Below are 70,851 nucleotides of genomic sequence, written 5' to 3'. Positions count from 1 at the left end.
GGTGGTTCAAGAGAGGATGAGTGTTTTGCATTAGAGTTGGCCCTGGTCCTCTGTCTGCTCCCAGCTCACCGTGTAGTCATGCCTCTTGCATGTGCCATGAACAGCCTCCCTAGGCACCGGGCTGTGGGGCCACCTCATCCTCAATGGTAGTCTCTACACTGTAAGCTCAAACTCTTCTTTACCTAAGCTCCTCGTAATGAAAAGCAGGCCAATACAGTTGGTTTAGACAATTAGGAAAGGCAAAATGAGAAAGGGAGAAGGGGAGGCAGACAACCCAAAGACTCAGGGGACTGCTTCCTCCCAGGTACTTTTAAATTATTGACCCACTCCAGGTAAACTAGAAACCATAAGTGATACACATGGGGATTGTTATTGCAAGACAGGTGTCAAAGTTCTTAGCCCTGAATAAAAAGTCTGGCAAACAAATGTTTTAAGTTCAAATATTTAATATGTAGATGTATAATTTTTTCTTATATTTGCTCTACTTTCACATTACCAAATGTGTGACTGGTGTATCATGGATAAAAGGGCTTCCACCATAATATCAACACGTGAATTGGACTGTGCATAAGATAATAGGGAGTTTGAGGTCTTTGGTCAGGTACCTACTTAAAAATGTTAAAGTTCAAGGCCAGCGCCGTGGCTCAATAGGCTAATCCTCCACCTGCGGCATTGGCACACCGGGTTCTAGTCCCGGTCGGGGCGCTGGATTCTGTCCCGGTTGCCCCTCTTCCAGGCCAGCTCTCTGCTGTGGCCAGGGAGTGCAGTGGAGGATGGCCCAGATGCTTGGGCCCTGCACCCCATGGGAGACCAGGAGAAGCACCTGGCTCCTGCCATCGGATCAGCACGGTGTGCCGGTCGCGGCGGCCATTGGAGGGTGAACCAACGGCAAAAGGAAGACCTTTCTCTCTGTCTCTCTCTCTCACTGTCCACTCTGCCTGTCAAAAAAATAAAAAATAAATAAAAGTTCAAACTTTCAAAAACAATATAGCAAAATCTTAATGTCATCATTGATGTAGGCAAGGATCATCAATGAATGCTAAAACTATTGGTGCAAAGAGGTTAGGGAACAAGAGAATCACGTGATCATGAAGCCAGGATCCTGGAGCCTCTTCCGGGTCTCTCACGTGGGCGCAGGGGCCTAAGCACTTGGGCCATCTTCTACTGCTTTCCCAGGCCATACCAGAGAGCTGAATTGGAAGTGGAGCAGCTGGGTCTTGAACCAGAGCCCATATGGGATGCTGGCACTGCAGGAGGTGGTTTTACCCACTATTCCACAGCACCAGCCCCCTTGAGTTTTCTTTATGGACAATGTATCAACTGGAAAAACTGCAGATTTTTTGCTTTTCAATCCATGCAGGTTTTGTTTCTTCTTCTTGCTTTTCTTACAGCACGATATTGAATAGAAATGCTGGCCAAGGGACTCCTTGCTCTGTTCCTTGTTCCAGAGAGTGCTTTTAGTGATTTCCATTGGGAATAACACCTGCTGTGAGATTTTAATAGGTAGCTTAGAAAATCAGGTTAAGGAATTTCCTTTCTATTTTTGGTTTTCTGAGAGTCTAATCTTCTATCAGTGTGTTCCCACTCTTTTTTTTTTTTTTTTTTTGACAGGCAGAGTGGACAGTGAGAGAGAGAGACAGGGAGAAAGGTCTTCCTTTACCGTTGGATCACCCTCCAATGGCCGCTGCGGCTGGCGCACAGCGCTGATCCGATGGCAGGAGCCAGGTACTTATCCTGGTCTCCCATGGGGTGCAGGGCCCCAGGGCTTGGGCCATCCTCCACTGCACTCCCTGGCCACAGCAGAGAGTTGGCCTGGAAGAGGGGCAGCCGGGACAGAATCTGGCGCCCTGACCAGGACTAGAACCCGGTGTGCCGGCGCCACAAGCCAGAGGATTAGCCTATTGAGCCGTGGCGCTGGCCCCCACTCTTCTTGTACCTGTCACTTTGAGAGTTGTTCTTCAGGCTCCATCGAGACATGATCTCCTTTCTGGTGTCTCATGGTCAAATTCACACCTCCTCATTAGTGTTCAATGAGGGAGGCTTATTGCCTGCCTTCTCTTTTGTGCACCATAAAGTGTGTCAATATGGAGAAACAAATTAAAATTGGCATTGTGTCTGCTAGCCTTTTTTTTTTTAAGTTTTATTTATTTTTATTTGAAAGGCAGAGTTACAGAGAGGCGGAGGCAGACAGAGAGAGAAAGAGAAAGACTTCCATCCACTGGTTCACTCTCCAAATGGCCATAACGGCCAGAGCTACACCGATCTGAAGCCAGGAGCCAGGAGCTTCTTCTGGGTGTCCCACATGAATGCAGGAGCCCAAATACTTGGGCCATCTTCTGGTGCCTTTCTAGGCCATAGCTGAGAGCTGGATTGGAAGTGGAGCAGCCAGGACTCAAACTAGCACCCATATGGGATGCCAACACTGCTGGCAGCTGCTGTACCCGCTACGCTACAGCACTGGCCCCCCCCTAGCTTTTATGTGACACTGTGTTACATCTGGGCTGGCAGGAGAAAGCCATGCCATGTTGTATAAAATTCATAAAATTGTGCAGTGCATGGGGCATATTCCAAGTCAACTGCCTGATGCAGCTCGCTTTATGCCGAGCCTTCGTGTCCTGTATCACTAATAATCCTGAGATCCCAGCATGGCAGTGGAACAACAATGACCGTAGCAGAGACTCAGAGAGGTTGTTTTTGCCTGAAAGTCAATAAAAATCCACCTGCAATCTATTTCCTCAGAGGGAGTCAGCAAGCCTGTCTCCCCATGGCTGGAGGAAGTCACTCCCTTGTGCTCCCCCACGCATCCCAGTCCTCTTCCTGACATCTGTGATTTTAATCATAAGGCAAGTGCGGTGCTCTTGGAAGTTCAGGGGAAAGCACCTCCAGGGAAGAGTACAGAAATCACAAGGGAGCAAATCTCCTCCCTGCCCCCGGCCCAGGGCTGGCCCCCTGCGAGCCTCCCTAGGAGTCTGTATTTTCAATTAACGCTGCAAATCCATTTAGATGGGCCGGACCGGCCTGCAGAGTGGGTGAAGGTGTCAAACACAGTAGTTTCTATGACTCAGAACTGGCACAGGTGTGCAGTGGGAGACAGCAGTTGGTGGATTCACTCTGTCGTCCGATCGGTCACAGAGAACCGTAAGGCAATTGAAAGCAAGCTGGCTTATCAGCATATTGACTCGGAATGAATGCACTTTTCAGTGTTTCCCGATTCCCTACGCAGAAGCAGCAGAGGGGGGAAACCACTTGTCATTGGAAAAAAATGATTTGCCAGAAAATGCTCTCTAACGAGCAGATTCATGCTTGTCTCTATCACACGAAGAGGACTGGCTGGTGCCATCAATTCCTCAGAACAGCCATCAATTCTGCGAAGCAGCCGGTGGGGAGGAAAAGCCCCAGTGATCAATAGCGGTTGTTTCGCGGAATTGATGGCTCACTGCCTGCCGTTCCATCCTTCGGCTGTCTTGAGTGTTCAGTGGGTGCCGCTGCTGTGACTCGTGGTGTGGGAACTCCGGGCTGAGGACAGACCTGGCTGGGGGCCTGCAAAGTGCCGGGTGGCAGAGAAATGCAGCTCGGCCCAGCCTGTGGGGGCGGCTCTTGCTGGAGGGGTCTTGCTGCGGCGCGTCCCTGTCGCAGGCACCGGCCTCTTCCATGCCTCCAGCGAGCAGAGGGCAAGTCATCGTAACCAGCATCCTCGGCTGAATGCTGCAAGAGAGGCACGCTTACCGTCTAACAGACTGGCAGGGCAGGAATGCTCGTCTCTCCCTGCTGGTTCCTTGCTCTGCAGTAGAAGAGAAGCCATTTCCTCTGCTAGCCAGCAGTGAGAGGCAGAGCCATACCCTCTGCCCCTCATCGCGTGGTGGCTGAGAACACAGGTCCAGGAATCTGACAGAGATGGTGCAAATCCTGGTACCTCTGCTTATGGCAGGATCTTGACCAATTCACTCAACTGTTGTGAGTTTAAGTCTGCCAGTCTGCAAAATGGACGTCATACGTAGTCACCTTGGCAAGGTGTCCAAAGGCCACTGTGGAGGGGCTGCAAATGTGGCAAAGCCTGCTTTGCGTTGTTTCACTTTTAAAACATCAGTCTTAGGAATATTACTAAGGGTTGTGATTTGAGGTTGTCTTAAGCTCAGATAAGGACTACTGCCCTCCTCTTCCTCACTCTCACCCCTGCAGTACCTTGCACCATCTCCCTGAGAGCTAGATGGCAGGGGTCAGTATGCAATGGCCAAATTGTGAATTTTAGTGAGCATTTATTAGTTCATGACACCCTGGGGATTCTACCAGCTGCTTTATTTTGTGTTTTTTAAATGCCAGTGGTGTATCTCATGTGGTATGTTCTCTCCTTCACTGGTGTGTGTGTGGGGGGGGGGGGCTGGGGTGGAGGGGAGATGGTCAGGAAGAAAGGAGTTTTCAACCAGGTCTCGTTGGCCACAGATACTCACTTGCCTAATCGGAAGGCACCAAGTGCCCATGAAAACATGAACTCCTAGAACCAGCAAAATGGGATGGGCTTTAGCACAACAGGTCAGACGCCACTTGGGAGACCTGTGACACATCGGAGTGTCCGGCGTCTGATTCCAGCTTCCTGCTGATGTGCACCCTAAGAGGCAGTAGGTGATGGCTAAAGGACTTGAGTTCCTGCCACGCATGTGGGAGACTGCGATTGAATTCCTGGCTCTTGACGTCAGCCTGGCATGGCTCCAGCTGCTGTGGGCATTTGGGGAGTGAACGATGGACGATCTCTGCTTGTCTGGTATACTTGGGGGTGGGGTGGGAGTTGATGGGGCAGGAGCAGAGGGAGACTTCCAGGTGCTGTCATTTCTCTGACCCTGAATCTGAGATAGCAGTGGGCTTTGGCAAGTTCATGGAAAGTGCACACATTGACTTTTGATTTTGTTTTCCTCTAAGCTTTGTGAAGCACCCTCATACATGCATATGACATTTGGGCTGTGCCTTGGTGGTTTGCACCCTGTACTGTATTTGTGCTCTGCTCTAATGAGGAATTGAAAATTTAATCACCAAATAAAAAGTGCCTGTGCAGCGTCACTTGGCTAGAGAGGAGGCCATGTGCCACCCAGGGCACCACTGCATTGATTGTACCCTCACAAACTCACCTAATGTGAGCCCATCCAGGTAGACAATCAGCTTGTAGGAGATGGGGCATACACAGGTGCTGAATGCTACTCAGGGTCTTCATTGCCCCAATCAATAATTACTGCCTTTGGTCAAGTCCCGGTTTTATCAATGTATAGATTTTGCCCCCTCTAGTCTTTTTTTTTTTTTTTTTTTTTTTTGACAGGCAGAGTGGACAGTGAGAGAGAGAGACAGAGAGAAAGGTCTTCCCTTGCTGTTGGTTCACCCTCCAATGGCTGCCGTGGCCGGCGCGCTACGGCCAGCACACCGCGCTGATCCAATGGCAGGAGCCAGGTACTTCTCCTGATTTCCTATGGGGTGCAGGGCCCAAGCACTTGGGCCATCCTCCACTGCACTCCCTGGCCACAGCAGAGAGCTGGCCTGGAAGAGGGGCAACCGGGACAGAATTTGGTGCCCCGACCGGGACTAGAACCCAGGGTGCCGGCGCTGCAAGGTGCAGGATTAGCCTACTGAGCCACGGCGCCGGCCGCCCCCTCTAGTCTTTATAATAATCTCTAAAGCAGGTGGCTCTTGTTTCATTTTGTTTATTTCTTTTTAAAGATTTATTTATTTGAAAGTCAGAGCTACAGAGAGAGAGAGAGAGCAAGAGAGAGAGAGAGAGGTCCTCCATCCACTGGTTCACTCCCCAAGTGGCACAATGGCCAGGGCTGAGACAGACCGAAGCTAGGAACCAGGAGCTTCATCCAGGTCTCCCCTGTGGGTACAGGGGCCCAAGCACTTGGACCATCCTCAGTTGCTTTCCTAAGTGCATTAGCAGGGAGCTGGATTGGAAGTGCAGCAGCTGGGACTTGAACTGGCACCCATATGGGGTGCTGGTGCTGCAGACGGCCGCTTAACCTGCTATGCCACAGTGCCGGTCCCAATTTCATTTTAGCACCAAGTCAGTACCAGTCAGGCAGAGACTGAAGTGGGTGGGGAAGCAGTGCTTACCCCCAGTGAGTCCGGCCTTGGTCAGGAGCACAGGCTCTGGACACGGATGGTCTGCGACGGAGTCTAGGTCTGTATTCCTTGCTGCGTGACTTTGGGTGCATTTTCTGACCTATCTGTCCTTACTGGCCTCATCTTCAGAAATGGGGACAGTGGCAGCCACCCTTGTATTTCCCAGGTTTATCATGAGTGCATCCGTGGAAAGCCTGGGCACGTGGTGGAAGCTGTGAGTGTATAAGCAGAATTACTCGGGGGAAGGCCAAAGCCCATGACTTTGTGAGAGAGAAAGTAAAAATGTCAGCTCCAGCTGGACCGCGTTTGCTCTCTCCCTCCCTCCTGCAGGCAAAACCAGCCAGAGGGCCCAAGCACCTGGCAGCCTCATCTTCCCCAGCGGACCCCTGGGCCTGGGCCAGGTGGCAGGGTTGAGGGCCCTGTCACTGTGGCTCTCTCATGCCAATGTGATCCTCAAGGTAGTGTTGGCTTGGCAGCCATTGCTGTGTTGATGTCGGCTACAAAGAAGTCTGCGGAACGAGGAGCCGCCGGGGCTGTGCCATGAGGTTGTCTGCATAGATCTGCAGCCCCATTCCCACGGGGTACTGGCACCTGCCCCTCCCTAACCCACATGGTGATGGTGGTTCACGTGTTGGCCAGTGCCATCTCTGAGGTCACTCGTGACGGACCCACCAGAGTCGCTGCTCGCAGAAACTGGGGCCTGTGAGTCAGCAATGCTGACCCCCACGCAGCTGGGCTCCGAGGTGGAAGAGAGCTGCACATGGAGGAGTGCGGGCAGCCCCTTCCCACCTAGCTCCTCGGAACTAGTGGAGAACAGGAGCGTGCAGCAAGAGTAGATCAGAGGGCAAAGAGGGCTGTGGGACAGAGACCACTGGGAGACCGCTGAGCACCTTCATCGAGAGGTGGGTTTCCGAGGCCAGCAGGTACGGAGTTCAGGCGATTACACCTGGGCTGGGTAATGAGCTGATTCACTTCGTACCATTTTCTGGGAACCCTGCTTTGCTTCCCTACCCGAGGCCAGGAGCCCTCTCTACACCAGCGCCTCACTTCTCCAGACGGCCAGTGGTGACCTAGCCCAAGACTTGCTGTTCCGAAATTTTAACTGGCCCATATTAAAAGATATATTTAACGCGAAAATCCATAAGGAGTCTCCAAAATGCAGTTGAGTTGTCATCTCTAGATTTTTTTTGTCTTATCTGTATGGTTCCTGCATGATTTATTTATATTTTTAGTGTTCTTAAATATGTAGTTTACATCTATTTATGGCTACGTGGTTTCTTTTTTAAACTGAGCCTCATCCAGGAAATATTTAAGAATTAAGGGCTTCATGTAGTCGATGCATGTTTCTAAACATACTTTAAAGTGGATATGCACCTGTTAAAAATAAAAGATATTTTTGTGCTACCTAAAATCATCTCACGTGCCACTTTAGAAAATCCTGCCCTTTCCGCCTACCCCTTGCAGGCAGGGACGGTGACTCGTGCACTCCAACCTGCAGGCTCTGGGCTCCAGGCCGATACCTGCACTTCACAGAGCACATCTCAGGAAACTGTCCATGTGCACTTCCCATCCACTTTGCATGTCCTCCGTGCTGCCAGCCAGCTCTTGCCCCAGTTGTTTTTCTCTTTTTTTATTTATTTTTATTTTTATTTTATTTTATTTTTTTGACAGGCAGAGTGGACAGCGAGAGAGAGAGAGACAGAGAGAAAGGTCTTGCTTTACCATTGGTTCACCCTCCAATGGCTGCCGCGACTGGCGCATTGCGGCTGGCACACCACGCTGATCCGAAGCCAGGATCCAGGTGCTTCTCCTGGTCTCCCATGCGGGTGCAGGGCCCAAGCACTTGGGCCATCCTCCACTGCACTCCCGGGCCACAGCAGAGAGCTGGCCTGGAAGAGGAGCAACTGGGACAGAATCCGGCGCCCCAACCAGGACTAGAACCCGGTGTGCTGGCGCCACAGGTGGAGGATTAGCCTAGTGAGCTGTGGCACTGGCCCCCTGTTGGTTTTCAATACAGAGGGATCAAACACATTCACTGGTGAATGGAATCAGTTCCAGAATGTTCTCTCAGCCTCAGGTGTCAACATTCGCTTCTTTGACCAGTGGGGACATGAGGGGACAATCACTTTGCTTTTCTCATCTGCTCATTGGTGATAGTAACCCTAGCAAATGCTCCCACCCCCCCATCCCCCCAGTATCTCTTCCATTATCCCATCAGGCTCCCTTATAAAATGTGAGGATAAAATCATTAAGAGTTTTAAGATTGCAACTGCAGAGCCTCCAAACCTAACCCCTGCCAGCTGCGGGGTCCTGAGCAGTGCACTGCACAGACTCCTGGGAAACTGGCCCTGGTTGTGCCACAGAAACAGAGTAAACCTTCAGCCTCTGCAGCCAAAGTGTCTCTGGGCTTCCTGACGAACAGGACGGTTCTGAGGGTGTGCGGGATGCAGAGCCCCCGGGGACAGCTCAGGCACAGCAAGGAGACCAGCAGGGTGGAGCAGCCTCGCTGTGACGAGCTGTCTGGATGTCCCAGGACCCAGGTCCCGAGGACCAGGGCTTGGTTTGCCAGGGCCACCCTGATCTGTTTTAACTGACGTCAGGAGAAGTAAATTGAAGCTCCATGATGGGCAAGTGGAGCTGTTAGAGGATATGATCACGGGACTGAGGTTGTGTGGGATGAGAGAGTCACATTTGGTGACAAGGGGCCAGGTGACCTTTGTGTGGAGTAAAACTCCCCTGATGTCCCCATAGGAGATGTGCAACATCTGAGAAACAGCGTGGGGCAGGAGTGCACCTGCCGAGCAGGGTTTCCCAGCAGGGGGCAGCATTCTGTCCGGTCAGGGACTGGAGCCACCCGTCTGTGTTCTCTGCTCACACGGCAGGGTGCAGGTGAGAATGTTGTTACACGGGCAGTGACTCTCCAACCGTAGGACATGCAGATCCCCCTCCGGATCTCCTTAGAAGGAAGAGTCTGACTCAGCAGGAGGGGCCGGAGCTTGAGTCTGAGTTTCTCAAAGCTCCCAGAGGATGTTGATGCTCCGGATCCCTGGACCATGCCTCGAGGATCAAGGGTCTAGAAGTCTGGACAATAAAGAAAGCGAGTGAAATGAAAGGCTGTGGGCCCCTGTGTGAGGCTGGAGCTGTGAGATCCCTCCCACGGGCCGCCCAGGCTCGGCTGAGGTGCTGCCCCTCCTCCAGCCCCAGGAGAGCCCGTGCTGCTCCGCACTCCGCTACCTGTCTGCCTTTTCTCTCTCCTCACGGTGGAGCCAACCACTGGGCATCTTTGCATCCCTGTTGGTGGCTCAGCGCCTGGCCACAGGTGAGTGGCTCGGTTTTCTGTAGCTTCCAGGACAAACGCCCATGACCCCAGTGACCTAAATCAGCACATACATTTTATCTCACAGTTCTGCACGTTGCGTGTCCAGCAAGGGTCTCAGTGAGCTAAAGTCAAGGGGCCAGCCAGGCTGTGTTCCTTCTGTGTTCTGCTCTCTAGAGGAGGATCTGCCTCCGTACCTCTGCCTTTTCCAGCCTCTGGGGCTGCCCTCATTCCTTGGGTTGTGGCCCCTTCCTCCTTCCCCAAAGCCAGCGATGGTGAGTGAGGCCCTTCTCATCTTATGTTATTCTCACTGCCTCTCCTGTCACCCTGGAAGAAAATCCAGGACAGTCTCCTGAATCTCAACTGATTGGCGAGCTTAACTCCCCTGTCCCACATAACATGAGGTATTCGCAGATTGTGTGAGCAGCTCTGGGCCTCCTCGCTGGCTGTTATTCTGTTGTTAGGATCGATTTCCATAGAGTGGCTTTACACCTGCGGTGGGTCCTCTGGCCTCAGTCAGGGGGCAGGGGTTCTGAAGAGTCTCCAGCCCTGGGCTTCCTGTGGCCAATTCCGTGGCAAGTCTTGTATTTTAACTTCAGCCAGAACCATGTCTGACTTTGGCTTCTCATTCCAGGCATACATCCATAGGCAGGGTCTGCCCAAAACCAAAAAATTCAGTTTGTCTCAGCAACTGTCAATTAAGCTCTAGTTTTGGTTTTCATTCCTGGCCAAGAGCCAAGGAGGAGAGGACGCAGTCCCCCCTGTCAAGGTGCCCACCAGGTGTGTTCAGGTGGCCCCAGGTGGGGTCTGTAGGATCATCTGGGTTGGGCCATTGTATTTATTAGGGCAGCCAAAACGGCTGTTTGGAGAGATGGAGGTTTTATAACATAGGCAACTTCCAGAGGTGTTTGAAGCGCTACAAAAACTATGTAATTTATGCAGGATTTGTGCCAAAACTGGGCTGCCTAAATGGCTTTAGCTTGTGACTAGGAGAGAGTCTGCTAAGAGAAGTAAATTTCTTTGTTTACTTTGGATTTATTTGAAAGGCAGAGGTGGAGAGACAGACAGACAGACAGACACACACACACACACACACACAGAACTTCCATCTTCTGATTCACACCCTAAATGGCCACAACATCTGGGACTGGGCCAGGCAGATGCCAGAAACCTAGAACTCCATCCACATCTCCCCCGTGGGTGGCTGGCCTGCCGCTGCTTCCCCCACCCCCACCCCCCGCCACATTAGCAGGGAGCTAGGATTGGAAGCCGAACAGCCAGGACTTGAACCTGCATTCATATGGGATACTGGCATCTGCAGTGTTGCAGGAGGCAGCTTAATCGGCTGTGCCACCATGCTGGCCCCTGGAAGTAAATTTCTTGAAGACCACCTTCCTAAATGTGTTGAAGTTCTAATTTCGCTTCCTAAGCGACTATCATCAGCCTGTTCTTAGCATGTAACGAACACAAAGAAAAACTTGTTTCCCCACAGCTCTCTGAGCAGAAGCCTTGGCTATAAGCTTGAGTGGAAATTGTGCAGTGCAGTGACCAAGTGCCCCAAACCAAGTGCCTGTCAAAAATCTCCCTATCCTGGGGGCCCTGCTCACAGCTGTCTGCATGAATGCAAACGTGCACGGGAAAAGTTCATCGTGCGGCTTTGTCTCAAAAATTGTCCTCAAAGCGACACCTCTTACAGAATGCAGAAAACAGGGATTTCAAAAGAGAGCCTCTTTGAAGCTGGTTTTATAGCCACAAAAATGTGCAACTTTCCAGTGTATCGGTTGGAGCTTATTTGTCAAGGACTGCATGGGTGACCTGCGCACCTGGGCCTATTTTCTGGAAAGTTCTGTGTCCCGGTCTCAAAGGTGGACTCCCAGGATGGTGCCAGCGTCTTTTTGTTCTTGCTGTTCCTGGCACAGTTTCCATGCTGCCTGAACATGTCAGGAGAGGCTTCCCTATGCAAGAAGGGACAGCCCTAGTTATGGATTGAAGATCCATTTCCATGCCTGGGTCCTTCAAGGGACGTGGGTATTTATAGAAACTCAGCAAAGTGAATTTGCATGCGACAGGCGGATTGTCTTTTGCTCCACACATGTGGCTTAACTTCCCCGCCCACGTGCTTATCTGTCGTCTTAACGTGTGTGTCTGGGGGCAGGAGGTGATCAACCAGAGCCAGCTGAATGGGGACCAGAGCCAGGCCAAAGGATTCTCGCCTGCCTGATCATCCAGGGTGGATGCCTCTGGCCTGACTCAAAAGGGAGAGGCAGTTCACCCATTTTTCAAAATGGCTCTTCCCAGGAATGGTTTCCCTCGCTTGTATCTGAATTGCAGATTTACTGGGCTTCCTGTGTGAAAATCTTCACTACCCTTTATCACGTTTACTAATTACAGAAGAGACAGAAACCCGATTTCCGAGGGTTTTTCCCATCTCAACCCTTGGCCACTTGCTAGAAAAGATTTCCGTCTGCTTTGAGCATGATTTCCGAGCAGCCTTTGCAGCCAAATTCCCTATTTGGAACCGTGGGCTGTACAGGTCCGTACCGCCATCTAGTGGAGATATGGGGCATTGCCACTGCAGCTGTGGACGGAAATGAGCAGTGGGGTTGGAATTTCTGCCCAGCCCTTCCTGGTGAGCCCAAGAGGGTCTCTGCAGAAGCCTCATTGGGCATCTCCAAGGTGGGGGCCTCTCTGCATGAGATGGGGCAGGAAGTGGGCGGCTAGAGCGCTGCTTTGCAAGGGAAAGGAAACTGTCTTCCTCGGCCTGGTGTGGAAGGTGCTCCGGGTGCCCTTTGCAGGAAATGGAGCCTGGCCCACAGCGAGGGAGTGCAGCCTACAGAGGGTGCCCGAGCCCGGGTGTCCCTGGGGGTCTGCGTGCAGTGCAGCTCCTGAGAGCTGGTGCCCAGGGACCGCCAGAGCAGCAGGGAGTGTGGGGGCTGGGGAGGGGAGAGGCGAGGAGCACTACTGGTGGCTCCCGTGACCTGGGTGAGGCTGTTTCCTTTCATTCTCTCTTTCTTTTTCTTTTTTAAGATTTATTTATTTGTTTGAAAGGCAGAGTTACAGAGAGAGAAGGGGAGAGACAGAGATCTTCCATTCACTGGCTCTCTCCCCAAATGGCTTCAACAGCTGGAGCTGGGCCAGCCCAAAGCCAGGAGCCAGGAGCTTCTTCCAGGTCTCCCACATGGGTGCCTTGGTCCAAGCACTTGGGCCATCTTCCACTGCTTTCCCAGGTACATTAGCAAGGAGCTGGATAGGAAGAGCAGCAGCTGGGACTTGGGACTCAAACCAGTGCTCATCCGGGATACAGGCATCACAGGTGGTGGCCTAACCTGCTGAACCACAGCACTGGCCCCTTCCCTCATTCTACCCAAAAAGGCCCCAGCTGTGGGAGGTAGTGGCCAGCCCAGTGGCAGCCCCTTGTCTCTGCATCTCATCCATGCCCAGCTTCCGTCTTTGTCACTCTTCTGGGGCACCTGGGCCCCGGGGGAAGGCAGGAGGCTCCCCAGGTGAGGAGCCAGGTTGGGGAAGCAGGCGACGTCCACTTCATGGAGGCCATCACCGCAGCGGAGTGCCTTGAGTGCTACCCTCAAGGCCAGCAGGGGGTCCACAGGGAGGTTATCACACAAGGGGATGCGTTTTGAATACTGTTTACTGAGCCCGTGCTGGGTGCCGAGGGCAGCTACGGGAGCTGGGTCTGAGGAGCAGATCAGAGCCGACTGGTAGGGCTTTGCATTTTAACAGAAGATCAGTCACAGTCATGGTGGTGGCTCAGTGGGGCCAGGCAGAACTCAGGCCCTGTGAGCCATCCAGTGTCACGTAAAGAGTATGGGGGCATGGCTTGGGGCGGGGGGGATCATCCCTGCTGTGGTTTGGGTGTCAGCTTGGATGCTGACTGTTCCCCAGAGACCAGTGCAGTTACAGCTTGGCTCTGAGTCTTTGGCTGACGGTGCTAGGATGGTGGGAACACAATCCAGTGACAGTGTTTGAAGGCGGGCCTTTGGAAGGTGTTGAGTTGGATTGTGTCATCAGGGTGGAGCCCCACGATGAGATCCTGGTGGCTGTACAAGGAGAGACCACATAGATGTGGACATGGACCCTGGCACATAGGCTCCCTGTGTCTGGCTGGGTGATTCTCTGTGTGCCAGCAAGAACGCAATCGCCTGAAGCCAAGCCAATGTGTCCCCTCCCCGCCTCTTGGACTTGAACCTGCAAACCGTGAGCTGCATGAGCCCCTCACTTTGTAAGGTTAGTTGGCTCTGGAGTTTCATCCTGGTGACGCAAAGCTGACCCATCTACCGTCTCTCCTCGGGAGACCGTCTGCCAGGATTCTTCTCCTGGACGCTCATGGAGCCCTGCCCTGACCGTGTGACCATGATGACAATAACAGGCTGACAGCGACAGCACCACGGCGCTGGGTGCTTCATTCAGCCCTTCACCACCTAACGAAGCAGGTGTATTGTGCGGTGATGAGCTCAAGGCCCCACAGCAGCCAAGGGGCAGAGCTGGGAACGTGGGAAGAGCAGAGCCAGGAGTTTCCGAATCCAAGAGGACTCTGCCAGTGCCCCTGCCAGCCTGGACTGACTCGGAGGTCCTGGACGACTTTTTCATCGCTAAAATGCCAAAGGATTAAAGAAATGGGTATAAAGCAGTGCCTGGAAGATATTTAGTGTATAATGCAGGGTTACGGAAACAACTGGCACAGTTACTCCAGGTCGCTGCCCCCACCTGGCCTCCCTAGTGACCGCTGAGACGGGGACTCCTGCCTGGAGGCTGCTCCCTTGCAGTGGTAGCCGCCCCATGCCCTGCTCAGCCCTCTCTCGGCTCCACCGTCGTGGCTGTGCGAAGGAAGCCATCTGGGCTGTTTGGTCAAGCATGGGGCTCCCTGCTGTTTCTCCAGAGATGAGCTCTGTGCTGAGGATGGAGCAGTTGACTGGTGTTTCACCCTTGGAAAGGCCTAGGTGTGTTCAATGCCCCTCATCTTACAAAAGAAGCTCAGGATGGGCACGGGTTTCGCTTAGCCGGTATCACGGGACTTCTCTTACGCACATGTTCGACCTTGCAGGGTCTTTATTTGGCCTGTTCCAGGGGCCCGTGGACCAGCACCTGGACTCGCCTTCCTTCCTGGCTCCAGGCCCCAGTCTCACAGGCAGCGTCTATCTAAGGTGTTGCTCCCAGGTCCTCATGCTCTTAAAATCAAACGAGCTGGGGTGGGCATTTGGCCTGGGAGTTAAGACGCCACTTAGGCACCCACATTCCATACCAGAGTGCCTGGGTCTGAGTGCTGGCTCCGCTCCTGGGAGGCAACAAGTGATGGCTCAAGTCCTCGGGACCCTGCCACCCTGGAGGGAGACCTAGGTGGAGTTTAGAGCTCCCGGCTTTGGACTGGTCTAGCCGTATCTGTTGTGGGCATCTGTGGCGTGAACAAATGGATGAAAGATATCTCTGTCCTGTCTCTGTCTCACTGCCTTCCAAATTAAAACACACACACACACACACACACACACACACAGAGAACTGAGTGTCGGAAGTGGGGTAACATCCGTTCCCCACGGGGCTGATCACTCACAATGCCCAGGTCCTCAACTCCCCGGCCTGACCCCGTGGTTGGAGGCTCCTGAAGACCGGGGTGGGGGTGGGAGGGGCTCGGTTACTGCAGGCAAACCAGTGTGTGACCCTGACCCCACCCGACCTGTGACCCTGCACAGGGTCTGCCTCCTAGCACAAGGCCTGCCCTATGTTGAGCTGAAAACATTTCTTATTCCCTTAGGCGGCTCATAAATGGTCCCCTCTTCTGCCAGAGCGGAAGTGGCTTGTTCCCACAGAGGCAGTGGGAAGGCCCTAGGGGCTCCCAAGACTCCTTGGAGACAGAGAAGGTAGCCACGCCCTCTGATCTGGGGCTGGGCCCCGGGCCCCACAGTGTTTTGAGGCTGGTGGTTAGGTCAGCTTCAGCCAGTGAGGGTTTCCTGGCTGGCTTGCTTGTCTAATTGAGGAACAGGAATTGTAAAACAGTTGAGTTGGAGAAATGAGCCCATTTTCATCTTGTAGTATTAACCACCGGAAGTTCCAAGAGAGTCAGAGTTTAGGGAGGATCATTAGCCCCAGGCCTGAGGCCTGCTTGTCCCCAGCAACCAGTACTGATGGTGGCTCCCTGACACCCCCAGATGGCTTGGCATTCAGGCAAAGCCAAGTGCATTACAGACCACTGCACACCCTGCTAACAGAGATCCTGAGACTCACCAGCGTCTTGGAAAAGAGAGGGCAGAGTGGGAGGTTATTGAATCTTTTGGGTCCTGGCTTCAGCCTGGCCCAGCCCCAGCCATTGCAGCCATTTGGGGAGTGAAGCAGCAGATGGAAGGTCTCTTTCTCTGTCTCCCCAACCCCTTCTCTCTGACACTCTGCCTTTCCAATCAATAAAATCTTAAAAAGGAGGAATTCCTCAGTTGTCCAAACAAGCATGCCCGCTGTTGGCCTTGGTCCATCAGAAACAACTAGCAGCTGCCTCCCCCGCCCAAGTCTCGGGCCAGAACCCCCCGCACTCCGTTCCACTGGAGAAACTGCTTCCGAGCCCTGGACATCACAGCTGGCAATCAGAAATCCTTGCTTTGGCCCTGGTAGGGGACCCGCTTTTTACACAGCCCCTTCTATTTGCAAACACATTACTGTTTGCAAACAAAGCCTCACAGAGCAAAGGGATCTGAAATGTGTAGGTAAACTCTGGAATGCTTTGCCCTCAAGGAAATACTCGCAGGATTCTATTCCACATCCCTCCGTCTGTCTGCCAGATCATTAAAATAGAGTTTTGCCTGAATACAATTACCTATTAATGTTATTATCAACAGAGAAGATGCTTTGGAAGCCAATTACATGGCAGTGGGCAGATTAGAGAACAATGCTTATTTAACTTAAATGTTAAGACAAATGCATTTCATTGGCCTGCGCTTCATGTAAAGTGCTAATTACAAATAATTCCTTATTAAAGGAAAAACTGAAGCAAGTGACACAGTTTCTAGTACATGGTGGGTGCTCAGCCAGTGCTGAAGAAACAGACACAAAGCCTTTGCAGATTATTTTATTTTAATAAAAGCTGCCATTTTTAAAAGTTGTTTTTAAAAAGATTTTATCCAGGGGCCGGCGATGTGGCACAGCAGGTTAACGCCCTGGCCAGAAGCATAGGCATCCCATATGGACACTGGTTCGAGACCTGGCTGCTCCACTTCCAATCCAGCTCTCTGCTGTGGCCTGGGAAAGAAATAGAACATGGCCCAAGTCCTTGGGCCCCTGCACCCACGTGGGAGACCCGGAAGAAGCTCCTGGCTCCTGGCTTCGGATCGGCTCAGCTCTGGCCATTGTGGCCAATTGGGGAGTGAACCATCGGATAGAAGACCTCTCTCTCTCTCTACCTCTCTCTCTCTCTCTGGATAAAATCTTTTTTAAAAAAAGATTTATTTATTTATTTGAAAGTGAGAGTTACACAGAGAGAGGAGAGGCAGAGAGAGAGAGAGAGAGATATTGATCTTCCATCTTCTGGTTCACTCCCCAGATGGCCACAACAGCCAGAGTGGGGCCAGGCCAAAGCCAGGAGATAGGAGTTCCTCTGGGTCTCCCACATGGGTACAGGGCCCAAAGCACTTGGGCCACCTTCCACTGCTTTTCCCAGGCCATTAGCAAGGAGCTGGATTGGAAGTGGAGCAGTGAGGACTTGAACCAGTGCCCATATGGGATGCTGGCACTACAGGTGGCGGCTTGCACCGCCACCCCAGCCAGTACAACTTTTGTGTTGTGAGAGTGCACTTGTAGTCCTATCCACCCCTACGTATATGCACACAAGTGCAGACATGGAATTTGAACTCACTGAGTTGCACAGGAAGCCTTTATAATAAGGGCGTGGATCGGGGGCATGTGTTTAGCCTAGAAGTTAAGTTGCTGGTTGGGGCTCACATTAAGATGCTGGGAAGTGTCTGCTGGAACACTGGGTTTGAATCCTGGCTCTTCTGCCAGTTCCAGCTTCCCTGTAATGTGCACCCTGGGAGGCAGCAGGTGATGTCTCAAGTACTTGGTGTCTCCATGTAGAACACCTGGGTTGTGTTTTCAGCTCCCAGCGGCAACCCGGCCTAGCTCCTGCTATTTGGGGTATTTGGGGAGTGAACCTGAAGATGGAACCTCTCTTTCCCTTACTCTCAAAACAAAAACAAACATTTAAAGACATGGATTGCCCCTGCTTTGCTGTCTACGCCAGCAGAGCCAGGGCTGCTCATGTGAAAGTGCTGCCCTCTGGTGGACATTAGAAGACTGGCATGCTCAGTCCAATGAAAGCAACCAGTTACCACTCCAAGAGCACAGTATTAGCTAATCACATTGTAGTTGTATTTACTTAATGGCCAACAGACGGAGAGGAAATGGGAAGGATTCAGAGAAGGAGCAGCTGGAGGAAAAGCCACACACAGTCCAGGTCACCGACGTGCACAAAGTAGCTCCCAGTCCATAGCTGTTGATTAAGATAAGCCCTGGGCCAGCAGATGAGGTTGACTCCTAGACACTGGGATGGGGTTCGGTGCCGGCAACCACAGCACCCTGAATCACTCTGTGCAAACACTGAGAATCCTGCTGAGTCTTGAAATTTTTCAATATTCGCTTCCAGTAATCACTTAATCTCCCCAGCACTGTGAGCGAGGCGTGAGGCTTCTCTCCATCAGCTTTTTGAGTTACAGCATTGAAATGGTCAGCCATTTTCCACTCCAAGGGAGTGAACGGGTTTAGGGATGAAATATGCATTCTTGACAAGTGCAATCCGTGTTTCAGAAGCCTCACCCCAGCCAGGCATCAATATTTGGTGCACAGTAGCAGTTTTATAGATTCTGTCCAGGAAGAGGCAAAGAACATGCTTTGCTGAGAGGGGCAAGCCGGGGAACTGAAGATCTAGTCGGGAGATGATGTAATTATAGGTCAGGATGGACAGATCCCTGTGTGTCAACCTCCTTGCAAACCTTAAGAGATCTGTACCTGCTCCTAATCTGCTTGTCACAGTAAGACTGGCACCTTCGCCTGGGAGAGAGGCTGTCACCGACTGGCGTGATGAGGCAGGCTGCTCGCAGGTGTCCTCCTGCAGAGCTCAGAAACCACCTGCAGGGCCCCCTCCCCACCACGACTCAGCAGGGAAAGAATAGCAGGTCCAGTACGGAGGGTTCCCCCGCAGCGCAAACGGAGCAGGTTTCTTTGGAGGATGGCCTAAAGGAAAAAATCCCATTTGGATCCTGTGTGAAAGGCGCTCTGTGTGTGATGGGGATTAGCGCTTACTTGAAATGACAAGAGCCAGAGCGGTAAGAGCAGCTGGAGGGGGACAGAGAGCTGCACATTCAGGCTGGAGCCCTAAGCGCGTGGCTCTCCAGTGTTGGTGGAAACCTCTGCGACTCTCCAGGAATGCTGGGAGATCCCCTAGCAAGCCGGGAGCCTGCCAAGAAGCCTGGGAACCCCCATGAACCGGCAGCTTCCGGACATGGGTCTTCCCACTTGCACCCTCCAAAGCTCAGGCATCTGTTGGACCACTGGGCTCAAGTGATTTGAGCATGGGGAGGTTCCGAGAGATGCGAGCTGAGCACTAACAACAGCGTGCAATGCCAAGGCCCTGACATTCCTACGTTCACCTCCTCACCATGCAAGTCAAGCTGCACATTCATTCGGTCAATAAATACAAAGCACTTGCTACTGTCAGGCGACGGGTTATGTGCTGGAGGTGGAATTCACTATGAAGAATTTATTCCTGCCCCATATGAGCTCACACTGGGCTAAAAGTGGAGGTGGGATGTGTCTATGAACCACCACAGTGCGCAGAAGTTGCTAGAACTGTTCGCAGATATTCTGGCTCTCATCCAGGTACACGTCAGGATCGGATGTTCCCCACCCGCTTTGAAGTGCAGGGGCCGTGTGGCTCGCTTTGGTCAATGGAAGTTTAGTAGAAGTGCCATGTGTAGCTCGCGTTTGCAGAGTTCCGCGGTGACGGATGAGTCACCACGTCCACTTTCCCCGCTGCGGTGGTTTGTTGAGATGGATCTCGGTTCAGTCTGAGACCCAAGGAACTGAAGAGCAGAGACCCCGGCCACCCTGGCCTTGGCAGGCAGAGAAATGAGAGAAGAAATCCGTGTAGCAAGCCCTGGTAAATTTGGGGGTATCTGCTACCCTCACAAGACTTGTACAAGAATGAGAACAGGGCTGGCTAATCCTCCGCCTTGCGGCGCCGGCACACCGGGTTCTAGTACCGGGTGGGGCGCCTGATTCTGTCCTGGTTGCCCCTCTTCCAGGCCAGCTCTCTGCTATGGCCCGGGAATACAGTGGAGGATGGCCCAAGCCCTGGGGCCCTGCACCCCATGGGAGACCAGGAGAAGCACCTGGATCCTGCCTTCGGATCAGCGCAGTGTGCCGGCCGCAGTGCGCCGGCCGCGGCGGCCATTGGAGGGTGAACCAACGGCAAAGGAAGACCTTTCTGTCTCTCTTTCTCCCTTTCAGTCTCTCTTTCTCACTGTCCACTCTGCTTGTCCAAAAAGAAAAAAAAAAAAAGAATGAGAACAGGAGCTGGGGCGTGGTAGGGCAGTTGCCGCCAGCTGCCCCGCGCGCTGATTGCTTCTTCTTCACAGGTGGCTTTGATTTCACTCTCTCTGGAGAAAATCAAAGAAAACTGACTAACCAAAGAGACAAGGCCAGGAGCAAAGCAGGCCTGCCTCCTCCCTTCTCCCCTCTCCCAAGAGTGCTCTTGGTCTGACCCAGATGATGAGAACCATTGCTGCCCGGTTGGGGAGGACTGGAAAACATGGGTTTCCTTTAAGCGTTGTTTTCCAGATGATAATCAGACACAAGAACAGAACTGCAGACCGAGAGAAATGATCAGAATAGAGATGCACGGGGTCCCAAGGATTCAGTTCCGAGTTTAAGGCTGGTTAGGAAGCGAGATGGGCCACAGCCGAGGGCGGTGGATCAGCCTCCAACGTGCTGCTGAGCCGGGTCAGCTGGCGGGGGCACCGAGGGTGTCAGATGGCTGAGCTAGCTCTCCACAAGATGGCGGTTGTCAAAGTGTGGTCTTTTACAATGTCTATAAATGTCTTATTTTTTGATCGTATATATACATATATTTCTCATATACATTCTTTATTTGTTAATTTTTTAAAGATTATTTATTTATTTGAAAGATGGAGTTACAGAGCCAGAGGCAGAGAGAGAGGTCTTCCATCTGCTGGTTCACTCCCTGGTTGGCTGCAATGGCCGGAGCTGGCCAATCTGAAGCCAGGAGCCAGGAGCTTCTTCTGGGTCTCTCACACGGGTGCAGAGATCCAAGGAGTTGGGCCATCTTCTACTGCTTTCCCAGGCCATAGCAGAGAGCTGGATCGGAAGTGGAGCAGCTGGGACAGGAACTGGTGCTCATATGGGATGCCGTCACTGCAGGTGGCTGCTTTACCTGCTACACCACAGCACTGGCCCCTATATATTCTTTATATATGAATATATAAGCATGCACAGATTTTCAGTGTTTTTATTACACATTTATTATGTCACTTTAAAATTTATTTGACAGGTAGAGTTACAGACAGTGAGAGAGAGAGACAGAAAGAAAGGTCTTCCTTCTGCTGGTTCACCCCACAAATGGCCGCCACGGCCGGAACTGCGCCGATCTGAAGCCAGGAGCCACGAGCTTCTTCCTGGTCTCCCATGCAGGCGAAGGGACCCAAGCACTTGGGCCGTCTTCTGTTGCCTTCCCAGGTGCATGTGAAGGGAGCTGGATGGGAAGTGGAATAGTTGGGACTCAAACTGGCACTCATATGGGATGCTGGCATCACAGGCAGTGGCTTAACTTGCTGCACCACAATGCTGACCCCTATAATATTTCTTCTGTATTTAAATATTCTTTTTTACATAACAACACATTTGTATGTATAACAAAAACTACATGAAATATTTATTAAGCAGACCCACAAGGGGGAGCATGTTCTGCCTGCTGTTTTAATTGGACTTTTCCCACTTGACAGTGAACTTCTGTTTGTGTTATTAACCACTGTTCTGGGGCATCATTGTAACTGTCACATTCCATCAGGTGCACATAATTTATTTAGCTAACTCTCGGTTGTAGGAAATTTGTGGTCCGATGTTTGTGCATACCCGCGGTGATTTTTTGAGTCTGGATTACTGGAAGTGGATAGCTGGATCTCAGTGAGTGTACAGTTCTCGGTATTTGGCCATGTGTTTCCAGACCACTTCTACAAAAGTTATCCCAGTATCTACACTCGCTGTGAATTAGAGTACTCTCCTCCCCTCAACTCTTCCCACCCTCCCAACGTGGGACATGACTTTTCTCACAGTCTTATCAACAAGCTTGAAATGTTATGTTAATTTAAATGTTGGTGATCACCAGCGAGGTCTGCATCCTGGAGTCACTCCCACTTCCCATTGCATACTTTCAGTCTCTGGGCTTTTCATCTGCCCCCTCGGGACCATTCAGTGTGTCCATTCACAGCTCCTGACTCCTCCAGGTACAGGCGTTCAACTTCTGATCTTGCACTTGACCCTAAGCTGCCAACTCCTGAGTTGGTGAGCCATGAGAATCCTAAAACCTTCCTTCAAAGGGGCAGAGTTGATTATGATGGTATTTTTTTGAAGAAGAAACCAAAGAACTTTCCAAAGTCATGGAGAAACAACGCACAGGCCTGAAATAGAACTCAGGTCTCAGAATCCCAATCTGGTGACTTTCAAGATCTCTGAATCAGCAAAGAAGGGGGGACATGGAGTGGGAACATGGCCTCCAGGCATTTAGAGAGAGAGAGAGAGATCATCCACCTGCTGGTTCACTCCCCAAAGGCTGCAACTGCCAGGGCTGGGCTTAGGGCAGGGCCAGGAGCCAGGAACTCCATCCGGGTCTCCCACGTGGTGGCATTAACCCAAGCACTTGGGGCATCTTCCACTAGCTTCCCAGGCACATTAACAGGGAGCTGGATTGAAAATGGAGCAGCCAGGATTTTAACTGGTGTTCATATGGGATGCTGGCATCTGAGGCAACAGCTTAACTCACTGCGCTACAACACTGGCACCCAGATACCTAATTTTATGACCACAACATTGTTGACTCATTTATTTGACATTTTTTTTTTTGAGAGGTAAGAGTCACACGCACACACACACACCCACCCACAGAGCGAGCGAGTGAGAGAGCACGAGCGAGCTACAGTGCTGCTATCTACTGGTTAACCCCCCCAAATAGCAGTCTAGCTTAGGCTAGACAAGGCCAGAGCCAGGAGCCAACAGCTGACTCCAGGTCTCCTATGTGGGAGGCAGGAACCCAATTACTTTAATCATCACTGCTGCCTACCAAGGTCTGCATTAGCAGAAAACTGGAATCAGCAGCTGGCTTTGGGCATTGAACCCAGGCACTATGATATGGGTCGTAGGTGGCTTTACCACTAGACTCCTGCTCCCAACACGTATTTAGTAAGCACCTGCTCTGTACCTAGAAAGGCAGTGTGGAGACAGCAGCGAGCAAGAGACGCAGAAGTTCCTGCCCAGGTGGAGCTTATTAGAATGTAGTGAGCACCCCAGGATCCAGGAGCATGGCTTCTGGGGAGCAAACCCCAGCTCTTCCATGTAGTAGACAGGGGAGGCCGGGTACAGAACTTAAGCTGTATGTTCCTAAAAGTCCACATCTCTGAAATGGGGATAATGATCATTCTTTTTTATTTTTTTAAGATGTATTTATTTGAAAGAATTACAGAGAGGGAGAGAGAGAAAGACTTTCCACCCGTTGGTTCATTCCCCAAATGGCTGCAGCTGCCATGGGCTGGGCCAGGCCCCATCCAGAAGCCAGGAGCTTCTTCCTGGTCTCCCACGTGGGTACAGGGGCCCAAGCACTTGAGCCGTCCTCCACTGCTTTTTCCGCTGCATTAGCAGGGAGCTGGATTGGAAGTGGAGCAGCCGGGACTCGCATCAGTGTCCATATAGGATGCTGGTGCTGCAGACCGTTGCTTAACCTGCTGCACCACAGCACTGGCCCGTTTAATGGTCATTCTTTTTTAAAAAAATTTATTTAAGAGGTAGAGTTACGGACAGTGAGAGGGAGAGGCAGAGAGGAAGGTGCTCCATCCTCTGGTTCACTCCCCAGGTAAAGTTGTAGGAGTGAGATGACACCAGCATGTACCCGAGTCAGTAGCTGCGAATGTTAACGGCGGTCATTACTGTAATTTCCACATTTATATTTATGTTACACTTACACTATTAATGGTAGCAGCTAGTATTAAGCAGACATGTCCCGGGTGCCTGGAAGTCACTGTGGACGTCGGTGCTCTGACCCTGGCGCTCCGTTAGGAAGCAGCAGCTAAGCTTGCTTGAGAGCAGTCCTCTGGCTTGGCTCCTGAGGGGACGACGGCGACGATGATAACTTCTCAGGTTCCCTGGCTGCTTTGTGAGGTTCTGGGGAGTATATATCTTTTTTAATTGTGGAAAAATTTCCCAGCATAAAATTTCCCAGGTTGAGCATGCCGTTCAGCGACACTGAGGGCTTTCACCTGTGGTGCCGCCACGGCCACCCTGTCTCCAGGACTCTCTTCAGCATCTGCCGTGGAAACTCTGTCCCCACTCAGCAGCAGCTCCCCTTGCTGCGTCCTCAGGCCTCCACTTTCTGTCCCTCGGCTCCCCTAACACCGCACGTAAGTGGGTCACACTGCATCCGTCCTTTTTTGCATCTGGCTGATTTCCCTTAGCCTCGTGCCTTCCAGGTTCACCCATGTGGCAGCCTGGGTCCGAATTTCCTTCCCTTCCAGGGCCAAGCACTACACCCCTGGGTGGAGAGATCGCAGCCAGTCTTTCTGTTGATCATCATGTAAGCGATGTTTGTCCCTGTGAAAATAATTAAGAATAAGTTTCAGTCCCTACATTTGTCTAAGCATTTTATGATCCACTCCTAATTATCTACATTTCATTTATATTTTGGAAAAATGAGACCTATTTCTACAGTGATTTATGATTCCTTTTGGGCAGTGGGATCTATTTTGCCATTACTCTTAGCTGAATGCACTTAGGAAAATAAACCAATATATATATATATATATATATATATATACACCTCATGTCAAACATTAAAGATTTGGAGTTTTTTTTAAAAAAGATTTATTTGAAAGATCAACAGAGAGAGAGAGAGAGAGAGAGATCTCCCATCTGCTTGTTTGCTCCCCAAATGGCCACAACAGCCAGGGCTGAGCCAGGCTGAAACAAGGAGCCAGAAACTCCATCCAAGTCTTCCACATGGGTGCCAGGGGCCCAGCACTTGGTTGATCTTCTGCTGCCTTCCCAGGCACATTAGTAGGAAACTGAACTGAAGTGGAGCAGCTGGAACTCGAGCCGGCACCCCAACGTGGGTGCAGGTGGCTTGACCTGCTGTGCCACAACACTGCCCCCTGGAGTTTATTCTACAAAAGAAAAAAGTGCTTGCTGGCTGCCTTCCAGTGACGGCCTCTCCCCCCCCCCCGCCCCCCCCCCCGCCCCACCACCTGTGCGATCAGTCTGTGGGCTTCTAGCACTTGGATGGCCCCAATGGCCCATGCCTTCTCGTGCTCACAATATTTTTTTAAAGATTTATTTATTTGAAAGAGTTACAGAGAGGCAGATGGGGAGGGGTGTCTTCTCTCCGCTGGTCCATTCCTCAACTGGCTGCAGTGGCTGAAGCTGTGCCGATCCCAAGCTGGGACCCTGGAGCTTCTTCCGGGTCTCCCACATCAGCACAGGGGCCCGAGGACTTGCGCCATCTTTTACTGCTTTCCTAGGTGCATCAGCAGGGAGCTGGATCAGAAGTGGAGCAGCCGGGACTTGAACCAGAGCCCTTATGGGATGCTGGCACTGCAGGCGGTGGCTTTACCCACTACACCACAGCGCCTGCCCCTAGTGCTCACACTCTTGTATAGTCCCCTCACCTTAATCTGCTGATCCTGTGATTGACTAAATCGACAGATGTGGCAGAAGGATCATGATACTGACCCTCACTTCAGCCCGAAGGCCCAGGGCTTTCTGCCTTTGCACAGGGGGAAGCCATAAGTGGCCATGTGAGAGTTCCAGCCACACTCTGGAGAAACCTTGTAGAGACAGAGGGTCTGGGCCATCCCAGCAAAGCCCAGCCCCAGCCAACCCACCACTGAACACAGCCATAGGAGTGCTACTTCTAAATTGCAGATTTATGAACAAATATAATGATTGTTTTAAACCAATAAGTCTCAGGATGGGCTGTACATAGTAAGAGACACGGGTCTCTAGCTGTTCTAGAATCTTGTGGCGCTCCCACTTCAGGTTTCCAAATGGAATGTTCTCACAATGCCATTGGCCATATCATCTTCTATTCTACGTTCTTGGCCAGTAAAGCTTACTACACACTGCTGTGAGAACTGCACACACCAGGGCACCCACCAAGGAAGTCAGTGGGGACAACTTGTCTGGCCTTTACCCAGGGAAGGCACTGTTCAAAGTCTAGTGATGATGTCTTAGGGGCTCCCGGAACTCTGATAAAAGGTCCTTTGTGAAATCAAACCCAAAATGGTAGTCCTTGCCCTGAAGACTCCTCTGCCACCACCGTCTCCCCTCCTCTCTGCCTTTCTCAACCTAGTCTCTCATCACCAGTCTCATCCCCAGCTTGGCTTGGTCACCTCCCACTGTTAGCTGAGCCCACTCCACCTTCCCACCTGCAGCTTTGTGGATGACGCTGTCACGGGGGGGGGGGGGGGGCGGGTCTTCTAGAGGAGGGTGAGTTCTGCCACCAACTCTGTGTGTGCTCAGGCACCGGGACTTTGCCAGTCTCATCCACTCGGAGGGGCTAACACTTGCTCTCAGGTGCATTTTTAGGAATCCCTAAGCAGGGCCGGCGGCTAAGCAGCAGGTGTTCTGCTTTCTGTCGTCATGTGTCCAGGGCCAAGCCCAGGAGGCTGCGAGCTGCTCTGCCCGCTGAGGGGGCTGGGCCTCACCCACAAAGGCCTATTTTCATTTCTCTTGGTCAGAGATCCAGAGCCCAGAGCACTGCTGTGCGAGCCAGGGAAGCCGGTCTCCAGGGACCTTGCTTTCCCTTGCAATCCACAGCAAACCCAAAAGCGACATGTTCCAGTGCACTGTGCAAGTGCATCACTGTGACATGGGATACACGTTGTCGCTCTCTGTAATCTTACCCTTCATTCAATATTCAGCACAATGATTCGATCCCCTCCTTTTCTCAGCCTCTCCCTGCTTCCTCCTCTGCTCTTCTGGCCTACCTCTTGCCCCCCAAGCCTCCCCTGCCTTCTGGGAGGTGGTGACTGACTTTCCTGTTGGGGACACAGCCACAGGGCTTTCTATATGTGAGGTTAGGAGTGAAGGTTCTGATGGTTTTCTGCAACCCAAGATTCTTTAGGAAGTATGGTTGCAGCCTGGCGGGATGGAAGGAGCCACGTCCCTGGGATGTGGGGCCCACCGAAACGCCCCCAGGCTGCCCCACAATGCTAAGCAATGCTCCCAAACTGTAGGAAGAGGTGATGGCTCCATGCCAGAAAGGGGTGGGAGGCCTGGTCCTGAGCCCTGTATGCAGGTGGGCTGTTCATGGCTGGGGGACCCCATTTGCATCTTGGGGAGACCTCACATTTCCAGGGCACTGGGCAAAACGGGCTATTTCTAAGCCAGCTGCTGTTAAGGCTGGCCTGCTTGAGTCTGTGAGCTCCACTAACAGGGAGGGATGAGAGGCCTCCTGGATTAGGTGTGGCTGCATCCAAAGCATTTGCCTAGGATAATAGTTTGTCAACTCTATGTCAGTTCTGCAAATTAGAACTAGTAAAAATGATATTTTATATTATTATAAAGGAATCATAAAGTTATCTACTTGAAAGGCAGGCTGAGAGAGAGAGAGAGAGAATTTGTCTATCTGCTGTTTACTCCCCAAATGGCTACAACAGCCGGGGCTGGGCCAGGCCGGAGCTCGGAGCCCGGAACTCCATCTGGATCTCTTGCATGGCTGGCAGAGGCCCAAGCACTGGAGCCAGCATGTTGAGTCAGGCTGCATTAGCAGGAAGCCAGATTGGAAGCAGAGCCAGAGCTAGATCTGGCACTCTGATACGGGTGCAGAAGTCCCAGTGGTGGCTTAGCCAGCAGAGCCTCAGTGCCCATCCCTGTCAGGGCTACTTTTGATTGCGCACATTTGCCATATGATGCATTCCATCTATGTTATCTGTATGTGTACTACATGATGTTTTAATATATACAGCTAAGTGCTTACTCTAGCCAAGCAAATCAACACATCCATTATCTCATCAAGGTTATTCCTCTTTTGTTTTTTTGTAAGAGTGAGAATGGAGAACCGGGGAGATGTAGGTCAGAGGATATATCATCTCATTAACTCGTTACAGCACCCCTGCGAAGTAGGTGGAAGCTACTTGTGATGAGGCAAATGGGATATGGCAAGCACTCCACATTATCTCATTTAATGATCACAGCCCTATGAAGTTGGTAGGCTCTGTTTGGTAGATGAGGGATCCGAAGCTCAGAGAGTTTCAGTAACTTTTCTAGGTTGGCTGGTGGCTGAGCTGTGTGGTTCAGGCCCAAGTGAAGCCCAAGTTCATGTCCTTTCCTACCTCCCTGCCCTGGGCTGGCTCCTGGGCCCAAGTGTCACTGCGGGAAGACCAGGCTCACCTGGGTGCATGTGGAGGCTCGAGCACCCTCTTCTCCACCTGCTGCCATGGCTGCTCTTGGCTGGCATCGCAGAAGGGCCACAGCTGCTCCCCTGGGCTTCCGCCCCGTGCATTTAAGCACTTCTAGAAGTAAGCAAAGCCTGTTACACTGAGTCGCTTCACACGCACTGTCTGTCAAGCCTCGAGGCTCTGATACCACCACAAAGCGCAGGCGTGGTCCATACATGGCATAGAGCACGCAGCCCACTGCAGGGCTGGCGGCCAGGGTCCGAGACGGGGCTGGGGGTGGGATAGGACGCAGGCTGCTCCTGCTTCCTGCACAGGCAGAGCCCTCCAGCAAGTGAGCAGAGAGAGACGCACGCGGTTTAGCGCTTGCTGGGCATCTGTGACGTTCTCAGAGCCTGCTGTGAGGCCGCTGGCTGGTTTCACACCCATTTCTGACAGCTGAGCCAGGAGAAAACCTCAGTAGGGTACAACAGGTGCAGTCACCATTCTGGGTGAATTGCTTTCCGCTGGCAGAGGTAACCGGTAGTTTTGTAAAGAGAAGGCTCTCTCTCCCCGCAGTCACCACAGAAGTGACCACCAGGTGAGGGTGGCCTCAGGGGGGACTGGCAAGGGGGAGACGAGAGCCGGCGGCTGCTGGTGACTGCTGTTGAATGCCCCGTCCCTCGGCATTCCCCAGTGCTCTGCCAGCTGACGTCACGATCCTTTTCTCGGTCTGGTTTTAACCGGTCTAAGCTCAGATGTGTTCGGTCTCAAGCAGGTGGCTGCCCTTCAACTCACTGCTGCTTTTGTGAAAAAAAGCCGCAGGTCCCGACACCTGAATCCTGCCGCCTGCACAATGGGCTGCTATCTGGTGACGCCCGTGAGGTCCCCTTACTGCAGGCGAGCTCCCGCAGCACGCTCCGCTCGGGTGCCTGCTGCCAGCCTGGCTTATCAGGAGATTTGCAAGCCCCTGCCAAGGGCCCCGGCTGCGGCCACGCTGCTCATCTCAGGGCTCTGGATTTTATGCTGAGCAACGCCCGTCTGAGGGCTGAGGGGTGTCCCTGCCATCACTGTGTCCGCTCTCATGTTGGGACCCAGAGGACCGAGGACTCGGTCAAGGTGGAAATGTAAATGTCCACACCAAGATCAGGTCAGCAGAGTGAGGCCACGCCCAGAGTTGGAAAAGGAAATGGGAAGAAAATAAGGGGGCGGGCAACGTGGCGTTCCGTTTTCCTTCGTGGACCTGGGGCCCTCCGTGGGTGGGCACGGGAGGTGTTGGCATCACATGGCCAGCAGGCCAACCTGCGCTCTTGCTGTTAGTTCGCTCATAGCACGCTGCCTCTGTCGTCAGCTTGTTCATGGCATCCTCATGAGAGACCTGCAGGTGCCACACCTGACTGAGCCGGGACCCGGGAGAGCAGAGGCTCCTGGGCGGCAGATGGCGGGAGGCCTGCCTGCCGCCGCCTCCACCCTCGCCTAGATCAAGTGGCAGCGGCGCAGGCAGCTGGAAGGTGCCCACTGCCGGAAACTGAGCACCATGCTCAGAAAGATCCACTCGCTCTTCAACTCCAGCCCGCAGAGGAAGGCGGCGGCTGAGGGGCCCTGCTACGACGGCACCAGCCCCGCCGTGAGGCTGATCCGAAGCAGCTCCATGTATGTGGTCGGGGACCACGGGGAGAAATTCAGCGAGTCCTTAAAGAAACACAAAAGCACCAGCAGCGTGGACACGAGCCTGCATTGCCTGCAGCAGGAGGAGGACCGCGCGTGGATGCCCTCGGGCACCCAGGCCTGCCTGCAGTACCTGCAGGAGCTGCTGGCTTTGCGTAAGAAGTACCTCAGCAGCCTCAGCGACCTGAAGCCCCACCGCGCCCAGGGTCTCTCCTCGCCCTCCTCCAAGTCCTCCACGGGAGGCAAGAAGGCCTTCGCCCAGTCAGCCGCCAAAGACTTGAAGGTGAGCGCAGCTGAGCCGGAGCTTCCGTGCGGGAGCGCCCCGAGGCTTGCACGCCCGCTGGGAAATTGCTCCCCACCCGTGCACAGCGTGGTTCACGGGGTGCACGCTGAGCAGTGGCCCGGGTGGTCCCCAGAGACTCCATCACCGCCTCCCCAGGCCTCCCAGGCTCCGCGGCAGGGGAAGTGAGGACGGAGTCTGCAGAGCAGCCGGCGGGGAGGGCGTGGGCTTGGGAGTCAGAGCTTGCATCCTGCGTCTGCCACTTACTCTCGTCTTTATAGATGAGCTAACAGGGCTTCCAGGGCATTTGGATGACCACGAATAATTTCTCAGTAATTTTTAAAAAGTATGATTATGATCCCATACAAAAATCCCCATTGAAAAGTAAAATCTTCATATACACTAAATGATTTCATGTATCTAGGTGCTTAGCTCCATTTGAGGCTGGAAACGGGAGGATTCTCTCCAGCTGTGCCTTGGACCCAGGCATCCAGCGGCTTAGGGACAGCCAGAGAGAGTGTCTGTGCTGGATGTGACCGATGGCTTTGCTGGACGCTGGACGCCTCCAGCCAGTCACGAGCAGGAGATTGGTGAACGTGGGTGTCTCGGGTCATTTATATCACAGTGTATGTCGTCCTTCTTCGGGCATTCCAATAATGCCAGGGCAGAAGGCGGGAGAACTCCTTCTCAATCATAGAAGAGTAAACGGAGGCTCAGCGCCGCCCCACCCCCATTCTGGTCACCTGATCCTGGTTAGGAGCTCCCAATTCATTTGATGGCTCGTCCCTTCATTTCCTTTATTTTCTGGTTTCAGGCCTGCGGTTTGAGGCCGTTTTGCTGTCTTTGCCCATCTGTCAGTCATTTCCCTGGTGATGAGGCTGGGCAGTGTTCGGGGCAGCCTGTCTCCCGCTTCCTTGCTATCCCCACAGCGCCCCGTGGGCTGTGCCATGGCCATTAATGTTGCATGACTGATTGGCCTGCTGTCAAATCGCTAAGGCTTGGCCTAACCTGGGGGGGGGGGGTTCAACTGGCTGTGTGTTACCCCAGTGGGAACCATTTAAATGACTATTTCCACCGCACACGTGTGTCAGTTTGGCATACCAGCCACACAAAAGGGTCCTGGGATCCTGGTGCAGGGCCGTGGCCAGCTGTGGATTTGTGGGCCAGTCACCACCCTCCCTTGGAGCCCCTCTCAGGACAGAGAGCGTAAGGGCTCTGGCCACCCTTCCAGATTGGCTATTCTGGGGTTCTGGGCTCCGTTTAGATTTCTTCTAGCCCCGACTTGCAGCCCCTAACTCCCTTCCTGGGTGAGTGGTCTCAGGGTTGAGTGCGGGGACAGGAGCAGAGCAATCAGCCCTAGCCCTGCCGAATGGCTGTGAGGAGGACACAGCTGTGATGCAACACAGGCGCCCAGCATCATCTGTGGGAGATTGGTTCTGGGACCCTAAGGATACCAAAATCCGCCATGCTCAAGTCTCCTGTCTAAAAATGGTGTGGGATTTGCGTGTAACCTACATGATCCTCCTGTGTACTTTACATCGTCTCTGGATTACTTTACAACACCTCATATACTGTGCATGCGATCTAGTTGGTTTTCTTGTAACATGTATGATTTCATTCATACAAAATTATTGAATTGACAAAATTATAGTAATGGAGATAGCTTAGTGGTTCCTGTGGGTTAAGGAGGGGTTGGGTATAGGATATGAATGTGACCACAAATAGTTGTTTTGTTGTTTGGGGAATAATAACAAGAAAAAAGGTCTGTATACATCCATCTATATGCAATTTAATTTGCAAAACGTTTTTGATCTGTGGTGGCTTGAATCCACAGACACAGACACCATGGTTACAGGGGCCAATTGTGTATGGTTTTCTTGGGACATGCCTTTCACTGTAGTATAATCAGGAAAGAACCTTGAGACAACATTGATGTCAATAACATCAAGGCTTGCATTTTATCTCTGTTCCTTACCAGCTGTGTGTCTTTGTCAAGAAAAGTTGACCTCTCTGGGCCTCCATAGCCATAGCATAGAAACAGAAATGATAATATCCTTGTGAGGAGTCAGCAAGATGCTGCAGGTGACAGCACCTGGCACATCCTGGGCACTCCTGAAGGTGAGGTGCAGGAGGCTCTTAGCAACGCTTAGGCAGTTTCCTCTTCCTACAGAAGTTAGGGGAGAACTTGGCACAGGTGCTTTCCTAACGCCCTTGGAGAGAGCTCGGCCCTGCTGACACCTTGATTCCAGACATCTGGCCTCTATAAAGCTGCGAGACAATCTCTCCTGTGGCTCTCGGGCTCCCAGTTCATGGCGCTTTGTTATGGCAGCCCACAGAAACAGCACAGCCAGCCATCTGTAGAATGAGCCCCCCTTCTCCCCCAAAGTGAGTCCAAACTCGCCTCTGTTCTAGCATTCATCACAGCCAGCTGGGCTCTGCTCAGGGGTGTGCCTCCCCCGGTGACATGGGTGCACTTGAGGTTTCTTTGTCTTGACTCTATCTCTGGAGCATTGCAGAGAATACCACTGGTCTCGTGTGAATGCTTTCTGGATGTCCTTTGTGCCTTAGGTTAAGGGAAAGCAGGTCTGCATGTTAACTGTGACTCCAGGGCCTTGCTCCCTTCCTCCCAATACTGGCTCTGCCCACAGAACCTCAGGCCTCTTGTCTGCTCCTCTCTTGCCAGAAGAGGGTTTGAAAGAACACTCCCAAAACTGGTTGGAGGAATTGCTATAGAACCCCTAAAACTGGGTCTGCTCACCCAATGCTCAGCAAGCCAATTAGTGACACCTCAGTGGTGGAAGAAAGCAGGTATATGGGCCAGGTATTGTGTCATAGCGGGTTCAGCCAGGGCCTGGGATGCCTGCATTCCCATATTGGAGTGCCTGGGATTGTGTCCCATTGCCACTTCTGATCTGGCTTTCTGCCAGCACATCTGAGAAGCAGCAGATGATGGCCCAAATACTTGTGTTCCTGCCACTCACGTGGGAGACCAAGATGGAGTTCCTGGTGACTGGCTTTGGCCTGGCCCAGTTCCAGCTGTTGTGGCCATTTTGGGGAGTGAATCTACAGATGGAAAAATCTCTCTCTCTGTGTCTCTCTCTCTACCTCTCCCTCACTATATCACTTTCCTTTCAAATAAATAAATAAAAGTTTAAAAGAAGAAAATAGTTTGTTATTGCAAGGACAGAGCAAGGAGTCAGGCAGTTATTGCTTAATTCCCAGACTCCCTGAGGGATGGGGTAAAACTTCCTACAGGTTGAAGCTGGGGCAGAGGGGGTGTGTTCAGCTCATGTCCAAGGCCCTGTTTGGTGTGCAGTGCTCAGGGCCCTCCTTCGATTGGTCAAGGATATTGTGTTCGTTAGGGAATTTTGGTGACAGCAAAGTGAGCTCCACATTCAATCTGGACGCTGCCTGCTGGTGGGAGTTACCTTTTGCTTGGCACCTGGGGTTCCTGGAAAAGAAATCCCTCAAGACAAGACCCAACATCAAGATATTATCGACAGGGAGATAAATGATGACTCAGTCTTGTGCTCAGGGACCCCTGCAGAGCTATCTACACAACTCTCTCAATTCAGTGAGTGGATTTGAGTAAGAAAGGGATTTGTGATCATAAAAGCAGGGCAAGGAAACTTTAGGCTAAGGGAAGGCAGCTGGGGATGAGGGGGGCCTATGTATGACTTGATGGTGTTCTAGCTTCTGCATCAAAGACACTGTACAGTGTGGTTTCCGTAGTGGCTTTTAACCCATTTCAGTTAAGAGCAACAGCACACGGAGACGCAATTTTCCCAGCACCATTTGTTGAAGAGATTGTCTTTTCTCCAGATCGATTTTAGCTCGTTTGTCAAAGATTAGTTGGTTGTGCATGCATGAATCCACACATTTCTGGGGTTTTTATTCTGTTCCTTTGGTCTGTATGTGTATCTTTGTGCCAGTACCAGGCAGTTTTGATTATAACTGCCCTGTAGTATGTCTTGAAGTCTGGTATTGTGATGCCTCTGGCTTTGTTTGTTTGTTTGTTTTTGTTTAAGATTGCTTTAGCTACTTGGAGTCTCTTGTATTTCCATATGAGTTTTAGCATCATTTTTTTCTAGATCTGAGAAAGTCCTTGATATTTTGATTGGAATCCCATGAATCTGTAAGTTGCTTTGGGTAATATGGACATTTCAATGATATTAATTCTTCCAATCCACGAACATGGAAGATTTTTTCCATTTTTTTTGGTACCTTTTTCTATTTCTCTCTTTAATGTTTCATAGTTTTCATTGTAGAGATCTTTCTGTTAGTAAAAACTAAGAAAAGATCCACAGCAGTAAGAAATATATTGTAGATACTGACCTCATTTACCAAACCTACAACAAAACCCAAAGTTTCATGAACTAGACTTATTCTTATTCCTTGCTCGGGACAGTGATATTTTCTGAGAGTTTTCTATGCTGTTTTATTTGTTATTTTCTTAAATGTTGATCATAACACACTAACTTGATTTCATAAACTCAATGCCCTGGAATAAAGCATTTTAATTGGCTCCACTGAAATGCAAATACGTCTGGGATATGAAATACCAGGGAGTCAAATGGTCTACCCAGCCCCTGGAGCTATGCTGGACCTGGAAGGGGACCATGTGGATGGCTGGGAGGAGGAGTGTGAACCTGGGATGGGTATGGGAAGCCCCAAGAACCCCACATGGTGGGGGTCCTGGCCAGACCCTGTGAAAATCTGCTCCTCCCTCAGAATAGAAGGTCATTACAATAATGAACGAAACATACTTTTTTTTTTTTTTTTTTTTTTTTTTTTTTTTTTTTTTTTTGACAGGCAGAGTGGACAGTGAGAGAGAGACAGAGAGAGAAAGGTCTTCCTTTGCCGTTGGTTCACCCTCCAATGGCCGCCGCTGCAGCCGGCGCACCGCGCTGATCCTGGCAGGAGCCAGGAGCCAGGTGCTTTTCCTGGTCTCCCATGGGGTGCAGGGCCCAAGCACCTGGGCCATCCTCCACTGCACTCCCTGGCCATAGCAGAGAGCTGGCCTGGAAGAGGGGCAACCGGGACAGAATCCGGCGCCCCAACCGGGACTAGAACCCGGTGTGCCGGCGCCGCAAGGTGGAGGATTAGCCTATTGAGCCACGGCGCCGGCTACGAAACATACTTTTTACACTATTTTACAATCAGAACAACAAAAGTCCATATGTGAAGACTTTTGTGTTAGTATTAGGCATAAGCTGTGGTTTGAGAATCATTCTTTGCATGTTCAAATTCCAGAATTTCCGAGGCAGACGTGGCATTTGGCCTAGTAGTTAAGAAATCTGCATCCCCAAGGCCGGCGCCATGGCTCAATAGGCTAATCCTCTGCCTTGTGGCGCCAGCACACCGGTTTCTAGTCCCGGTCGGGGTGCCAGATTCTGTCCCGGTTGCCCCTCTTCCAGGCCAGCTCTCTGCTGTGGCCCGGGAGTGCAGTGGAGGATGGCCCAAGTGCTTGGGCCCTGCACCCGCATGGGAGACCAGGATAAGCACCTGGCTCCTGCCATCAGATCAGCGTGGTGCGCTGGCTGTGGCAGCCATTGGAGGGTGAACCAACGGCAAAAGGAAGACCTTTCTCTCTGTCTCTCTCTCTCACTGTCCACTCTGCCTGTCAAAAACAACAACGACAACAATAAAAAAGAAATCTGTATCCCCTAGGAATGCCTGGGTTTGAGTCCTGCCTCTGCTTCCTCCTAATGCAGACCGTGGGGGGATGTGATAAGAGCTCAAGTAGCTGGGTCCCTGCCACTCATGTGGGGGACCTGGAGTGGGTTTCCAGTGCCTGTGTCTTTAATTTGGCCCAACCCTGGCTGTTGTAGGCATGTGAGGAGTGAACCAGTGGATGGAAGATCTCTGTCTTTCTCTGTCTCTGTATCTCTGCCTTTCAAATAAAAAACGAATTTTTAAATGCTGGAATTTCCAACTCAAGGTATAATGTATATGGCAGAAGGACAGCACACTTGAAATGGGTCCTGTCCTGAAATGTAGACTCCAAACCTGTAGGGCAAGGCCACCCTTACTTCTGCCAGTGAAGAGAAGCAATGATGCTCTTCTTCACATCCACTTCCTTAGCTCCTGTGCCACAGACCAGGCATAATCAGGACCAACCACCAGAGATTCCCAACTTGTAATCATTCTCCAAACCTGATATGCAGACACCAGCCCCACGCTGCAGATGAGAAGACTGGGGCTCTGAGACATTAAGTAGTTTGTGTAAGGCTGTGGACCTGATACAGGGAGAGACAGGATTTAAGCCCAATCTTTCATACTAGAATGCATGCTATTGTCAGTGTATCAATATCACTGTCTGACTGGAAAACCCAATTTGAGCTGGTATAGTGTACAAGAGTCAGGAGTGTACAGCACAGGACGCAGGGAGGAGGCTGTTTTACTCTGCGTGCCTGCACCAGGGAGGTACTTACTTCCTACTCCTCGAGGACTCTGTGGTAGGGCAGTTTCCCCAACATGGGCTGCATGGTCTATGTGCTCTTTGTCTAGGAGAAGCCAGGTTGAAAGGAACTAACCAGAGGGTGTGGTTAAAGCTATCTCTTCTTCACAATCCATGCATAATATTTCCCTCCATCTCAACGCTTTATCTACTCCATGACTATCTCTGATTGTATTTCTTTTTTTAAAATTTTTATTATTTTTTTTATTTGACAGATAGAGTTAGACAGTGAGAGAGAGAGACAGAAAGAAAGGTCTTCTTTCCGTTGGCTCACCCCCCCAAAATGGCCACCACGGCTGGAACTGTGCTGATCAGAAGCCAGGAGCCAGTTGCTTCTTCCTGGTCTCCCATGCGGGTACAGGGGCCCAAGGACCTGGGCCATCCTCCACTGCCCTCCTGGGCCACAGCAGAGAGCTGGAGCAGAAGAGGAGCAGCCAGGACTAGAACCCGGTGCCCATATGGGATGCCGGCGCTGCAGGCAGAGGATTAACCAAGTGAGCCACGGCGCTGGCCCCATGATTGTATTTCTTACTCTTGACCTCCACAGCACTGAAATATTGAGTCTATGCCACCTGCCTTTGCACTTCTCAGCACACACTAAGAAAAGAGCTGAGGAAACAGGGCAAGAACACCCATGGGACCTTCATCATGGATAGGTCATAGGTCCTCAGATAATTTCAGCAAAAATCCTCCAGATCTGCCAAGTCATTCTTAAAAGTCTCTGAGATGAGACACTCACCAGAATAAACTACAGCAAAATTTAAAAAATTTGGGAGGGGAAAGCAGCCACAGAAAATTAAAACCACTCAAAAGAATATGCAGATCATCTGGGCTAATTCAGCTGCTAGAGATGAAAGTTTGATTGGACTTTTCTTTGCTAGAAGCTAAAGTGAAGAGAGCTGGATGCATTTCCAAATTCTGATGATCTGAGAACAATTTTGGTTGCTTAGGTCATGTGGTATTTTTACCTCCAGCTTTGAATTCCAATATTTCTGATCTAGCAGGTGATATAGGGAGCCTTGTGTGATGTGTAGGGTAGTGCTGTCAATGCTATCTTAGTCACAGTTCATTAATACATGAGTGCTCTTCATCCATTGAGAGGTTTATTGAACACATGCTGCATGTCGGGAACTATTTTAGATGCCTGTGAACAAGACAACATCTGTGTCCTCCTGGAGGAATCATTCTGTATGGGGAGCAAGCCAGGAGCCAGGAGCTCAACCCAGGCTTCCCACATGGGTGGCAGGAACCCGATTACATGAATCATCACTGCTGCCTTCCAGCGTCTGCATTAGCAGGAAGGTGGAATGGGTAGCAGAACCAGGACATGGACTCAGGCATTCCAAAATGGGATTTGGGTATCGCAGGCATCACCTTAACTTCCAGGCCAAATGTTGTACCCACCCTGGAAAATACAGCATTTGAGCCTCTGAACAATAATTCTCAAACTTTAGCTTATGCCCAATACTAACACAAAAATCCTCAGATATGGACTTTTATTGGAAGGGTGTTTGTCCTTTGATGTCTGTATCACTTCATTAAACTTAAGATTTTCAAGGTTCATCTGTGCTATAGCAGGTATCAGAATTTCCTTCCTCAGTTTGATCATCTAGGTTTTGTTTTCTGATGGGATGTGAAGAGGAAAAATTAGAGAGAGTATTCTCTGACTCTGATCAGTGTGTTCATTGTCATCTGGGTGCTCACTGAGGACAGTTCCCATCATGGACAGGTGCACGTGAACTTTTAGGGATACATGAACAGGTACATAGCTAGGATCCCACTCAAATGGGCCTGGCCTGGGTAGACCACAGAGAAGAGTCCCAGGGAGTCTGGCTAAGAACCAGGGCTGGCCGGGGAGGCTGTTTGGGGTTGGCCATGGGGCATTGTGGAACCTTAAAGGCCCCATGCATCCCAGATGGTTTGGGTTGGACATTTTCCAAGGCCAAGGTTACTGGTCACTCACCACAGTCAGAAGAAACCTCATGGATTCTCTCTTGAGTCACCTAGTACTGGATATGTTGTATTCCTGATGTGTCTGCCTGGATGAACTAGCTGCAAAATATCCACCCTTTCCTGCCTGTGATGAAAGAAACCCACCTGCCATAAGAATGACTAAAAAAAAAAAAAACAATTGAATTCTGGAGAATGCCTGTCCAAAGTGATTTATTTTTATTTAAAATAGTTTTATTCTGACAACAGTTAGCTTTCAGAATCAATTTTCTGTTGAGGCCACTCAGTCTTGGTTCATAAAATAAGGCATGTCAAGAGCAAATAGAAGGCCCATTATTCTCTGTGACAGGAGGGGCTGAATCCAATTCCTCTGAAGATTCCAATCCATCCGTATTTAAAAGGCAAGTGGGCTGGGAAGCAGGTTCTGGTCCTGTTTTACAATGCTGGGAATGATTTTTTCAGATTTGCCGGGGATACTTTTTCGAACACAATGATATTAAAATGCAGATTTTCTGTAGGCATCAGTTACCGAGAGGAGGGCGGGAGCCTCTATCAGTTGGCTGATATCAGATTTGCAGAGTTGAAAGGCAGTGAAAATTCAATCTCGCTGCAAAGAATATTCCATTATGCTTGGCAGAGCTTTCCGCAAGATGGCAGACAGAATCAGAGTGATTGATAGCCGTGCATGTGGCTCCTGCAGCACCTCTCTGCCAAGCCACAGACATGCCATCATAGTCCCCAGTCTATCCTTCAAGCGCTAGCTGTTTGTTCTGCCTAAAAACAGTACTTCCTCCTCCATCCCTCAAACCCCTCCCCAATGCCCATTCGCCTAATTTCTTGTCCTTTGTGTCAGCAGAGAAAGCTTCTCTAGGATGCCTTTTAAAAAAAGATTTATTTATTTGAATGGGAAAGTTACAGACAGAGAGGTCTTCCATCCACTGGTTCACTCCCCAGATAGTCGCAATGGTCGGGACTGGGCTGATCAGGAGCCAAGAGCTTTCTCCAGGTCTCCCACAAGAGTACAGGGGCCCAAGCACTTGGGCCATGCTCTGCGGCCTTACCAGGCCATTAGCAGGGAGCTGGATCAGAAGAGGAGCAGCTGGGACATGAACCTCTATAGGATACGGCACCGCAGGTGGAAGCTTAACCTACTACACCATGGTGCTGGCCCCTAGGATGCCTTTTTTCTGTCTGGGCTCTCAGCACAACTACTGTAGCTGTCTGTGCTTTTGCTTCCCTCTGCCACTGACTATAAGCTCGCTGAGGGAAGCTGCAAGTCTTCTTGAGCTCTTTAATTCCAATGCTTCACACATTTCCAGGCACAGAGTAGATGCTCAACAAACCAGTATCCTCAGAAACTCCAGCTGTACTTTGAGAAGGAAAGTGTCAAAGTTTGATGGAAGATCTGAAGAGTCCTGGGTGCTGTTGATGGTTAGAGATTTGCCTTTTGTTTTAATGGAATAGGATAGAGTTTGAATATTCATATGGAATTGTATCTGAATGCAGATGCTCTGTGACTCATTTTTTTTTAAAGATTTATCTTATTTATTTGAAAAGCAGAGTTACAGAGAGAGGAGAGACAGAGAGATTCTCTGTCTACTGGTTCACTCCCCAAATGGCTGCAACAGCCAGGACTGGGCCAGGCCAAAGCCAGAAGCCAGGAGCTTCATCCAAATCTCCCACATGGGTGCAGGTGTCCAAGCATGTGGGCCATCTTCCGCTGCTTTCCCAGGCACATTAGCAGAAGCTGGATCGGAAGAGGAGCAGCCAGGATTCCAACCGGCGCTCCAGCGTGGGCTGCCGGCGTCACAAGCAGCAGCTTGTGTATACCTGCTGTACTACCACGCTTGTGCTAATGCAGCCGCAGCCAGTAGAACCACACAGGGGGGTTGAGGTTCTTTGGAAGAGAACAGAATAATTCCAGAATGTCGGCAGTGGCAAACATCCTACAACCTGTGTCCTGGTCGTGAACTGGCAGTGAGCAGCTCTCCAAAGGGGCATCCCATACTGAGGAGTGGTATTTGCCAAAGTCATCGCACTAGGCCGTTGTAGGGCCACAGAGAGTACAACACAGTGTGCTCTGGTGGACCTGTCCACACAAAGCAAAACATAAGCCTGCAAAGGACAGGCCTGCTGCAAGCAGAGAGGGCCCCACGGAGGAGGTGACCTGGGAGCTCAACCTCCCAGGAGGTGGGAAGAATTGCCATGTGGAAGAGGCAGGAGAGGGCTGGAGGCTTTTGGGGAGGGGTAGTCTTGGTGTGGGGTGCAGTTCGAATGTCTCTCTTCCTCACCCTCTGAGGATTATGACTCGAAGTTCATTCAGCGGAATTCAGGTCCCCTGAAGGCCCACGCTGGCAGAGCCCTCCAGTATACACAGCGCAGGCGAAGCCAGGCAATAGGCTGAGAGGAAATGCAGAAAAATGCCCACGCCCGCTCTCAGGGATGGCTGAATGAAAAGGAGAAACATAGTGGGGTTTGGTTTGGAAAAAGGCAGAGGATTCCATCTGGGAGGAGTAATTGGAGAGCCAGGCCGGATATGGGTGGGAGTGACCAGAGGCTTGGAAAATGATAACCCTGAGGTTGCGCCCCAAAGGTTAAACGTGAAAGGCAAGCTGGTGTGGAGCTGGCAATGCAGCGCGGGTGCTGTGAGGGTGGCTTCCTTCTCCCGGGGCTGGCGCATGGCTGACCGCAAGCAGACAAGCACCCGCGAGTGTCAGGCTGGGCGAGCTGCGACAGGAGGCAGCTGCTTCCTGTCTGACCTTTTCAAAGGTGTAACTCAAACATTTTGCACTAGAATAAGGTCAAGACTGGGGGCTTGGGGAAGCAATCCACTTTTGCTTGGAGCTGTGGGAGGGAGGACCGTGTTGGCTCCCATCCAGGGGTAACTGGAGTCAGGTTGTGCACAACCATCGCTTTGTAGAGTTTCCTGCGATGTCAGCCTTAGCCTGAGCCCTGAGCCTCTGTCGATGCTGCTAGAGGAATCACCAAGAATGTAGGTCAGGAGGCTCCATGGAAACTGTGGGAAGGCAGCAAAGCTCCCATCAAGCCAGGACTTGGAAACGCCAGCCCTGACTGTAGCTGAGCTTTGTAACATAGAAAATCATCACGAAATCCATCTGCCGAGGGGTAACATTGTGCTTTATAAAGGATAGTGGAAGCACATTAACCAAACGCCACTTAGCCGACTTGCCAGACCAGTGGACACTGACCATTCTCTCTAAATCATGCCCACGGTGAGCTGGTCGCCTACAAGGAGAAGTCTCTTCCAAATGAGTGCTCTCTTACATGCTTATATTTCAAAAGGAAGTGATGAAAAAATAAACACAACCCTGAAGAAAGAGGAAGGGGCTGGTGTGGAAATGAGTTCTCTCTTGAATATTAGCTATAGTTTTGGCTTTGGATCTACCCATATTGTTATATACTTTCAAAGCGTTAAATCAAAAAGGGAGAAAGGAGGCGCTGGTGTTGTGGTGTGGCCAGGTAAGCTGCCACCTGCAGCGCCGGTATCCCATATGGGTGCCAGCACAAGTCCCAGCTGCTCCACTTCTAATCCAGCTCCCTGCTAATGGGCCTTGGAAAGCAGCAGAAGGTGGCCCAAGTGCTTGGGCCCCTGCACCCATGTGGGAAACCAGATGAAGCTCCTGGATCCTGGCTTTGGCCTGGCCTAGCCCTGGCCATTGTGGCCGTTCAGGGAGAGAGCCAGAGGATGGAAGAGATCTCTCTCTGTAACTCTGCCTTTCAAATAAATGGATAAATCTTAAAACAAAACAAACAAAACCAGAGAGAGAAAGCAATTCTTAAACTTGCAAACCAACTAAAGCATATGAGCTTAGCTGATTACCAAGTCTACAGCATAATCGCATAGAAAAGAGTTATTTCAAGAGACTTTAAAGCAGACGTTTGTTTGTATGTGCCAATAACAAAGCACACACACACACACACACACAAATCTCAAATTGCATCACTGGTCTTCTGTTAGTAATGTTGTGCTGTCGTTTTGAAACTATTATGCAGTATATTATACAGAAGGCCAAAGTACATAAATAATTTTGTTAATTTCACATGGAACCAAGATATTCAGTGTGAAAGAGACACAAATCTCAATGAAATAAGTTGAATACAAAGCCTGTGATATTTAAAATGATTTGCAGAGACTGTTGGTTTCTGTTCAGGAGAGCAGGAAGGGAGCAGGAAACCAGATAAACGGAACAACAGAAACCTGATCAACTGCAAGTTCAGGACGGGCTCGAAACTACCGGAGAGCTGAGGTCTCTGGGGAAACCAAGTGGCCCAAAATCTAAGGGGAGAGAGGCCCCTGCAGGGAGGCAGGGCACGTGCATCTACTTAGGGCATACTCAGACACTGGCAAGAGGACTCCACCCAGAACGGTTAACAGGTTAACAAGTCATGGGGGCTCTGTGTGAATGGGGAGTCGCTGAAGGCTGCAGATACTGGTGGAGCTCACACTGGTGTTCCATAAGCCTCAGCTGGTGCTCAGTGGCGGAGTCCTGAGAAAGTGTCCCTTACAGTGCAGGGGGCGGACGGCTGCTGCCCAGGGAAGTTCATTTGGTGTTGCCAGATTGTTCTTCCTTCTCTCTCCCTGGAACAAGCATTTTGGTGATTTCTTAGGCATACTGATCCCAGAACTACACTGGGAGAAGAGCAAGGACACTGACAAGGCCGCATCCTCAGGGACACGGTGCTTGCCTAAGCCTGGGGTCTACTCAGAATAACTGTGACCGCCCTCCTGCCTCTTACCAGCATGCTAACAGTGAAAGGCAGTGGACTGTGGCCAAGAGAGGGGCAGGTCATGGAGAGAAAACCCCTCCCGAGGGCAACACAAAGAGAAGACATAAGGCTGAGGATGCAGTAGACATCAAGGAGAAACTCTGGGAAATTAGCCTCCACTTGAAACTCAAGAAATTTCTAGAGAAAGATGAAATGTAGGGGCCAGCATTATGGTGCAGTGTGGGTTAAGTCACGGCTCATGATGCCAGCATCCCATAGCAGAGTGCTGACTCAAGACCCTGCTGCTCTGCTTCCAATCCTACTTCTTGCTGATGTGCCTTGGAAGGCAGCAGATGATGACCCAACTACTTGAGCCCCTGCCACTCATGTGGGAGACTGGAGTGGAGTTCCTGTCTCCCGGCTTCAGCTGGACCCGACTGTAGCTTTTATGGCCATTTGGGGAGTGAAACAGCAGGTAGATCTCTCTCTCTCTCTCTCTCTCTTTCTCTCTTTCTCTCTTTCTCTCTCTCTCTCTCTCTCTCTGGTACCCCTCTTTCTGTCATTCTGCCTTTCAAATAAATAAAAATTGTTTTAAGAAGTCTGTAGGACGGTGCCATGGCTCAATAGGCTAATCCTCCGCCTGCGGCGCTGGCACACTGGGTTCGAGTCCCATTCGGGGAGCCGGATTCTGTCCCGGTTGCCCCTCTTCCTGTCCAGCTCTCTGCTGTGGCCCGGGAGTGCAGTGGAGATGGCCCAAGTCCTGGGGCCCTGCACCCCATGGGAGAACAGGAGAAGCACCTGGCTCCTGGCTTCAGATCAGCGCAGTGCGCAGGCCGCAGCACATCGGCCGCGGCGGCCTTTGGGGGGTGAACCAACGGCAAAGGAAGACCTTTCTCTCTGTCTCTCTCACTGTCTAATTCTGCCTGTCCAAAAATAAATAAATAAAAAAGAAGTCTGTGATGCACTTAGAATAATCATAGCAACAACAGACTGAAATCTCAGCTAAAGTTCAATCTAGATTGATTAAAAGGCAGACTCAAGGTTTATCCAAGGCAAAGGCCATTTTCAGGCATAAAAACTCCAGTCTCTACTGATCTGCACAAAATATCTAGTGATTAGTCATGTGAAAAATCAAGCAAAAAACCAATGTAGTTCTAAGAAACAAAGTAACCACTAGAACCAGACTCAGGTATGATATAGATATTAGAATCACTGGGCAAGAAATTGAAAAAAAAAAAACAACACAATCTATGATTGTTAAAAGCTCCAGTGAGAAAGGTGGAAAACACCTAAGATCAAATGGAGACCTTTAACTGAAAGATGAGAAGTATAAGAAATAATACTAGGAAGAGACTAGAAATGAACAGCACAGTAACAGAGATGAGGAATCCCTTTGATGATGCTTTGCTTGGAGACCACCCCTCCCCCTGAAGTTCTTGTTATCTCGATGCAACAGCGTTGGGAAGTGGGGCCTAGCTGTAAGGGTAGAGTCCTTATGAATGGATTCATGCCCTTATAACAGGAATGGACTGACTGTGCAGAGGTTTGGTCTACTTTTCTCTGTATGCACTCAGTTCTTCATGTGAGCTGAGTTGAGTTGAAGCAAAACAAGGCCCTCACTGGCACCATGCTCTTGAACTTCCCAGCCTCCAGAACTGTGAACCAAACTAAGCCTCTTTATGAATTCTTTATGAATTACCCAGTCTCAGATATTCTGTTGGGGCAACAGAAAACAAGCTAAAACAGAAGGACTCAAGAGGAGGCTTGATACAGCCAAGGAAAGAATCAGCAAACTTGAAGATGGGTGAAAAGAAATCATGAAAACTTGCATACAATGACAATAGGGTGAAAAATAGAACACAGCGTCCCAGAACGGTGGGCCAGCATGTGTAACATAAGTGACATTTAAGTTCCAGAGAAGAAGAAAGAGAGAAGAGGGCAGGAAAAATATACGAGGAAACGATGATTAAGAATATCCATCTCCAAAAGACCTGTATTATAATAAATATTAAAGGATGCTTTTCAGTAGAAAAAAAATGTGTTCCCGGTAGAAACATATATCCACACAAAGAAACAAAGTAAAAGGTATAAAATTGGTGGGTTTTACTTACTTTTTTTAAAAAAGATTTTATTTATTTATTTGAGAGGTAGAGTTACAGACAGTGAGAGGGAGAGACAGAGAGAAAGGTCTTCCTTCCATTGGTTCACTCCCCAGATGGCCACAGTGGGCCAGAGCTGCACCAATCCGAAGCCTGGAGCCCGGAGCTTCTTCCGGGTCTCCCACGTGGGTACAGGGGCCCAAGCACGTGGGCCATCTTCTACTGCTTTCTCAGGCCACAGCAGAGAGCTGGATTGGAAGTGGAGCAGCTGGGTCTGGAACTGGTACCCATATGGGATGCCTGCACTTCAAGCCAGGGCGTTAACCTGCTAGGCCATAACGCCGGCCCCAAGGATTTCACTTACTTTTAATTTTATATTTTAATTTCTCTAAAATATAAATGATCTTCTAAAGGAAAAAAGTAGTAATGTATGCTTATAGCATAATTTAAAGTAAAATGTATTACAGGAAGAATAAAAAGAATGGGACAGAGGGATTGTGAATACACTTTCAAAATTTGAATTTCAAATATCCATATGAATGCAATACTTTTTTCTTTCTAAAAAATTAATATTTCCTAGTTATTTCCACTGAAAAGTTTGCAGCAATGAAACCACTAACATCATACGAGGGTACTTCAAGAAGTTCATGAAAAAATGTAATTAAAGTCTTTGTTCTGATGAAAACCATTTTTGAAATTTATGCATAGTTTTCTTATAATACGTATTTTCCATGAATTTTTTGAAGACCTCATATATATTATTGTGTCTAAATATTTTCCACTAAAAACCAAGGCTCCTTGGGAGAAATAATGGGATTCAGATTTGGAGTAGGAAATGGATGAGATGAACATGGACTGTGTTGTTCTGGCTGAAAACTTTGAAGTTCTCAGTGATGCTATGTTATGTCAAAGGTATCCAGGATCATGAGGCTGGTGCTGTGGCGCAGTGGGTTAACGCCCTGGCCTGAAAGGCCGGCATCCCATATGGGTGCCGGTTCAAGACCCGGCTGCTCTACTTCCTGTCTAGCTCTCTGCTTTAGCCTGGGAAAACAGTAGAAGATGGCCCAAGTCCTTGGGCCCCTGCACCCACGTGAGAGACCCAGAAGAAGCTCCTGGCTCCAGGCTCCAGATCAGCGCAGCTCTGGCCGTTTGCGGCCAACTGGGGAGAGAACCATCAGATGGAAGACTCTCTCTCTCTCTTTCCCTCTCTCTCTCTCTGCATCTCCTCTCTCTGTGTAACTCTGACTTTCAAGTAAAATAAATAAATCTTTTTTTTTTTAAAGGGTACCCAGGATCCAGCTTTAAAAGGGTTCTTGCTGCCGGTGCCACAGCCTAATAGGCTAATCCTCTGCCTGAGGCACTGGTACTCTGGGTTCTAGTCCCGGTTGGGGCGCCGGTTCTGTCCCGGTTGCTCCTCTTCCAGTCCAGCTCTCTGCTGTGGCCTGGGGATGCAGTGGAGGATGGCCCAAGTGCTTGGGCCCTGCACCCCATGGGAGACCAGGAGGAAACACCTGGTTCCTGGCTTCAGGTCAGCGCAGTGGACCAGCCGTAGCGGCCATTTTGGGGGTGAACCAATGGAAGGAAGACCTTTCTCTCTGTCTCTCTCTCTCACTGTCTAACTCTGCCTGTCAAAAAAAAAAAAAAAAAAAAAAAGAGAGAGAGAGATATAAAAGGGTTCTTGCTGTCAAAAAAAAAAAAAAAAAAGGAGGGGGAAGGAATAATTTGAGCTTCAAAAAGGATAATTACAACTGATTAAAAGGGATCTAGTATTTTAAAACTCCATGAATTGGTAATGATTCCAAAAACAAACAAATGAACCTCATTGATCATCTTGGGAACTTTCTAGGATATTATATCATTTTAAGAATGATAAATAGTGGAAGGATCCAGCATTTATTCTGCCATTCACTAACAGACTGTGCAGGTGATAAGAGAAAGTCCTTCACACCAGAAGCAAAGCTAAGAAATGCCAAAAGAGTATAGAATTAGAGAAGCATCATTTTGCAATAGCAGTATAATAATAGATCTCCACAGTGCTGCAGCTGTTATAAAATATGGATGATGGGTTTATAAGAGATGCATGAAACCAACATTACCTAAACCCCCAATTTTACCATCACTTTAAATGTAGGAAAATACATATTATACGTCTCCTGATGTGTGATACACATCACCACAAATTAAATAGTTAAACCTGAATCTAATCAAGTCTCTAGACCTTGAGTTTACAATTCAATAGCCACTGGTCACTTATGGTCATTTAAGTTTAAAATGAAGAATTAAACAATCACTTAGTAACCTTAATAAATCACTTTTCAGGTGGCTGATGGCTATCATATTGGACAATACAGATGTGGGACTTCCAGGTTATCACGGGAAGTCCTCTAGGACAGCCCTACTCTAGATCATTACCATTTATGTGGTAGAATATCACGTGAGCAAACCAAGAAGCACTCAGCCAGATCCAGAATGTGGAAGATTGCTAGAACAACCTCAGATTCTTCAACATTTGAATGGCCAGAATAGAACATTAAAAGAGACTCAAATACATGGCAACAAAATGTAGACTGTGTTTGAATGCTTATTTGAACAGATGAACTTACACAAGACATTTTTGAGTTAGGGAAAAAGAAAACAGGCTGGGTACTTGCTGATATTAAGAAATTATCAAAGGGCCTGCATTATGGTATAGCTGGTAAAGCTGCCCTTTGCGATGCCAGCATCCTATAGAGGCACTGCTTCGAGTCCTGGCTGTTCCACTTCTAATCCAGCTCCTTGCTAGTGGGCAGAAAGTGGTCCGAGTGCTTGGGCCCCTGCACCTGTGTTGGAGACCTGGAAAAAGCTTCTGGCTCCGGGGTTCAGTCTGGCCCAGCCCCAGCTATTGCGGCCATTTGGGGAATGAACCAGCTGATGGAAGACCTGTCTTTCTCTCTGTCTCTCTCACTCACTCTCTCGCTCTCTCTTTCTCTATCTACCTGTAACTCTGCCTTTCAAAAACCTAAAATGAATCTTGAAAAAAAAGTTATCCATTTTATTGATTATGATGACAATATTGTGGCTAATAATTCTGAAAACTTTATTGGAGATACATTTTGAAATAATTTTGAGTAAAGGTATTTTTTAGGATAAGATAGAAGAAAAAAATAGAGAATGGCATAGTTGGTGGTGAAGTTGGTGATGAGTTTATGGGGTTCATCATTCAGTTTTGGTGGTTTTTGTATTTAAGCATTTTTCTAATCAAACATTTTTAAAAACTAGGATATGCCTATGTACATCTTAGCTATGAAAAAGCTGAATTATATGCTTATGAAAATTAAGTTTGTTCCCTAACTGGTTTATGTTATTTGGACTTACCATAATATTACAATTTATGATAATGTAATATAGTGAAATATGGTATACAATAAAATGTGATTTTGAAAAAAGAATTTATTCTATGAAAACCAAGTTGTATCTTTTGGAAAGAGTTGTTAAAAAACAATGAGTTTTAGATAAGGCAAATATGAAAATTCTTTTAAAAATTGCAAATATCCAGTAGGATTTTGTATTCAAACTTATTCACAAGTGCCTTTAATTCCTAGATTGCTTTAAAGAAAATCTGGAAATTTAATATGAACTATTGTGGATAAGATTTAAGCAAGACAGATGATTCAGAACTTGAAAAAGTTCTATAAAAGAATTGGCGAATTTTTTAAAAACATCATGGATTAGAGTGAAGAATTTAGGGAAATATGAATGTGTACAGTAATTTGATGGTGAAATGGGCAGTCTGCTTATTGGGAAAACAGGGAGATGCAAAGCTACCATTATGGGTAAGGGGACCAGGTTACTTACGCTCTAACTAGGATTACTTTGTATTCCACTGATGGCTAGTGAAATTGAACACTTTTTCATATGTTTTTGGTCATTTGTATATCTTCTTTTGAGAATTATCAATTCAGGTCCTTTGCCCATTTCTTAAGTGGATTAGCTGTTTGCTGCTAAATTTTTGAGCTTATGATATATTCTGGATGTTAATCTTTTCTTGGATAAGTAGCTCACAAATATTTTCTCCCATTCTGTTGGATGTCTCAACTCTATTCATTGTTTCCTTTGCTACGCAGAACCTTCTGACCTCTATTTAATCCCATTGGTCTAGTTTTGCTTTTGTTGTCTGTGCTTTTGGGGTCTTGTCCAAAAGTCATTGCCTACACCAATGTATTGAAGTGCAGCCCCTACATTTTCTTGTGTCAGTTTCATAGTTTCAGATCTTACATTTAGGTCTTTGATACATCTTGAGTCGATTTTTGTATATGATAAGCAGTAGGGATCTAATTTCATTCTTCTGCAAACGTATATCCAGTTTTGCCAGCACCATTTATTGAAGAGACTGTCTTCAGTGTGTGTTCTGGGCACCTTTGTCAAAAATCAGTTGACTGGGACCGGCACTGTGGCATAGTGGGTAAAGCTGCTGCCTGTGGCATGGCATCCCATATCAGCACTGATTCCTGTCCCAGCTGCTCCCCTTCTGATCCAGTTCTCTGCTTTGACTTGGGAAAGCAGTAGAAGATGGCCTGAATGCTTGGGCCCCTGCACCTACATGGGAGACCAGGAAGAAGCTCCTAGCTCCTGGCTTTGGATCTGCCCAGCTCTGGCTCTTGTGGCCATTGGAAGAGTGAACCAACAGATGGAAGGCCCCTCTCTCTTTCTTTCTCTCTCACTGTCTATAATTCTACCTTTCAAATAGATAAATAAATAAATAAATAAATAAATAAATCTTTAAAAAAAATCAGTTGTATGTACATGGATTAATTCCTGGGTTCTCTATTCTTTTCCATTGATCTACATGTCTTTTTTTTTTTCCCTTTTTGCTAACACCATGCTATCTTCTTTTTTCTTTTGTATTTCTTTAAAAAGATTTATTGGGGCTGGCGCTGTGGCATAGTGGGTGAAGTCATTGCCTACAGTGCTGGCGTCCCATATGGGTGCTGCTTCTAGTCCCAGCAGCTCCACTTCCGATCCAGCTCTCTGATATGGCCTGGGAAAGCAGTAAAGGATGGCCCAAGTCCTTGGGCCTGTGTACCCATATGGGAGACCCAGAAGAAGCTCCTGGCTCCTGGCTCCTGGCTTCAGTTGGGCACAGCTCTGGCCATTGCAGCCATCTGGGGAATGAACCAGCAGATGGAAGACCTCTCTCTCTCTTTCTCTGCCTCTGCCTCTGCCTCTCTGTAACCTCTGCCTTTCAAAGATGAAGTTACAGAGAGGGAGAAGAGGCCAGGGCTGGGCCAGACTGAAGCCAGGAGCCAGGAGCTTCTTCCAGGTCTCCCATGTGGGCTCAGGGGACCAAGCACTTGGGCCATCCTCCCGTGCTTTCCCGGGTGCATTAGCAGAGAGCTGGATCAGAAGAAGAGCAGCAGGGACGTGAGCCAGCACCTACTTGGGATTCTGGCACTTGCAGATGGCAGTTTTACCTCCTGTGCCGCAACACCAGCCCTGATACCGTGCTGTTTTAGTTCCTATAACTTTGAAATCAGGTATTGTATTGCCTCTGGCTTGACTTTTTTCCCCCTTCAGTTTTGCTTTGGCTATTCTGGGTCTTTGGTGATTCTATTTGAATTTTAGGATTTACTTTTCTAGTTTGGTAAAGAATGACATTGGTATTTTGATAGGGATTGCATTAAATTTATAGATAGCTTTGACAGCATGAGTATTTTGATAATATTAATTCTTCCAATCTATGAGCAAGGAGTAGCTTTACTTTTTTGTGTGTGTATCCTTGACTTTTTGCATCAGTGTTGTATAATTTTCATTGCAGAGATTTTTCACTTTGGTTAAATTTCTACACATTTAAATTTTGAAGCTACTGTGAATGAGATTTCTCTTTCAATTTCCTTTTCAGCAAGGTTATTATTAGTGCATAAAATGTCCACTGTTTTTTGTATGTTGATTGTATCTTGTAACTACTGAATTGGTTTATCAGTTCTAACAGCTTTATGGTGGAGTGTTAGGGTTTTTCCATGTACAACATCGTGTCATCTGCAACCTCAATAATTTGACATCATCCTTTCCCATGTCAATACTCTGTATTTCTTTCTCTTCCCTAGTTGCGCTCATTAACACTTCCGTGCTGCATCGGATCAGAGTGGTGGCGGGGGACATCCTGCCGTGTTCCAGTTCTGAGGGGAAGTGCTTTCAGTGTTTACACTGGTTGCTTTTATAGTCTGTGTGTCTGTCTGTCTCTCATGATTTATCTTTATGTTTTGGTAGCTTTCTGTCACGGTAGGTTGGATTTTCTTCTTTTGCTCTTTTGTGTACCTGCTCTGTTAGTAAAGTTTATACTGTTCTCATGATGGTTACTTCTAATCTAAGACTTACTTCACGATTCCATGTAGGGCTAGTCTAGTGGTGATAAATTTGCTTAGTTTCTGCTTGTCTGGGAAATACTATATTTCTCCTTCACTTTGAAAGATAGCTGCACTGGATATAATATTCTTGGTTGGAAGTTTGGTTTTTTCTTTCCAGAATCTTACATGTATCACCCCAATCTCTTTTGACTTGTAGGTTGTTGCTGATAAGTCTCTGTCAGTCCAATGGATTTTCCATTATATGTAACTTAATGTTTTTCTCTCATGCCTGTAGGATTCTCTGCTTGTGCTTAACTTTTGGCAGTTTGACTGTAATATACCCTGGAGAAAGTCTTTTTTTAAGATTTATTTTATTTATTTGAAAGTCAGAGTGGGACCAGCGCTATGGCGCAGCGGGTTAATACGCTGTCCTGAAGGGCCACATCCCATATGGATGCCAGTTTGAGACCCAGCTGCTCCACTTCCAATCCAGCTCTCTGCTATGGCCTGGGGAAGCAGTGGAGGATGGCCCAAGTCCTTGGGCCCCTGCACCCACGTGGGAGACCCAGAAGAAGCTCCTGGCTCCAGGCTTTGGGTCGGTGCAGCTCTGGCAGTTGCGGCCATTTGGGGAGTGAACCATCAGGTGGAAGACCTCTCTCTCTCTCTCTCTTTCTCTCTTTCTCTCTTTCTCTCTCTCTCTCTGCCTCTGCTTCTGCCTCTGCCTCTGCCTCTGCCTCTCTGTAACTGTGCCTTTCAAATAAATAAATAGATCTTTAAAAAAAGAGTGAGAGAGGAGGAGAGTGGGAGAGAGAGAAAAGGGGAGAGAGAGAAGGAGAGGGAGAGGAAGAAAGAACAGGAGAGAAATCTATCTATCTTGTATTTTTCTGATTCATTCCCCAAATGGCTGCAACAGCTGAGGCTGGACCAGGCCAAAGCCAGTAGTCTAGAACTCCATCCATATCTCTCCTGTGTGGAGTACTTGGGCCATCCTCCACTGCTTTCCCAGGTGCATTAGCTTGGAGCTGGATCAGAAGCAGAGCATCTGGGACTCCAGCTATCTCTTTTATGCACCACAATGCAATGCCCTAAAAGGTCTTCTTTAATAGAATATAGCTGGGGTTTTGGAACTTCCTGTATCTAGATATTTGTATCTTGCTCAGTACTTGGGAATTTTTATACTACTATTTCATTCAATAGTTTCTTGATGTGTTTTTCCTTTTCTTCTCTTTCAGGTATCCCTATAATCAGCATTTGTTCACTAAATAAAATCCCAAATGTTTAATAGGATTTCTTCATTCTCATTATTTTAAAAAGAGATTTATTAATTTATTTGAAAGAGTTACACAGAGAGAAGAGAGGCAGAGAGATAGAGATAGAGAGAGAGAGAGAGAGAGAGAGAGAGAGAGAGAGGTCTTCCATCCACTGGTTCACTCCCCCAATTGGCTGCAATGGCCAGAGCTGTGCTGATCCGAAGCCAGGAGCCAGGAGCTTCTTCTAGGTCTCCCACATGGGTGCAGGGGCCCAAGGACTTGGGTCATCCTCTACTGCTTTCCCAGGCCATAGCAGAGAGCTAGATCGGAAGTGGAGCAGCCGGGTCACAAACCAGTGCCCATATGGGATGCCGGTGCTTCAGGTCAGGGCTTTAAACTGCTGCACCACAGCAGCGGCCCCTTCATTCTTTTTAATGATTTTTCTCTTAACTTTTGACTGGGTAATTTCAAAAGTCTGTCTTCAAGATGATAAATTCTTTCTGCTTGGTCTGTTCTGTTGTTGGAGCTCTCAGTTGTATTTATTTCATTGATTGAGATTTTCAACTCCAAAATTTATGATTGAGTTTTTGAATGATTTCTTTTTGATGAATCTCTTGTTCATTTCATGCATTGCTGCTGTCATGTCTTTGGATTGTCTGTCTCTATTCTATGCATCTCACTGAATTTCCTTGGGATCATTATTTTGAGTTCTTTTTCAGGCATTTCACAGGTTATTTTTGACTGAAGATCTATTTCTAGAGAACTATTGTGATTTTTTGGAAGTCTCATTCTTTCATGCTGCTTTGTATATCCGATTTCCTTACACAGATGCCTGCACATCTAGTGTAATAGCTCCTTCTTCTCTATGGAGTAGGTTTTGTCAGGAAAAAAATCTTTTTTTTTTTTGCTCAGAAGGAATAGGAAGCGTCAGTTGAGTAGCTGCTTTGGCTTTGGTTCTAGGTGAGCTCAGAAATATAACTTCTGAATGATTCCTTCAACTGGAAGCCATCTCAGCATTGTCTGTGAGTGCCACAGTTGTCTAGTCTCCAGCAGTCAATGGAAAGCAATCAATGGATTTTGAAGTGTATGTGGGTTTCCAAAGGTGGTGTCTTTGCTACCCGGAGAGTTGGGTGTCAATCACCCGAGGAGTTTTGATGACCGTAGCCACATCTTGGTTTAGTAGCACACATTGGGTTTTTTCCTCTTGTCCTGCCAGTCTCAGCTGTCCATGCTATAAGCCTCATGATGGGCTTGGGAATTGTACAGAACAGTGATGGGGCTTATAGCACTAACAGCTATGGCTCTGCAACTGTACAAAGCGTGTGCAATTTCTTCAGGTTCTGCTGAGTGTGTGTGATGAAGCGGGGGATTACAGCACTGACAGTCCTAGTCCTGCCACTGGGAGCTGTGAAGACGACCTGGCCCTGAACCCACGGGGTGAATTCAGGTTATGCTGGAAACTACACACTGGCAGGTGTGGACCTGGACAAGCAGAAAGCAAATATCTTCTTTCCTAGGCCCTTCAGGGTGAGTTCCAGCAACTCTGAGGAATAGAGGACCAGCAGTCACAGTCCCAAATCTGCCTGGCAAGAAGGGCACCCTGTCCAGGTCCCACAGGAACAGCAGAGTGTATGCTGGAGATTGTTCACCATGGGCCTGCAGCCATGCCATGAATACTGAGTTGTCCCCAGCTCCTACAGGACAAGTACAGTTGTTCCAGGGACTTGGAGCCAATAGCACCAGTCCCAGAGCTGCAGGACACAGTGGAGGCCATACCCAGGTCCCATATTTCACAAATGGTTTATGTGGGAGATTGTACCCTGGTAGGCATGGGTCTTGCGCAATGGAATGCAGATAGGGTCCTCCCCGGGTCCCATGAGGGGCAACTCAAGTGACTGTGGACTATAGTGTAGAGAAGCTGCACAACTGCCTCTCGGGGGGAACACCCCCCTGAAATTAGAGCCATGGCTTCAGTTTCTGCTCATGCCAAAACAGGCCGGGGAGGGGGTGGTGGGCACACCCACCCTAAAGGAATGTGGCAGTGGGAGCAGCAGGGGCTAATGCACAGGAATTGGTACCTGGAATATTTGGGGGGAATTTGTAAATTTGCAGGAGCATCTAAATGGGCCTGTCTCTGAAGATTTACAACACAGTTCTAATCCCTATGTTAGATACCAGACCGAATTCCTTTTCCCAAATCCTTAAGTTGATGTATAACTTTGCCTACGTGCCTGCTGTCTTGTAGACTTGCTGGTACCCTCTAAATAAAAGTGGGAGCACATAGCTATCCAGTGGCACACTCTTAGAATGGATGCTCCCATGTCCTGTCTCCCCATTTGAGAAACCCTATATCATAGCCCCAGCAGTCCCAGGCCCAGAGCTTCAGGACTCAGAGGGCATCTGACCCACATCCCACAGGTTGATCCCAAGTTATGCTGGGGATCGTGCAGCAGCCTGTGCAAGCCTGGATCAGTGAGATGCAGATAGGCCTTCTTCGGGCCCCTGAGATGTATAGAACAAACAGTCGCAGGCCCAGAGCGGTAGTGTGCAGTAGGGTCCTTACCCAGGTCCTTTGGGGTGAACTGAGGTGACTCAATGGAATATAGCTCCAACACTGATAGACACAGAGCTGGACTTGGAGGATAACTTACTCAGGTCCCACGTGGTGATACCACAGTATTCTGGAGCAGGTACAGATCTGGAGCAGAGGAATGTAAATAGGGCCTTCCCTGGCCCTACACAGGAGCGGAGCTGTCCCTGGGACTTATAGAACTGACAGTCACAGTCCCGGAGTGCAGAATGCAGAGGGTCCTTGCCCAGGTCTCAGAGGTAGAGTGCCATTTATGCTGCAGGTTGTGCACTGGGAGCTGCCACCTTAAGTGGAAGAGAGCATAGTCAGCCTTCAGGTCTCACCAGTGAGCACAAGTTACTTCAGGGATTACAGCACCCATAGCCACAGCCCCAGACCTGCAGAACACAGAAGAGACTGTCCCCACTCCCACTGGGCATGCAAAGATGATGCTGGGTTTTGGGTCCAGGCCATTCAGCACCCTGTACTAAGACATGCAGGAGGGGGCTCCCTCAGTTCTGGTCATCTCCGCGTGTATATTGGCTGTTGCTGGCACTGAGCACCAGGAAGCAGAGGGGAGCTTGTGAACCTGGCCTCCGAGATTGTGGCCAGCGCAGCTGCAGGATGCAAAGGGACCTGCTCTCCGCCCAGTCGGGTGCCCTGGCTCTGGCTTGGGGGTCTTCTGATAGCAACAGGGCTGCTTGCTGCCCCCTAAGACAGAATGCAATTTAGCAGTGGCTGTGCCATAGCAGCTAAGGTCTGGACTTTTGGATGTGGAAGGAGGCAATGTAGATTCCTTTTTTTTTTTTTCTTTTGAGCAGAATACTTGCTCAGACCCCAGTCAGCTTTCTAGACTGGATTTAAAGCCAGGGAGGGCTACAAGATGTTCCTGTAGTTAGGGGTGCTGGTCCACAGCGATGGGGAGGGTGGTGGAATTCTCTGCTTTCCTTTTCCCAGCAACATGCTAGCCCCTTGGTGGGGGAGCTGGGGTAGGAGCTGCAGCATGCTTTGTTCCTCTCTCTCTGCTGGCTTGTGGAGTCTGAACTGTTCACAGTTCCAGTCGCTTCTTGACTGGAGTTCTCCCCGTCAGTCTCCTGGAAACGTGGCCCTTCCTTTGTGGTTCTCATTCTTCTCTGTGGCAGAGCTGAGCTCAGGGCCTCTCTGCTCAGCTGTCTTGGATCAGTTCTAGATTCTTTAAAAACCCTGTATTGTGATATTCATTTCTCTCCGAGTTATTCCATGTCCTGAGCCCAAATTTGGCCACTTTAGAAATTGGCAACCCCCAACAGAGCATCTTCAACAGATCTTGTTCCTGTTTCCCCTGCTGTGAGCAGCTCATCACCTCCCTAAGGAATTGGAAAATCTCCTAATTGGGTGTTTAAAAACAGGAAACAGGAAATAAAAAAAAATTGTCCTTGCACCCTGCCTCTTTCGGGGATTGTTAAAAATCCATTGGCTGTCGCTCCCCCTCTTCGCGGAGGAACGACACTAAACCCTGCCTGGGCTTCATATCCGAGTCACGGCACCATTATGTCACTCCCCCTCTTCGTGGAGGAACGACACAGGACCCTGCGCTGTTCTTTCGTCTGCTCGGCCCTCCCCGGGCTTGCTGCTGGTTCTTCCCGGGTTGGCTACCGTCCCTTCCACCTCCGTGGAAGGGCGGTTCCCCCAGCCACATTCCCCACTTCCGCGGGGGAGTGGCACACCGCCAGCCGGCTCTCTCGGGGGCTGCACAGGTGTTCCTTCAGATAGATGTTCCCTTAGATGTTCCTGGTGCATGTTGTCTCTCTCCTCCTTTATAGTCCTCTTCCGCCAATCCCAACTCTGCTACCCACACGCCGAGTACACTGCTCTCCTCCAATCAGGAGCAGGTCCTACAGTTTATTGGTTGAACTGGAGGCAACTGTGTAGAAGCTGTTTCTCCCTTCTCAGCGCCATATTGTGGGAGAGCAGATGCATAGAATAAGTCTTAATTCCAGTAACAGTCTAGTCCGAGTTGCTCCCCACAGATCCCCCTTTCTTTTTATTTTTTGGCGTTGATACGCGCCTGTCTTCGGTGCCCCGCGGCACACACTCTGCTCTGCTTGCTAGAGTTGCCCACAGGTGCTTACAAGCCCTACCAATAAGGCAAACCGAATCCGGGTCTTCTCTTCACCATGCTGTGAGGAGGTTTTTAGGCGCTGATGCGTGCCTGTGTTCGGTGCCCTGCAGCGCATGCTCTGCTCTGCTAGAACTGCTTGCAGGTGCTTACAAGCCCTAGCAATCAGGCAAACCGAATCCAAGCCTTCTCATTGCCATACTGTGGGGAGACTTATTGATGTTGATTCGTGCCTATCTTCGGTGACCTGCAGCTCATACTCTGGTCGAGCTGCCTGCTGGTGCTTATCGCCTAATCAGGCAGACCAAATCCAAGCCTTCTCATTGTGGTATTGTGGGGAGACTTATTGATGTTAATTCGTGCCTGTCTTCGGTGACCTGCGGCGCATAAGCTGCTAGCCGCCCGCAGGTGCTCACCACCTCCCTAATCAGGCAGACCGAATCCAAGCTCTCTCATTGCCATGTTGAGGGGAGGCCTTATTTTTCTCTATTTCTCTACCTCCGGGCATTCCTATCTCTCCTATTTTACTTCTATCTGCCAGCATTCCTATTTCTCTCATTTTACTTCTAAACTTCTATTTCTCTTATCCCTGCGGCTTCCCGGCACCCGCCCCGAGGCTGCTTCTCGGCACCTCGCCGCCCCGCGGCGGCTTCCCGGCTTTGCGCCGCTTCAGCCCGCGCTTCTCTCATCTGCGTGGCTTCCCGGCGCCCGCCCTGTGGCGGGCTCCCGGCTCTGCGCGGCTCGGCTTCGCGCACACACTCCGCGGTCTCCACGCCCTTCGCGCCCGCACCACGGCCTCGCGCCAGCCCCGCGTTCCCTATCTATTCACGCCCCGTGCTCTCTCTGCACGCGGCGGCTTCCGCGAATCACACAGCGTAGCTCACGTTTCCACCACCACTGGCATTCAGTCCAAGTTCCCTGGACTAACCTGGCGAATTCCAACCTGGCAGCCCACATCTCTGCCTCAGGTTCCAGATTTTCGCCTTTTGCTCCCCTGGCTGACTTGAAGAATTCCAAGCTGGCTTACGTCTCCGCCTCGGCCTGCACTCGCGGCTTCATCCTCCCTAACATTTTTCTGTACCCGGTATGTTTCCCTAAGTTTTCTTCCAACAATATTCCTCCCTCATTTCTCCTGGCTTCTCCCCACAGTCCGTATCCGAGTCTAAGTTTCTTCTAGGTTTCACTTTCACTTTCAACCTGCAGTCCATATCTAAGTTTCTTCTTGCTTTCACTTTAAATCCTAACTTCTTTCCCACAGTCCGTATCCGAGTCCAAGCCTCCTCCAGGTTTCACTTTCGCTTTCAATCTCCTAGCTTCCCCGCCATAGTCCGCATCCAAGTCTATGAAAGCTTTCACTTTCGCTTTCAATCCTAACTTCTTTCCCACAGTCCATACCCGAGTCTATGCCTAGGCTTTCGATAGCTTCTTCTGGCACTTTTTCCGTCCGGCTTTCCCCTAGGCTCTTTGCTAGTCTCTCTCTCCAGTATTTTCCCACTTCTTCCCGTTTCTTCCCTCCTAGGTTTCCTATCCGAGTCACGGCACCATTATGTCGCTCCCCGTCTTCATGGAGGAACGACACAGGACCCTGCGCTGTTCTTTTGTCTGCTTGGCCCTCCCCGGGTTTGCTGCTGGTTCTTCCCGGGTTGGCTACCGACCCTTCCACCTCCGTGGAAGGGCGGTTCCCCCTAGCCACTTTCCCCACTTCCGCGGGGGAGCGGCACACCGCCGGCCGGCTCTCTCGGGGGCTGCACAGGTGTTCCTTCAGATAGATGTTCCCTTAGATGTTCCTGGTGCATGTTGTCTCTCTCCTCCTTTATAGTCCTCTTCCACCAATCCCAACTCAGCTGCCCACACGCCGAGTACGCTGCTCTCCTCCAATCAGGAGCAGGATTAGCTCCTGGAGGTCATCACTCAAGTTGGCAAGAGGCAGCTGCGTAGAAACTGTTTTCTCCTCTCCCAGCGCCATATTGTGGGAGAGCAGATGCATAGAACAAGTCTTAATTCCAGTAACTTAGTCTAGTCCAGGTTGCTCCCCACAATTGGCTGACAACAATTGTGGCTCTGGAGACTCTACACTCCTTCCTCAGTACATTTAGTCCAATGCACCTGTGAAACCACACACATTTCTAGCTCTGTTTGCACTGAGTTTTAGCAACACTTCATCCCGTTCAGCATCTCTGGTACACAGACCCTGACTCCAGCCACCCTCTCTGCTCTCTTGTTCCTCTTGCAGAAAGCGCCGTCAAAGAAATATGCACAGTTCAGTGCTGATGTGGCAGAGGCCATTGCCTTCTTTGACTCCATCATTGCAGAGCTGGATACAGAGAGACGGCCCCGGGCTGCTGAGGCTGAGCCCCCAAACGAAGATGTGGACTTCGATGGTGAGTGCTTTGATGGTGAGGCATTGTGAACACGTGGCTGAAGGTGGTGGGCTGTGAGTGGACTTCAAGAATCCCACTGTTACCAGAAAGTGTGTCCAGGTTCTTAATGCAGCTACAGGAAAAAAATTTCTAGATGTGTCAAGGTCGAATTGAGCCAGCCAAGTTTGTTGTAAGCAGAAGTACACTCTTTTTTTTTTTTTTTTTTTTTTTTTTGGACAGGCAGAGTGGACAGTGAGAGAGACAGAGGGAAAGGTCTTCCTTTTACCGTTGGTTCACCCTCCAATGGCCACCGTGGCCGGTGCCCTGCGGCCGGCGCACCACGCTGATCTGATGGCAGGAGCCAGGTGCTTATCCTGGTCTCCCATGGGGTGCAGGGCCCAAGGACTTGGGCCATCCTCCACTGCACTCCCTGGCCACAGCAGAGAGCTGGCCTGGAAGAGGGGCAACTGGGACAGAATCCGGCGCCCCGACCGGGACTAGAACCTGGTGTGCCAGCACCACAAGGCGGAGAATTAGCCTAGTGAGCCGCGGCACCGGCAAAAGTACACTCTTCAGAGAGGGAGAACAGGCAGGCTCACAGGGTGGAGAGCATCTGCCCATGGGGTCTGGAGAAGTTTCTCTTTCATTTCCATCCTGTAATGATGGGGTGGGAATATTCAGGAGATCAGGAGAAGTGTTCTAGGGACAAGGCTGGGTTTCCTGGAATGGGAGTACCACCTATTTTCTTTCCTAGTAAGGTCCTTTTGGATCTGTCCTGGCCATTTTGGAGGTGGGTCTTGACCCCAATGACAATGTTCTTTTTTTGTTGTTGTTGTTTGTTTATTTGAAAGGCAGAGTTACAGAGAGAGGTGGAGACAGAGAGAGGTCTTCCATCCACTGGTTCACTCCCCAGATGGCCGCAATGGCCAGAGCTGTGCCAATCTGAAGCCTGGAGCCAGGAGCTTCTTCTGGGTCTCCCATGTTGGTACAGGGGCACAAGGACTTGGGCCATCTTCTACTGCTTTCCCAGGCCATAGCAGAGAGCTGGATTGGAAGAGGAGCAGCCAGGACTAGAACCATATGGGATGCTGGCGCTTCAGTCCAGGGCATTAACCCACTGCGCCACAGTGCAGACCCCCAGTGTTCTTGATAGTCAAGGTGACAGTATGGCTGACAATATGACTGCCTTTTCTGGGATATTTGCCAACCTTGTTTTTGAGTATTGTGACAGTGAAAGTCTTTGGGACCTCCCAGGATGTCTGGGCTGCTCTCCTATGTAGCTGTCTACCTACTCTCACATTTCCCCTCAAGGAATCTGGACCCTTAATTCTTATCAGGGGTAACTTATTCAGGCTGAGAAGGGATGTAGACCCTTCCTGTCCCAGGAGTTCAGATTTCCTTGCTGTCTGTCCGTTCAAGAGTCACTTATGTGGAAGGGTTGGATTTGAGGAAAGGATAGAAGACCTAGGAAGTTTGGTCAAACAGTCCCCGGGGCAAATGTGTGTCACCAGTAGACTACTCATAGAGTCACTGGTGGTGCCCGGCCAGGCAGAGTGAGGATCTGCGGAAGCCTGGAAGAGACAAATGTAACAAACATGTTAAAAAGACAGGGACTGAAGAAGAGAAAGAGAATGACAATGGACCCAACAGTGGCAGTAGCCAGGAAAGGTTTGGAAACCAGTCTGGAGAAGACTGGATTAATCCCTGCTGCCTGCATTACACTTGTGTAACCATTCAGTCTCCTTGAAAATGGCTTGAATATTTATTTCAACTTGACCTGAGTTGTTAACCAAGTGCAATAATAACTGCACAAATATCTCCTTGTTCAGCTAATAAAAGATCTAGAGCCCTTTTAATCAAGCAGTCTTTGTATCACTAAGAAGGGTGACTTCTGGAGCAAGGTACCCCAGAGTGCAATTGCCCATTAAGCAGGCATTGTCTTTACTTGGGTAAGCAAGAGCCAATTCAGAGAAGGGGGTTGGTGACGTCAGAAGAAACCCTTTGGGGCTTCCAAGGATCCAAGTGTAGCCAGAGGAGTGCAAGAGTGGTTGGCAGAGACCTGTGATAGCTGGGAAAGGTGCCTGAAAGAAATTGGGGCAGTCACTGTTAATGGGTCCTAATTCGGGGAAGGGGGGTATCGCTTGCTGGTCTGGACAGTAGGACTTGAAATGAAGGCAATTTTCCCTAGAAGGCCTGTCCTAATTTCCATCCCCTGAAGATTTTCCATTGACATTCCTGGGGCTGCAAAATCTGGCAGTCCGCTGTCCTCCACAATCTAACCGAAATCACCTGATTTTGGCCCATGACTGCTCCCTGGTAGGATGGTGTGGTGCCTGGTTGCAGACATCCACCTGGGGTAGCAATGCTGCCTCTTTTGCCACCCTATCAGCAAAATGGTTTCCTTTGATGATGTCTAAGACCCATCTTCGGTGTCCCTGGCAATGTGCTAGAGTAGTCTTGCAGGGTTCCTGGAGGACTTACAAGAGAAGTAGAATCCCTGAGCCATGTTGTATGGAGGAGTCTTTGGCATCCGGTAGTCCCCTGCCTTTCCACGTGGCCGCATGGCCGTGTGAAACCATGAAAGCCTATTGGGGGTCAGTATAAACAGTGAACCTTTTTCCTTTGCCAAAAAAGAAGCTTGGATTAAAGCAATTAATTCAGCCTTTTGTACTGAAGGCTTAGGGGGCAAGAGTTGAGCCTTGAATACCTGTTGGAAACTCATGGTTGAGTATCCAGCTCTCCTGATACCTTTTTTTTTTTTTTGACAGGCAGAGTTAGACAGTGAGAGAGAGAGAGAGAGAGAGAAAGGTCTTCCTTTTCTGTTGGTTCACCCCCCCCCCACACACACACACAATGGCCACTATGGCCAGCACGCTGCACCGATCTGAAGCCAGGAGCCAGGTGCTTCCTCCTGGTCTCCCAAGCAGGTGCAGGGCCCAAGCACTTGGGCCATCCTCCACTGCACTCCCTGGCCACAGCAGAGAGCTGGCCTGGAAGAGGAGCAATCGGGACAGAATCCGGCGCCCCACCTGGGACTAGAACCCAGTGTGCCGGCGCTGCAGGTGGAGGATTAGCCTAGTGAGCTGTGGCGCCGGCCTCCTGATACCTTCTATGGTAAAACCATTACCAAAAGCAATCTGGGCTTTCTCAGGGTTTCCAAGGGTGGCATCCTTTCAATCTGATCTGCTGCCTAAACCTGTTCTACTACATCAGCGCAAGAGGGAATCAATTAATTACCCTCTAGAGTCGGTAGGAGGGTTGCTGGATTTAGGATTTGGGAGGCCTTTAAGGTAACTTCCAGGGAGTCTGGGAGGAGTAGTTGATGTTTGCAAAGACATCCTCTCATCAGCCATTGGTGACCCCTTGAGGTGTTTGGACCTCCATAGGTTGCCCTAGAGTAAGCCTAGAAGCTGCTTCTACCAGCAGTGACAGAATCCAATTATTTATTTATTTTATTTATTTTTATTTATTTATTTATTTATTTTATTTTTGACAGGCAGAGTGGACAGTGAGAGAGAGAGACAGAGAGAGAAAGGTCTTCCTTTGCCGTTGGTTCACCCTCCAATGGCCGCCGCTGCAGCCGGCGCACCGCGCTGATCCGATGGCAGGAGCCAGGATCCAGGTGCTTTTCCTGGTCTCCCATGGGGTGCAGGGCCCAAGCACCTGGGCCATCCTCCACTGCACTCCCTGGCCACAGCAGAGAGCTGGCCTGGAAGAGGGGCAACCGGGACAGAATCTGGCGCCCCAACCGGGACTAGAACCCGGTGTGCCGGCGCCGCAAGGTGGAGGATTAGCCTATTGAGCCACGGCGCCGGCTAGAATCCAATTATTTAGAAGAATGGGCCAGAGGTCGGGAAAGCTCCCTTAGTTTTTGGGTCGGTACCCTGAGAACAACTCATCTTTTAGCCACAAAAAGGGCGAAGGGCATTTCTAGGTTAGGAAGGCCTAGTGCCAAGCCTGTGGTCAGAGCAAGTGTCTGAGCGAGAGTGGTATAAGTGTCTGCAACAGTGGAGTGAAGGGAAACGACAACCTCATTTATGGCCCTAAGATCTCCAACTAAGGCAGATTCTTCAGTGGGTTTTGCTGGCAGAATAGGAGCACTGCAGGGGGAGTGACGTGGGACCTGAATCTCATAAGCAAGGAATTTTCAGTTATGCATTGAAGCCCCACGTGGCCTTAGGTTTTGATGGAGACTGGTGTCACTGGGGGAGGCTAGTGGCCTTTTTAAAGAGGATCTTGATGGGTGGCATAGGTGACCTCACCCAGAAATGTCTAGGTCTCAGACCCGAGGGTTCGCTTTATATTCAACCTCGACAGGGAGGTTTCTTTTTAAAGATTTATTCTTATTTATTTGAAAGGCAGAGTTACAGTGAGGTAGAGCAGAGAGAGAGAGAGAGAGAGAGAGAGAGAGAGAGGTCTTCCATCCACTGGTTCACTCCCCAGATGGCCACAATGGCTGGAGCTGCGCCAATCTGAAGCCAGGAGCTTTTTCCAGGTCTCCCATGCGGGTGCAGGGGCCCAAGGATGTGGGTCATTTTCTACTGCTTTCCCAGGCCATAGCAGGGAGCTGGATAGGAAGTGGAGCAGCTGGGACTCAAACCAGCACTCATGTGGGATGCCGGTACTGCAAGCGGCAGCTTTACCTGCTATGCCACAGCACCGGCCCTGACAGAGAGGTTTCTAAGGCCAGGGCTTGACTCTGATTCCATTAATATCCTGGCTTAAGGGCTGGTCTGCAGAGCTACTCACTATGACCAAAGAACAGCGTGAGTCTCTTCCAAGCAATGGTGTCAGACATTCTGGCATCACCAGAAACTGGTGAGAGACCAGAATGTCCTCTCTCTGACATGCTAGAAGCCAGCTGAAACACTGGGCACTAGGCTCACTGTCCACTCCCGCAGCAGTGGGAAATCACAACAAAGAGGCTGTATGTCAGCTAGGACACCAACAGTCCTGCCTGTGACAGCCAAGGTCAGCCAGGGCTCCAGGCGTGTGACGGGAACTGCCTGATTCCAGGGCCCCTTTAGGCCTCAGCCAGGAACACACAGGAATGGGGAGGAGAGGGCTCCTCTCCCTTTGGTGTTGAGAGCAGTCCCGTTTCCAGGGTCCCTCCTGTTAGCAATGGGGGCAAGGGTCAGGCAGCCCTCTCACACAGGGATGTACTTGGCACCAATGTCCTGGCTTCCCACAGCTGAATCTCCCTGGGTTTTCTTAGCCACGTTGGGATGCTTTTCAGGTTGGCCCTGGGGTCTCAAGGCGCTGGTGGCAGCCACTGCTACCATGTGAGCCGTTGCTTAGACTGATGCTTCCCATGCTGGAGCCCCTGGTCCTCCTAGCTCTGTCCCTCACTAAGTACCCCCGAGGCGGTACCTAACATCGGCTCATGGGAGGAAGGGTCCGATGGCTAACTTTTGAGACTTTCTCTGAACGTCTGACTCTTCCTGATGACATGGGTACTGAGGAAGACCTGTGCCTCAGGGGTGCTGCAGTCAGTGTTAGTGTGGCTCCTTAAGGCCTCTGCCACTCAGCCCTGGAAGAGGGCTGTGCTTTCCTGCTCATGCTGGGTTACTTCCCGCAGGGGCAAAGCCTGTCTACATCTGGATGGCAAGAGGCTTGAGTAGGAGTGACCCCAGCTGGACTGTGCCAGGTTCCAGGGGGGAGGCAGCATGCTGGTAGGAGAGGCAAGAGAATCAGGAAGGCTCGTCGCTGCGTTGGCAGTGCTGACAGTGGAGCAGGTGGGAGCTGAGGGGCTTAAATCCTGGGAGGTGGAGGTGCTATTGGAGGTGGGTTGCAACAGCATCCGTAGTGCTAATGACAGCTAAGGTGATGACATGGCTGATGGCGCGGTGGCCTTTTCTGGGTCACAGACATGGGAAGTCCTTGGGACTTTCAGGGCCATCTGGGCTCCTCTCGTGGCTAGCTGTCTGCTTACTCTCATACCGCCTCACTGGCTCAAGGAAGCACCTGTTCCTGCCACCCAGAAATTGGCCTCTGGGCTCCGTCCCTTTGGGGAACCCTTGCGTTAGCCATCCCTGCTGCCACCTCTGCAGCTCCAACAGCTGGGCCGAGTTTGGACAAAAGCTCTTTCCCTGTGGTGCGCTGACTACAGCAGAGGCAGGGCGGAACTTTCTAAGACTATGAGGGAAAGCAATAGTGAAATGTAAAGAAAGGGAATGGGTGGCGAGTGTTGTTTACAGCATTAAAACGGACTTCCAGTTTTGCAAGGTGGAAAAGTTCTGGAGATTGTCTGCACCCCAGTGTGACGCCACTTGGCACTGCCAACCTGCACACTTAATAAGGGGTTAAGATGATAACTTTCGGCCGGTGCCGTGGCTCAGTAGGCTAATCCTCTGCCTGCGGCAACAGCACACTGGGTCCCAGTCAGGGCACCGGATTCTGTCCTGGTTGCCCCTCTTCTAGGCCAGCTCTCTGCTGTGGCCCAGGAGTGCAGTGGAGGATGGCCCAAGTCCTTGGGCCCTGCACCTGCATGGGAGACCAGGAGAAGCACCTGGCTCCTGGCTTCAGATCAGCGCGGTGCACCGGCCGCAGCGGCCATTGGAGGGTGAACCAACGAAAAGAAGACCTTTCTCTCTGTCTCTCTCTCTCACTGTCCACTCTGCCTGTCAAAAAAAAAAAAATGATAACTTTTATGTTGTGTGCATGCCATTGCCATTTTAAAAAGAGTAAGAGATAAGACAAACTGAATTTGAAAACCCTGCTTCTGACCCTCCCTAAGCTAGGCAGTGGGTGGTCTGAAGAATAGGTGAGGTCCAGGTGCCTGCCCAGGCCCAGCCTAATCCCTGGAGAGGAAGGAGCCTGAGGACCAAGCCGTGCCTCGCTCCTTACCAAGGCCTGCACTGGGTCTGTCCTGCAGGAGAGCAAAGAATTCAGACCTGTTCGTGAGGTGAGCCCATGTTTAAATTTCTACATTCAGTCATTCACTTCTTTCATCTTCGACTTGTCCCCTAGGGTGCCATTTAATGATGACTTTATTCAGGAGGTTATTAGCTCCTGGCCACTGAAATAGCAGCTTCTGGTATCAGTGTGCTTGTACCTTATTCTTGTTATTCTGGCTTCGGACAGATGTGTAACTGGGAGATCTGGGTTCCCAAATTGGGTTCTGTGCAATCTCATGGTCATTCTCCCTCGTAACTGCTACTCTGTCCCCCACATTACACAGCCCCTGCAGCCCTCTCCCTGGGAGTCGGGCCTGGGACATCCAGGATATTGGTAAAGGAAGACCAAGTCCACTGAGGACACAAGTGTCATTTTCACAGTCATAATTTTTTAAAATGTTTTTTTCTTTTTTTTTTTACTTTTATTTCACACGTATACATTTCCAAAATACAGCTTATGGATTACAGTGGCTTTCCTCCCCCCCCCCATAACACATCCCTCCCACCTGCAACCCTCCCATCTCCCGCTCCCTCTCCCATTCCATTCACATCAGGATTATAAAATGTTTTTCATTTGAGAGGAACACACACACACTTACACACACACAGCGAGCGCATGCACTGGTTCACTCCCCAAATGCCTGCAGTGGATTTGTACATGCGTGGAGCAGGCAGAGTCAAAGCTGGGAGCTGGGACCTCAATCCAAGTCTCCTAGCTGGGAGATAAGGACCCAAATACTTGAGCCTGCTGCCTCCAAGAGTCTCCACTGGCGGGAAACGGAAGTCAGGAATCAAATGCGGGCACTCCAGCGTAGGACACGGCTCTCTTAGCCAGTGAGTGTCTTAACTGTAGGTGGAACACTTGTGCAGTAAGGAATTTTCAGTGAAATGTCGTGGAATGGCCAGTTTTCTCTGGTCGCAACAGTAATATGAAAGTACTTGAGAAAGCGCACGGAAAGTGGAATTCAAGGATAAGTCTGTTTTGGTGCCAACAATTTTTGAACTCCATGCCTGGCTATTTTGTGATATTCGTTTTCCATGAACTTTTTGAAGACCCCTCATAAATGTTCATTGTAAGTCACATCAAAATAAAAAGAAGAAAGTGAAAACTAGGACCCATGATACTGCCTCCCGAGATAAACATCACTGTTATCCCTTGGGTGCGTGTCCTTCGGAAATCTTTTCAACACACACACACACACACACACACTTTTATTTTTATTCTTTTAAATAAAGAGGTTCTCTTTCACCTAACAATTTACAACATGCCCTGAGCATCTTTTCAAGCCAGTAACTATAGATCCATGTCCCACTTTTCATTGACATAATATTCCATAGTATCCCTGCACCCTAACTTCAGAGTCAAATCTCCTTGGCTTGGCCATCCAAGACTTGCTAAGAGTCAGGAACCGGGTCGTCTCTCCCTACCTGCTGCGAGTTCTCAGTCCAACCCACCGTCTCCTTTGCCTATGCTCCTCCCCATGGTGCGTGCTCCCATCCGGGTCACCTGCTTCTCTCTTGCAGTGGCCACCAGCTCCCGGGAGCACAGCTTACATTCCAACTGGATCCTGCGTGCGCCTCGCAGGCACTCCGAGGACGTAGCTGTGCGTTCCGGGTACTGCACGGATGGCCAGCGGCGCAGGAGTGCTGAGCGTAGGACCATTGGCACTCAGAGGAGACTGGAAAGGCACCCTATTTACTTGCCCAAGGCTGTGGAAGGGGCGTTCAGCACCTTGAAGTTCAAGCCCAAGGCCTGCACCAAAGAGTAAGTGCTTGGGCTAAGTAGCAAAGGCGGGATGTCCTGTGCTCTCCAGACCCCTGGGGTGGTCCCGGAGGTGCATGGAGCCCCCATCCTGCGTGCCACAAATCTTTCTCTCTTTTTTCTAATTATTGCCAGTCTGTGCTCTAGTCTGGCTCATTGCTGTGGTCTGCGTGGACTCGCTGCAGCTCTGCATCTGTCTCCCTGTCTCTGGCCCACCTGGCTCTCATGCCAGCTGCTTTCTGCACCCCCACCCCCGCCCAGTGCCAATGTCACATTGTGTGCTGCAGATCTCTGATGAAGGTTTGGAGCGAAGCACCCGAGAAGGCACCAACAGCAAAGTAACCGAGAAGCGTTGGCTGCTGCTGGCCCTCCTTGGGCCGTCTCGCCTCCACCTGCTATGGCCTCTCTCCCTCCAGGCCCTCCCCTTCCGAGACTCGGCACCGTCAGTAACCCCCAGTGCCAGTCACTTACTCATGCAGAACAGTGAGTTCTCTCCTGGCAAGGTGGAGGTGGGCCGTGCTGCCAGGGCCTGGCCTGTCCAGCAGATGGGCCCCTCTGGACTCATCCTGCTGTGTTCAACCCAGATGGATTCAGGGGGTTTCTGGATAGCATTTTGCTCCTATAACAATAGACCCTAGAGTAGACACATTAAAGCCACTACCCAGCCTCCAGCATGCATGCCCTTGAGTACCAGGCTGAGGTCCACCTGCTGCCCATCTATAGCCCCACAATGACCTTGCCTGGCCCTCCGCAAGGCCCAGGACCAGGACAGCAAGCCCATGGTCTCTTCTGGAATGCTGCTAAGCCGAGTCTCCTTCTCCTCTGTGGCCGGCCAAGCTGAACTGAAACCCTGTGCTGCCTTCCTCCCTTCCAGCCTGGGGAGCTCCAGATGGATCCTGTTCAATCTCTCGCGAGAAGACATGGAGTGGGACGCAGAGCTGTTTGCCCTGGAGCCCACGGCATCGCCGGGAAATGACCACCAGGAGACAGAGAACCCCAGGGGAGAGTGGCTGCTCCGAGAAAGACTCTGGGAGCGGACAGTACCCTGACTGCCTCTGGGCCTCTTGACCTGTCACAGCCAGAGTCCCCGGGGTGGGGGGTGGGGGGGTCAGCTCTCCAACCAGCCTGTGGACAGTAGGAATTGGACCACAGTCAAACCCCTTGCTGTGGGTGCCCCATTAGTGCCAAACAGACCTGCAGCTGCACCGTGGACAGCCTAAGGACACTCTGGGAGCCTGGGCTGCCCTGTGCAGGGGGGCGGGTGAGCAGGATTCACAGCCTGGCCAGCATCCCAGGGCCGGAGGAGTGGATGCTCGCTCCCCTGGCCTTGTCCCCCACCCCCCACCACTGCCTGCCCCTCATGCCCCACGTGTCTGTCCAAGTGGCTGCTCACATCCTGCCCACACCAGAAATGAACTTGAATGCACCCAGGGGTCCAAAGTTTCCAAAGAGTGGCTCCTCTCTCCACGGGGCTCAGGGTACCCACTCTGGGTAGGTACTGAATGTAGTGGAGGATGTGGCTACTTTTACTGTAACACTTTTCAAAGTTTTCCAGAAACTTCTTCTGGATTAGGCTGAAGATGGAGCCGGTGTCCTGGCAGTGGGCTGAGGGAGGGGTGTGGCACACCCCTTCAGCCCCAAAACTCAGCTCCATTGCCCTCAGGGAACTGGCTGGGAGGGCAGGGGAGTGGCTCCATTTCTTCCTAATCCTCACCCAGAGTCTGCATGCGCACCCACGCGGCTGGTTGTGAGCAGCTGTGTGCTCCCTCTTCCCCAGTCACGAGTGTTGTCAGCGCCACTGGGTTCTGTTGGTCTAGAAAGGATTTCTGCCTTGCAAGAGCTGTCTGAACCAGAATTGCATCTTAAACATATTCTTTGCATTTCTAACCTGCTTTTTGCATAGAGCCCTGCCCACTCAAACTTGAGAGGCCCTGGTTTAGAGAATGCACTGCATTTTGTCTACTCTCACCTCTTTCTCTCGGCGTTTTCTTGTACAACAGTCAGCTGGGGGCTGCAGGCCCCTCAATGTGTGTGTGCCAGGCGGGAGGAGGCGGGACACAGACCAGGAGAAACCAAACATCCATATGCAGCCAAGGCTGCTCCAAGCTAAAGTCACACTGAGAACCGAATAAAGCTGTCCTTCCGCCAGGCTCGTGTGATCCGGCACTTACTGTCCAGTCTTCCAGAAAGAATCGTTTATTTATGTCTGAATCTAAGTGTTTGTAATTCCTGAGAGAAAACAGCAACGACAACTAGTGATTCTATGGGCATTCTTAGAAATTTCATAGCAACACGTTTTCCGGATGAAAACACACTGGAAACGTTTTAAATCTCTGTTATTTTTGGAGTGCC

General features: G+C 50.1%; 1 protein-coding gene across 1 annotated transcript; it reads left to right on the top strand.

Moving 5' to 3' along the window:
* The first annotated feature begins 29,593 nt into the window (after positions 1-29,593).
* On the top strand, positions 29,594-69,628 carry C9H13orf42 (chromosome 9 C13orf42 homolog). Its single transcript, XM_051832228.2, has 4 exons — positions 29,594-30,007; positions 59,715-59,862; positions 68,262-68,502; positions 69,374-69,628. The coding sequence occupies exons 1-4, from the start codon at positions 29,594-29,596 to the stop codon at positions 69,546-69,548; spliced, it is 978 nt and encodes a 325-aa protein (XP_051688188.1). The 3' UTR covers positions 69,549-69,628.
* The last annotated feature ends 1,223 nt before the right edge of the window (positions 69,629-70,851 follow it).

The sequence above is a fragment of the Oryctolagus cuniculus genome, chromosome 9 (genome assembly GCF_964237555.1).
Source record: "Oryctolagus cuniculus chromosome 9, mOryCun1.1, whole genome shotgun sequence".
NCBI lineage: Eukaryota > Metazoa > Chordata > Mammalia > Lagomorpha > Leporidae > Oryctolagus > Oryctolagus cuniculus.
Note: the sequence above shows the minus strand (reverse complement) of the source record. Positions and strands in the feature narration are given on the sequence as shown.

Excerpts from the sequence above, each read along its gene's own strand:
- C9H13orf42 (XM_051832228.2), top strand. The coding sequence starts at position 29,594 with ATGCTCAGAAAGATCCACTCGCTCTTCAACTCCAGCCCGCAGAGGAAG. Across the intron at positions 30,008-59,714 it reads CAGCCGCCAAAGACTTGAAG|AAAGCGCCGTCAAAGAAATA; the intron begins GTGAGCGCAGCT and ends TTCCTCTTGCAG. Across the intron at positions 68,503-69,373 it reads CCCAAGGCCTGCACCAAAGA|CCTGGGGAGCTCCAGATGGA; the intron begins GTAAGTGCTTGG and ends CCTCCCTTCCAG.